Genomic DNA, 72,089 nt, shown 5'->3' on the forward strand with positions numbered 1-72,089 from the left:
AAAGAAGAGAATATCTTTCAGCAACAATCATGGAAATGTGGATACAGAACACATGTTGGAATTTCTTGAATCCTGAGAAGAAAAATCTGAGCCATACAATAAACCTGGACTGTATTTATTTGTGTCTTCTAGATAAGTAATTTCCATTGTGATGTGTTGTCTCAGAAATTGGATTATGGAAAATTGAGAATAATGGGCCGTATCATGCCTTCAGTCCATGTGCAGAACTCACACTGATGTCAATAGGCGCTCCCTTCACAGACTGAGGCCCATATATGGCCCATAGAATCAAGACAAGATTTTCACATATATAACGACAAAATTAATGGAGCGTTGTAATCCATTTTAAGATCTAATGAAATACACCCTGATTTAAATAGCAATTAAACAGAGAGATGTCAATAGACATTGATGAGTTTCCACATGAAGACAACAAAATTCCTGCCACCACCATACAGCTTTTGAGGGGTAATGGCTCATAGACACTAAAAACACATTTACTCAGAGCATTATTGATTAAACATCTATGGAGGCTTAAATGTGTGAATTATACTTCAATAGTAACATATAATTTACACATCCAAAACTGGATCTGTTTTGGAAAGATGGAAGCATCCCACATGATGAACTTCAGAATTACCTAATGGCATCCAGTTATAAATAATGTTAACCCCTTTATTCAGTTCTGTTATTTGTATGTTCCAAGGTGTCAGAATTCAGATGAATCATATCAAACCTCACTTGCTTAATGAAGTTAGTTTCACCTGACCCTGCTACCAATTTAGCCCTATATGGTACAATAATTTTGGATAGAGCTTGTTTGAAAGGTTTTATGCAATAACCAGGGCCTGGGTACTCCACAGTGTAAAGGGACAAAATTTCACAGCAGCAACTTCTAAATTCTCCAGCAGCACCCTCACATTCCATGGCAATATTAATTTATTCTAGTGCTGTGAAACAGCTTTCATTCCCTTCCCCCTTCCCCCATGAAAATGTACATAACCATGGCTACTAGTTGAAAATACCCTTTGACATAACATTTTTGGATGAGTATTTTAATTGGGATTATTTGCAAACATGTTTTAGGTTATATTCTCCAGGCAGCCCAGCTCCATTCATCAGGGTTTAGCTTTCATGATGTTATCCAGGTGACCCAGCTGGCTTCAGTAGCTTACCTTCCTTAGCTTACCCAGGCCTCAGCTGCTCCACTGATCTCCATTGAGTCGTGCTCACCAGCCTACACTTCTCCCCTACACCCTGACTGCATTCATTTGCTGGAAGCTGGACTCTATTTCTTGTTCCACAATATTCTGCTGCTAGAATAGTGCGGGTTGGGGGTGCACGATAATGGAATTATTGCCTCCTTGTGTGGAGACTTGTGGAATCAGAGACAGCTACAGGCAGGTCCTGGCATACAGGGCCGCCCAGAGGATTCAGGGGGCCTGGGGCAAAGCAATTTTGGGGGTCCCTTCCATAAAAAAAAGTTGCAATCCTATAGAATACTATATTCTTGTGGGGGCCCCTGCAGGACCCGGGGCCTGGGGCAAATTGCCCCCTCTGGGTGGCCCTGCTGGCATAGCAGGGAGAGAGAAAAGAGAATGACTGGTGCCTACCTGATACAAAATGGTGAATTCCATGGCACCTTGGAAAAATGCCAAATTACAGTCTATAACTGCAGAGTCCACAGGGACTCTTAGAGCTAGTATTTCAGGCTCTCCAAGGCTCAGGCAGAAGACACTGCTTTGGCTGGTTCATATTTTTGAGATTTTGTCTTTAATCTTTAGGGCTAGTGCGATGGAGGTGCCCACCCCCACACAAGCCCTGAGAGCAGGTTAACCTTATATGCTGCACCTGGAGGGGAACCAGGGATTGATAAGTGTTAATGGCAAATGAAACCCACTAGGGGAGGAACTAAGGATTATAAAACAGGAAGTGAGAGCAAGAAGAGGCTGTAGGGAGTCTTCAGTCACTGTCTTGGGGGCAGAGTGGGGTGAGGATGATACCCCAGGGGTAGAGTAAGCCCTGGGATCCTAGCCTTGAAAGAAGGGTCAACCCAAGGAAATTACAGGGAAGAAATGCTGAGAAGGAGAGGTAGGAAGAAGTCTAGGGAGGCAGCAGCAAGGAGTTTGACAGAAGAGACCTTGGCTGCTAGTTAGGGTCATCGGTACTACTGGCCAGTCAGAGGGCTGGTGACTCTGAATACAATGACACAGCTGGATTTAAAAGCCCAGCTGTAAAATGAGGGGGAGGGGAAGAGGGCACTTGTTGCGACCTGCAGGATCCCCCAGCTGCCATTTATCCCCAGTAAATTCTATAAGCTCTTTCCATAACAGCTAAGTGCAGACTTGATGGTAAAATCTGACCCTAAATGCTATTCTTGCTTACACACTTGTTTCCTGCTTTTCTGGGTGTCAACAGACCAAAACAGGCACATTCTTTAATCCTACTTTGACTGTTTGAAAATTATAAAGGAACTATGCTCAACCTCTAACATCTAAACTGATTTCAACTCTTGTTTCCAGATCCTAGTAGGTGCATTGTGAAACCCTGTTAGAAGGAAAAGGATTTTGTTTCTTTACAACAACTTCTCTATACGCACTTTTCATATAATAGGATAGGGTTTCATGAGCTCAAGATTTCATTTTCTTCACCTTTTGCATTTGGGGGCTCTGGAAAGCCATAATATAACTTTGCTCCTTGTTGGCAGCAGCTATAGCAAGATTAGTTGGGGTTCTCTTCAATCCCTACTGACAGTGGCTGCAGCAAACTCAGGAGACCCTGATTATTCCTTACCCCTTCCCCTAAAGGATACATCCCACATCTACCACTGTTTAAAGACGTGTATTATCTTCTGATCCTCTAGCTTAGCTCAAAGCACTCCATTTAGACAATTCTGTTAAAGAACCTCCATATCACCTCCAGATGGCATACTAAGTGGCAAGAATAAGCTCTAGTCATAGGCACTGACTATCTCATGACAGATCCAACAGTCCAGCCCCCTGGTTTTGATCTTCTATGCTATGTGTGAGTAAAGCTCAGGGTGTCAGATATAGAGTGATTAGCAGTGCTGCAAATGACTATAGTGGGGCCTTTGTGACTCTTCTCTTTGTCGCTGTGGCCAGTTAGAAGATGTAGATCATAACTTGCAGGCTGTATCCATTGGCAAGGGCTTCCTGGTTCCCTCATTGACTTGCAAAATGCCCTTCCCTCAGCTATTGAATGGTTAAGACATTTAGACTAATAGGCTTGATTTGAATGTCTATTTAAAGTCAATCACAATAATAATAAATAATTAATAATAAATAATTAAAAAAGGATACAGGCAACTTCTCATTTTATCTCCCTCCTCTGATCAAAGTGTGCCCCTGGGAATGTAGCACTGAACTCCAGCGCTTGTCTGCAGGGGGGAACCCACTTAATTTAGTCTGGTGAAACTTCATGATAAGCAGTAAAGCATCCTTATCAGAGGAATGAAAGTCACTTAGAATGAACAGAAGCAATTTACTCTGTTCTTTCCTTTTTGCCCTAAGTCACATTTTACTATGACCAAGTTTGTTACAAGCAGATTCAACTATATTTCTTATGGGTTGAAGCTACTGTTTCCAGACTAATTTGCTTTTTACCTTTATTATTTCCAAACTGTACTGTATGTGGATGTGGTCTTGTTTCTGGGTCCATTTCCCCTTTCATTAGAACAGTTTTTCTCCTTTATTCCTTCTTGTGATATTGTTCAAAGGCTTCTTGTGATGGCTTGAAAGAAGTTATTGATTGTTAGATCATTCCTCTCATTCATTCAGATGTTTTCTGGTCCCCAGATGGAAACACCAAAGCTTCTGTACTGGAATTCACTATTGACTTTTGTCTCTGGATTATCAGCACCCCTGAATCCAAGGCCTCTGAATCCAGGCTCTCCCTTTTCCCCTCTATTATGTGTTAAAATTGTTATTCTAACAACTCAAAAGAAGTTCTGGAACCTGTATCTGACAAGGATCAGGAGTAGCAGATCATATGATTGCTTTTCCTAAGCTATTTTTCTAATCTATCTTCTGTTCTTCAGTGGTTTGTTTCTTTCAGTTCTTCAGTAGGACCATCAGAACTCTGAGACACAATTATCCTGGTCCTTCTTTCCCCTCCCTCTGCTGTGATTATTTCTGCTCTGGTCATTCATTTTATGTAAGAGGGCTAGAATCTGCCTGACAAATTAGTATTTTTCAAATTCAGCCTTTGCTGGCCACCAGCCATCTGCTCAAACAAAGAAGAAAGTGGGGAAGATTGCCATATTTTAAATGCCTTTCACCCTATCCTTCAAGGAAAGCCTCTTTTTAAAAAATTCAGACTTGTGATCCAAAGAAAATTATTGTACAGACTGTTTCCTTTCCATTCAAGTTTATTTATACCCCCTTCTTGTCTAAAGATATAATTATGAATGATCTAAGCTTGTAGTAAAAAACCTAAATTAAAAAATACATCTGTTGTAAGGACTCCTCCACTAGAAACCTTGAAAAGTTATCCTGTCTGTATATCCATATATCTACTCTCTCTCTCTAGGTTTATTGTCATCCTTTATATGTTCCAGAGTTAAATAGGTATTAGATCTCTTGCTGTATATCTTATCTGCTTTAAATGTTGACAAAAAGGAATGAAACAACATGAGAATCTGAGGATATTTTGTATTTATTACTCACATTGGTTTTCCATTACTTTTTTTACTTGTGGAAAATTATGGAAATGTAACTGCACTGTTTTCCTCATTGTATATGTGAAAGTAAGAATTAGTATAGCAAAAATATTTAAATAGTAAAACCTCTTGCAAAGAAAAATGATACATTGCTCTCATCAGAAAACTAGGTGTGTTCCAGGCAGTAAATCATAATTGCTTCATCCAAGCTTTCCCATCATGCCTTAAGAAGCAACATCAAAACACATTTTTAATTAAGGCCAACACTGTCCCAACATTTGCTTTAAATATGAGGACGAAAGAGCAGCAGAAAAGGACATTATTCCTTAATTCCTTTGAAGCTGCCTCTTGACATGTAGCTCAAGGGAGGGCAATACCACATGTATGGTGGGTTCCTGGCAAATTCTTCATGTAGCGGAAGAAGCTATGTAATGTTTTCCCAGTTTACGTTTTGCATGATTAATAATCTTGTTTTTCAGTTCATTTTAAAAACATTACAGTGTAAAGATTCCATTAAGACGCTGTAACATTAATTAACATCATAGACTCTTCTTCTTTCATTTTATTTGCATTGGCTTTTTTGTTTATCAAATGGTGTGTTGTGAAAATTATTCCTTTACCCTGCAGTTTTGCCTTTTTATCACCTATATATTATTCTGTGCTAATACTGAAAGGTTAAATGCTATAATTATTTATGCTAATTTTAATTTTCCCTAGTGTCATAGGCAGTACAAATGAAGCAGCAGCAATTGATTATACATCACTGACAGCATAAAACAGAACAAACAGACAGTTCCTTCCATGAAAAGCCCATGCCAGGTAATTCATAGTTAGGTGGTTGTGGCATCATGAAAACAACAGTCAAAACCAACTAATAATGATGATATGAATATTTATTTTGTGCCTAATTTTGGATGTAAATCACTTTGATAAATAACTTTCCTTGGTGCTTTTGTGCCTAAAGAAATGGGATGGAAAATATATTTATTTTTAAAACTTTGTGGAGTTAAATATTAGGGTTAAATTCTGGCTTTTGGTTGCCAGTGTTACTCTGAGGAGGGAGTAGAATTTTTGCAGTCAGGTGTTGTTTCCCTGATCCATTCTGCTTGTCCAGGAAGATGTAGACCTAATAGGTAAGGATTTGGGGGACAGGACCTGGTTTCATCTCCCTCAGTGTTACACATTATGACAAGTCCAAAGCAGGAAAAGCATAACATTACCACCCAAATGCCTGCTTTTGAGTGTCTGCAGGTAGCCAGGATTTGTTGGGGGCCTTGATCATGTCACCAAACCACTTTGGGCCCAAGATGTATCACCAGGCACATTAGCCAGGCCCTTCCACTTAGTTCTCAGTGGAGTACCAGGTCACCCTTCTTCTTTGCATCCTGCATGGCTCAGGTAGAGTGGGCAAAAACTCTACAAGTCCCTCCATCCTTTCCCCATCGAACATCCATCCAAGACCTGGCAGAATTTAACTCTTTCTGAGGAGACCTAAATTTATTTCTTAATTATAATTCCTTTATTATTTATTTGCCTACAAAATGGAAGCCCTGGACAAATACAAAAGGAGGCATGATCCCTGCCCCTCTTAAGCGGAACAGTGGCTCAGTCTCTACCATGGCACCATCTGCACTTTAAAAGGACAAAACAGAAAGACAGAGATTAGGGAAAAGAGGTACAATAATGTAAAGTGTCCAGGTGGTAACTGGCCTTTTTTTGAAAATACAACGTTTTAAGAACATAATGGGATAGATGGTCGGCTCCGCTGAAAGAGGAGCAGAGGAAACATTATACCATGTTCCCCCTGATCCTGATCCTGGGGCTGGCAGGGGGCCATTTCACTCCCAAGCACTGAACTGAAACAGGGCTGCTCTGACAACAGCTGAAACAGTCCTCAAGAGTCTGTTGTGCCGGCCCAGGGTCACCACAAACCCAGTATGAAGTGAGAAAATTGATGGCATAGAGCTGACTATGCTTGTACCATCAAGGAATTCCCATATTTGACAGGCAGCTTTAAGACTCCTTAGTGTTTCAGGGGATTTCCCTTTAGGACAGTTTTAAGTCTCTCTTGTGCTGCTGGGGCAGTGACTTAAGCAGAGGATTCAGCCCAATGTTTTGAGAGCTTTTCCTGTTGCCCAAGTACCCCCAAAACAAGCTGCAATCATCTGGTTAGTTTCTTGTAGACATCACAGTAGAAAGGAGCTGTAATAATATTATATATGGAGATATACCTATCTCATAGAGCTGGAAGAGACCCTGAAAGGTCATTGAGTCCTGCCCCCTGCCTTCACTAGCAAGACCAAGTTCTGATTTTGCCCCAGATCGCTAAGTGATCCCTTAAAGATTGAACTCCCAGCCCTGGGTTTAGTAGGCCAATGCTCAAACCACTGAGCTATCCCTCCCTTAAGATGATGTTTGATTACAGAAAGGATAGTGGTGTTGTGGACGGGTTCAGGAAGGGTATTCTGTGAACAGAGGGAATGTGGAAGAAAGTGCGGAGGTGTTTGAGGGAGAAGCAAATGGGACACTGAGAATGGAATTATTGGCTGAGTAGAGGAGAAATAGGTAACATAGTAAGAGACCAGAGCAAGCAGGGAGGGACAGAGTTATTGACACCCATTGCAAAAAGTTATTTTTCTGGCCCATAATTTACAGTTCTTTCATTTTACTTTTTTCCCTAAAAGGGTGAAGATTCCAATCTATTCCAACTGATCTTTATTCAGAAAGAATAAAGGGTGGAACAGGCTGACAAATTTATTTGGCTAATGATTAATATCTTTGCTTTGTTCTGGCCTGAAGGATAACCACAAAGTATTAGACAAGAGCGTGATGAAATATGGTTTGCAAGCAGTTTTAAGTCAGTCTTGAAAATGCAAGGTACTAAATCCATGAGGCTATGTCAAAACCAGATCACTATGTTGCAGTTCTAGCTAAAATTTAGCTCATTTTGCTTCAGAATTCTTAACACACAATAGGCGAGTGCCCCCATAGCTATATGTATGGATGAACCCCCATATGCACAGATATCACCCATTGTGAATGGAACAGTGGTTCTGCCTCTACTGGGGCACCCTCTTACCCCAGAACCTGTGGACTGAGGTGTGTGCTGGAGAAGAGGTGGAGACTCGGCAGGTAATGGGAGGTCACGGTGTATGTGTGAAAGGATACCTCTGGCTACTTGGAAATTAGAGAAGATAATGCAATCTGGTGCTCCATTATCTTTCCTGTATAGCCAACTTCGGTGAGCCAGAGGCAGCTGCGGCCAGAAAGTCCCTGAGGAAAATCTCCAATGGATCAGTGCTGCCAGGAGCCATGGGGGAGAGGGTGCCTCATGGATCTCTTACGGCTGGTGCAGAGGCATAGTGCCTCCATTCAGATGGTTCTGGCCTCTAGTGGTTTCCCCAGCATCTTCTAGGGTTGAAACCAGCTCTGACTGCCTTTTCCACTAGGAAACAAACCACCCCCCTGTGCTGTGATGGTGTTGTCAGTGAATCCTTGCAGAGGAAACCTCCCTATAGTCCCATTTCACAGATTTTTCCATTACAGGGAATGGTCTTGGCCAATTTAAGCTCCACTATATTTACAAGCGCTTTTATAATAGCTATATTTCACAGATTTTTTGCCTAGTCCAACTTTTTGCTATTTCAGCGAGAAGCAGTATTAAGGATTTATATTTTATTTTTTTAATTAGTAATCTCTGTTTAGGGGAAATTAATTATGTTGCATGTGGTCACACATCATGCCAGGAATAACATTTAGTGTATATAGTTTAACTCAGTAGACCATTTTAAAAAATCTTTTTCTAAAGTTTAGTTTTAGTTTGGGGACTATGGAGTGTTTAACTTACCTTCAGGAGGATATTTTGTATGAAAATATCATGAAACTGGGCTACTAGAATATCAGCCATGCTTGACTGATACTAACCATGTGAAAAAATGTATAAGACATCTAAACTTAATATGAGAACTACAGTTAAACCAACACATTTTTCTTCTAAAATGGATGTCCAGACTTTAAAGGGGCTGATGTTATTCTTCTTAAGGTCCAAATATATTTTTGGAGACTGGGTTCCTACTATTTGCAGTAATGAACACCTCAGGGAAAGCAGGGGGGGAAATAACTTTTCCTTAATGCTACTGTAGGTTAGAGGAGAATTTGAAAAATAATTTAAAATCAAGGTGCCTGGGATCTTGTCTGAGTAAAGGGGTGAAGTTTTAAGGGAAGCCTCTTTGTATGTTTCCCTGTACCTTCTCACTGCATACCTAGGTGGGGCCAAAACCAAGCTGGCCTGAAATCTAGGATTATTTTCTAGCATTTGGTGAAGAATGTGTGCTAAATGCAGCAGAGTAACCTATCAAATGTAAACGCTAAAACAAATTAATAGTATTTGAGACAAAAACCAGAGCTTCAGGACCAGTTATATATCGGAGAGTTGGTTTACCTGTATCTATGTTTATACATCTACAGATATATTACATCATCTAACCATCAAGAGTATATGCATAAGGAGAATTACCCCTGCTGAGTGGATGAAGAAACTCTACATACACAAAATGTCTGCTAAGCAACTATTTCTGTCCATAAGAGGAAGGAAGTGGCCTCAGTTCATGCCATGCCTCATCTCTATCTCCAACATGTCCCCCTTTCCCATTGCACCTGTAGCAGAAGGCAATGCACACAGGGGAGGAGTAGGTAATGAACAAGCCCTATGCAATCCAGTGTAGCTTATGGAGCAGACATTCCTTCACTGGGTAGTCTATTTTCTTCCCAGTGACCTGATCCAAAGTCCACCAAATTCAGTAGAAAAACTCCTGTTGACTTCAACGGGTTTTGGATCAGTCTCCAAAACTGGTGCTCAAGCAGTTTGTTTCATGGGATACGTAGGGAACATCTCAGGATGGTAGGCGCCATTGAGTTAAGGATGGTACAAATAATGAGCTAAGTCTATGCAGAAGGGTTTATAGTAAGCAAAGTATTTTCTGCTGTTGTTGGGATCCCAGGATGTGCACAGCCTCATTAATAGTATCCTGTGCTGTGTTTTGTGTGTAGTGAGTCATACAAAATTCAAATAAGAAAAACATTTACTATTTATTAATTTCCTTACAAATGATCTTTTCGCACACTTACATTTTTGTTTTAAAAACATCTGTGTTTTAAATCTAATTTCTGTGGTTTACTGTAGTCTCCCATTGTGCGTCTCATTTTTTCCCAACACTATTCTTCATTATTAGTAACTCTAGCATTAGGAGCAACTCCAAAGCACTGAAAAGAAGTGGAAATGCTATTTATTTTTGTTCCCTCTACTTCTGCAGTCTGTTTGGATGGCTGTGCATTGGTTAGCTAAGAAATAGCAGTAGGATGTAGTTTAATTGGCTGAGTTATTAGGTCAGTTTTCAGAGCTGTGGACAGAGTTTCAAGTGTGTGCTTGTATGCATCTGTGTGTGAGAGTGAATGTGATACACAAAAAGATAAATACCTGACTGCTCTGGGTTTTTAAAATCTGAAATATGCATGATAACGACACTGACCATTAGAAGAGGAGGTTATGTTTGAAGGGCCAGAATCATGCTTTGTGTTGCAAGCCCCTGATGACAGTAAGTCTGCTTGGAGCAAGGTCATAGAGGCACAATCCACCTGCGTGCCACATTCTGCCAGGGTTCTGAACCACACAATGTATTCCCAAAATTGAATGAAGTAGGACTGGAAGTGGGAGCAGGGAGAGGGCAGGACAGATGCTGTGATACAAAAACCTCACCAACGGCTGCTAATCTGCTGAGTCCACAGCCTATCGTACTGACCAAAATTATCTCATTGTTTCCTTTTTCTGCTCCATTGGTCTGTCTGCGTCCATCTGTTGTCTCTTGTCTTATACTTTGACGGTAAGTTCTTTGCAGCAGGAACCTTCTTTTTGTTATGTGTTTATACAGCATCAAGCAGAAGTAGCAAGTTGGAGGATGAATTCCACAGAAGCAACACCAAAGCTGGAAATATATCACAGCACCAACTAAAAGCTACTACACAGGAGTACCTTCTATTGTCCAGGTCATTGAAATCCCCCATCACTCATATTGGAAGAAGGCACCCATGACCACAGTCTTGCTACACCTCCTGCTTAACCTCCATAGTTCAGCAGTAGGGCTGGTCGAATTTTTTTCAGTTCGAGCAGAAAATTGGGTTTTCAACTACATGAAATATTCTGTTGAAAACTCCAACTTTTTGTAAAAACCAAACAAACCTTGAAACACAAAAACTTTTCAATTTTTCAACAAAAAGTTGAAATTTTCCATCGTGGGAGTGTGTAAAAAACGTTTTCCAACCAGATCTACTCAGCAATTATCTTCTGTTATTTCTCATGAAATGAAAGCCTTTCCAATACAAGTATTTTATGTTAAGGTGTAAAGGAAGATTCTAAGAGGTGATGATGTTTCTGGGGCCCACAGTCCACAATTCCAACTGATCCTTTTGCTGGCTCTCGCTTTGAGGAGAACTTGTCCCGCAGTTTAGAGAGATTTGAGGTTTAACCAATTTGCGGCAACTTGGATTCAATTGGTAAACAACAAGGGAAACCAGTGGTGTAGATGTACATCACAGACACATTTGTAAATCATTAGGGCCAAATCCTGAGAAGTACTGAGCACCTGAAGTGCTACTGACACCTAGTAGGAGTTACAGGAGTCCACAGGACCGACTCTCGTGTGGACAAGGTTCTAGTATCACCATTGCTGCTAGCCTTCAGCTAGCTATCTTTGCTGTCTCTGAACACAAGAACTCAGATTGTGTCTTCAACTGTATATAAATACAAGGTTGGGGAAGGTATTTTGTACCTTTCCTGCACTCTTACACACAATTTTGCCCTGAACAGAGGAAAGTATATTAACACAAATATAACATAAACATATCAGCATAAATATGTTAACTCAGAAATGTTAATAGGTCATTTGTTCTTGCTTCTTGTTTTAACTCCTGTCATTTAAAAAAAAACCTGAAGTTATTTACTCTCAAACGATAATGAAAGAGTCAAAATAACATAGCTTTATAAACAGTATGGAAAGGTAACTGCTAGAAGGAATCATTTTATTAATGTAGTATTCATGATTCTGAAATTCAGGATAAATTCTAAAATTTCCATCAAAAATTACTGAAGGATTCTTTCAATAAAGTCTCTTAAGGAATTGTGTACTTAAAATTGAGATCTGGATCAGTTTCTGTGGATATGATAATGTACATTCTTCCTCTATAAATACAACTTTTAAAGGATTTTGAGCAGGGGTGGGCAAACTACAGCCTGCCAGCCCTTTTAATCCGGTCCTTGAGCTCCCACTGGGGAGTGGGGTCTGGGGCTTGCCCTGCTCTGGTGGTCCAGTTGGGGAGCAGGGTTGGGGGCCAGTCCATGCAGCTCCTGGAAGCAGGGCTGCCCAGAGGATTCCGGGGGCCTAGGGTCTTTGGCGGCAGGGGGCACCCGCTTCGGTGGTAATTCGGCGGCGGGGGGCCCTTCCGTTCCGGGACGAGCCACCGAAGTGCCCCAAAGACCTGCGGCGGGGGCTCTCCGCCGCTGAATTGCCGCTGAAGCGGGACCGCCACCGAAGTGCAGCCGGGCCTTTGGCGGTAATTCGGAGGTGGGGTGCTCCCGCTGCGGGTCTTTGGGGGACTTCAGCGGCGGGAACCAAAATAGAAGGGCCCCCTGCCACTGAATTACCACCAAAGACCTGGTTGCACTTCGGCGGCGGGTCCCGCTTCGGCGGTAATTCGCCGGCGGGGGGTCCTTCTGCCCCGGAGCGGAAGGACCCCTCGCCGGCGAAGACCGGGAGCGGAAGACGCTCCGGGGGCTTGGCCCTGCAAGAGTTTTCAGGGCCCCCCGGAGCGAGTGAAGAACTCTGCTCCAGGGGCCCCGAAAAACTCTCGTGGGGGCCCCTGCAGGGCCCGGGGCAAATTGCCCCTCTTGCCCCCCCCCTCTGGGCGGCCCTGCCTGGAAGCAGCGACATGCCCCCCCCCCCCCGGCTCCTACATGTAGGTGCAGCCAGGGGGCTCCACTCTGCACTCTGCCTCCACTGCAAGCGGTGCTCCTGCAGCTCCCATTGGCCAGGAATTGCAGCCAATGGGAGCTACAGGGGTGGCATCTGCAGACAGGGCAGCATGCAGAGTCACCTAGCTGTGTCTCCATATAGGAGAAGGAGAAGTGACACGCCACTGCTTTCAGGAGTCGCTTGAGGTAAGCGCTGCCTGGAGCCCCTTCCCGCACCCTGAACTCCTCATTTCTGGCCCCACCCCAGAGCCTGCACCCCCAACCAGAGCCCTCACCCCTTCCTGCACCCCAACCCCAATTTTGTAAGCATTCATGGCCCGCCATACAATTTCTATTCCCAGATGTGGCCCTCAGGCCAAAATGTTTGCCCACCCCTGATTTAGAGGATTCTCACTGTTATTAACACGGACAATAATTTACACTTATCAGGTGGCATACTAGTTTTTTTTCTTGAGACTGATCCTTAGCTTAGGTAAATCAAGATAGTTCAGTAGAAGTAATTGAAACTATGCTTATTTGCACCAGCTGAGATGTGGCCCACTTTTTCCAGCTTTCTTTGATATACAAGTAATAACCTTTGGCATTTATGGGACACACACACATAATTACAGAGAAGATTTTATTTAATTAATCTTTTCTATGATTTTGAGTAGAAACTTTGCATTTATTATGAATTTTAACGTTTATTTAAAGATTTTATTTCAAAAGACTTTGGTGAAGTAATTTTGCCTGATTATTGTAATTTTTTTACATTTATAGGGAAGTTTTTTTTCCTGATGTAACGGAGTCCACTTCCCCCATCTGGTTATGTGTCTGCTACTTCAGTTTTCCCAACTCAGTTCCCACAGAATGCATGCTGAAGACTCATGTGGTTCAAGTACATTCCATTCTTGGGGTCTGACTTTTTAACAAAACAGTTTTACTCAACTAAACATAAATCTTCCCAACAGACTTTCTTGTTCCTTCCCATCCCCAGGACTGCTGCTTGGCCTTTCCTAAAGCTTCTTTTTCCAGCTGAGGCTTCTATTCCCACTCCCTGCCTTTATCTCCTGCCATGCCTTCTGGTGCAGAAAGCCCCTTTCCAGGTACTTTCCTTGACCTTGTGTCTCCCACATCTGTGTAGGGCGGCTCCCTCTTAAAGGAAACACCACCTTCAGATTGTCATCACGTGATATTTGGTCACCTGACCCAACTGCCAGCCACAGCCATGAAACAGTGTACTTGGACACATGCATGCATTCAAGGAACATTAGCATCCTATTACTCCTCCACATATTCTTATAGAGCTTAAAGAGAAAAATAATTGAATACATCTATAAATTATAATCTTCAAAAGTAAGTATATATCTATGCATTATAGTGTCTTAAGGCCAATTCTGAAAGATACTCAGGTCCTCCTGAGATTTGTTGAGTGCCCAAAGCTACCAATGAAGTTGGCATTCAAAGTATTTGTGATTGGACCCAAAATTAATAATTGGTAGCACCAATGTCTGACTCTTGTTTCTATTAGAGGACATAACATTGCAAAAAGGAGGTGGCAGCATTCATACAAGATATTTGGAAATTTTGGACTCCCCCTTCTCTATCTTTCTGAGTGAAAAAGATCTATACGGTAATGTGCAAAGGGATGCACATATTTTCATAATTAAAGGGTCAAATTATGCAACTCTTTGGGATGAACAGTAACCGGGATAAAACACAACATGGTTTTACAAAAGGCAGATCATGCCAGACCAACCTTCTTTGAGAAGATAACTAATTTTTTAGACAAAGGAAATGCAGTAGATCTCATCTACCTGGATTTCAGTAAGGCATTGGATACAGTTCCACATGGTAAATTATTAGTTAAATTGGGGAAGATGGGGATTAATATGACAATTGCAAGGTGAATAAGAAACTGGTTAAAGGGGAAACTGCAATGGGTCATACTAAAAGGTGAACGGTCAGATTGGAGGGAGGTTACTAGTGGAGTTCCTCAAGGATCGATTTTGGGACGAATCTTATTTAACAGTTTTGTTACTGATCTTGACACAAAAAGTGGGAGTGTGCTAATAAAATTTGCAGATGACACAAAGTTGGGATGTATAGCTAATACGGCGGAGGACTGGAATGTCACACAAGAAGACCTGGATGACATTGAAAACTGGAGTAATAGAAATGAAATTAAATGTAATAGTGCAAAGGGCAAGGTCATGCATTTAGGGACTAACAACAGGAATTTTTGCTATAAGCTGGATCTTATCACTTGGAAGCAACAGAGGAGGAGAAAGACCTGGGTGTATTGGTTGATGACAGGATGACTATGATCCATCAATGTGATATGGCTGTGAAAAATGCTAATGCAATCCTAGGATGCATCAGGCGAGCTATTTCCAGTAGACACAGGGAAGTGTTAGTACCATTATACAAGGCACTGGTGAGACCTCATCTGGAATACTGTATGCAATTATGGTCTCCCATGCTTAATACAGATGAATTCAAACTGGAAGTGCTGCAGAGAAGGGCTACTAGGATTATCTGAAGAATGGAAAACCTACCTTATGAAAGGAGACTCAAAGAGCTTGGCGTGTTTAGCCTAACCAAAGGAAGGCTCAGGGGTGATTTGATTGCGCTCTCTATATTAGGGCTGTTGATTAATCGCAGTTAAGTCATGCGATTAACTAAAGAAAATTAATCATGATTAAAAAAAATTAATTGCAGTTTTAATCATACTGTTAAACAGTAGAATACCAATTGAAATTTATTAAATATTTTTGGATGTTTTTCTACATTTTTAATTATATTGATTTCAATTGCAACACAGATTACAAGGTGTACAGTTCTCACTTTATATTATTATTATATTTGATTACAAATATTTGCACTGTAAAAATAACAAAATAAGTAGTATTTTTCAATTCACCTCCTACAAGTATAGTAGTGCAATCTCTTTATTGTGAAAGTGCAACTTACAAATGTAGATTTTTTTTGTTACATAACTAAACTCAAAACCAAAACAACATAAAACTTTGAAGCCTACAAGTCCACTCAGTCCTACTTCTCGTTCAGCCAACCGCTAAGAGAAACAAGTTTGTTTACATTTACAGGAGATAATGCTGCCTGCTTCTTATTTACAATGTCACCTGAAAGTGAGAACAGGCATTCACATGGCACTTTTGCAGCCGGCATTGCAAGGTATTTACATGCCAGATATGCTAAACATTCATATGCCCCTTCATGCTTTGGCCACCATTCCAGAGAACATGCTTCCATGCTGATGATGCTTGTTAAAAAAAGAATGTGTTACTTAGTGACTGAATTCCTTGGGAGAGAATTGTATGTCTCCTGTTCTGTTTCACTTCCATTCTGCCATATATTTCATGTTATAGTAGTCTCGGATGATGCCCCAGCACATGTTGTTCATTTTAAGAACATTTTCACTGCAGATTTGACAAAACGCAAAGAAGGTACAATGTGAGATTTCTAAACATAGCTAAAGCACTCGACCCAAGGTTTAAGAATCTGAAGTGCTTTCCAAAATCTGAGAGGGATGAGGTGTTGAGCATGCTTTCAGAAGTCTTAAAAGAGCAACACTCTGATGCGGAAACTACAGAACACAAACCACCAAAAAAGAAAATCAACCTTCTGCACATGGCATCTGACTCAGATGATGAAAATGAACATGCATCAGTCCGCACTGCTTTGGATCATTATCAAGCAGAACCCATCATCAGCATGGAAGCATGTCTTCTGGAATGCTGGTTGAAGCATGAAGGGATATATGAATCTTTAGTGCATTTGGCATGTAAATACCTTGCGATGCCAGCTACAACAGTGCCACTTTCAGGTGACATTGTAAACAAGAAGCAGGCAGCATTATCTCCTGCAAATGTAAACAAACATGTTTGTCTGAGCAATTGGCTGAACAAGAAGTGGGACTGAGTGGACTTGTAGGTTCTAAAGTTTTACATTGTTTTGTTTTTGAATGCAGTTTTTTCGTACATAATTCTATGTTTGTAAGTTCAACTTTCATGATAAAGAGATTGCACTACAGTACTTGTATTAGGTGAATTGAAACTATTTTGCTTTTTACAGTGCAAATATTTGTAATAAAAAATAAATATAAAGTGAGCAGTGTATATTTCAAATCAATATATTTGAAAATGTAGAAAACATCCAAAAATATTTAAATAAATGGTTTCCTATTATTGTTTAACAGTGCGAATAATTGCGATTAATTTTTTAATCGCTTGACAGCTCTACTATAAATACATCAGAGGGATAAACACCACGGAGGAAGAGTACAGAAGAACAAATGGATATAAACTAGTCATCAACAAGTTTAGGCTCAAAATTAGGCAAAGGTTTCTAAACATTGAAGGAGTGAAGTTTTGGAACAGCCTTCCAAGAGGAGCAAAAAACTAACTGGTTTCAAGACTGAGCTTGATAAGTTTATGGCCGGGATGGTATGATGGAACTGCCTATGATGGCATGTGGCCCATTGGCAACTGCCAGTAGCAAAAATCCCAATAGTTGGAGATGGGACATTAGATGGGGAGGGCTCTGAGTTACTAAAGAGAATTCTTTCCCAGGTGTGTGGCTGGTGTGTCTTGTCCATATGCTCAAGGTCTAGCTGATCACCATATTTGGAGTCAGGAAGGAATTTTCCCCTGGGCTACATTGGCAGAGACCCGGAGGGTTTTTCACCTTCCTTTGCAAAATGGGGCATGGGTCATTTGCAGGTTTAAACTAGTGCAAATGGTGAATTTTCTGTAACTTGAAGTCTTTAAACCATGACTTGAGGACTTCAGTAACTCATCTAGGGATTGTGGGGCTATTTCAGGAGTGGGTGGGTGAGATTTTGTGGCCTGCAATGTGCAGGAGGTGAGACTAGATTATCATGATGGTCCCTTCTGACCTTGAAATCTATTCAAGTACTCACAGTGAGTTCATTTGTGTGACTCATGGTGAGTAAAGGTGCAGATTGGGCCCAAATTAGTATTTCAATCTTAAAGAAAATAAGTATTTGAATCCAGATATAGGCTAAATATATACAGTAGATGACAAAGTTGTTCATATACATTAGGAATATAGTTGCAGGCCATGGAACGTGAGAGCAGTTCCTCCTACCTTCCCACCTATCAATAATACTTTGAGATTGTCCTGAACTGAAATCCTGGATCCAAATAACCTCAAACTCTGTGGGAGTCCAGAGTCTGAACCCTGAATCCAGGTCTGAATTTTCAAATGGGGACCCTGTCTTTATAATGGTCAAGTCAAAGACCCAGATCTGAATTAATGTCATATTTTGAGGGCAGCTGGATGTGATTCAAAATCCAGGTCCTTATCAAAATTTTGCATTGTCTGCCATTATGCTACACATTCACTTAGCTTTATTAGGTCCCTGCTGGACTAAAGTTTTAATTGTTAATGTCAGCTCAGTGCAGTGAATGAGATTATTATGCATGTCTGCAAAATAGGATATGATTGGGTTTGTTTGGACATTTTTAATATGCTAGGAAAGAAGAAAGAACTGTACCCTGAACCAAAGCCACCACTACCGAACCCTATTTTAAACAAAATAAGTATTAAACATTTTTAAAAACATGTTCAGTTATTGCAATCTTCTTTTTACTTCTTGAATTATGTGTGGTTACATACACACAAACACTAACCCTGAGACAGAAACTTCTCTGTGTATAAATATTTCATTTCACAGCGAAGTTGCTGTACTGCTTATACTGCCCTACTGTACGTTTCAGCAATTTTTCATTCAAGTGGACAACATGTAATTTTCAACTTTCTCAGGGCAGCAGTAATTTGTACTCCCACCTTTTTATGATTTGTTCAAAGCCTTTTTGATGAATATGCCCATTATTCATGTTAGAGCTAGACTGGACCATTTAGCAGCCTAACTTTCTTCCCCTTTTGGATTTGTACATCTCTCAGGAGCCTAAAAGTGAAGAAGAATTCGCCGCATTAGCCACATTTGGGAGTGGAAACACAGCTTTAATGGATGTCACACAAAAATAGGTATATAGGAAAAAGTGTTCCATATTTCCCTTGAGTAAAGATTACATGAATTGTATGGAAATAAGCCAAAGCTTTTTCATCATTAGGGGTCTTAGTCTTTAGAAATAGGACTCAGGCATCGTAAACAAGGTTTTCCATGTCTTTAATCCTAATCCCAATATATAAACCACATTCTCAGTGGAGCAGTTAATGATATATTGACTAAACATGGCCAAAGTTGTTGGCTTTTATTTTTTTACTTCATTCTATAATATCTATTCTCAGATTTAAATTTCAGTCTCCTTTTCTGTCTCCCTTGCATTGAAACAACATACAGTCATTGGTCTTCCTATTGACTGATGCCAGTGTCAAGTGTAATGGGTTTTTGTGATGTAAACACCTGTCCACTAAAAGTTAAGACCCTCAACTTGTTTAAAATAGGTCAGGGAATAGCCATCAGATGATAGTGAGTGAGCTGGATCATTTAAAAATGGCCTAATTTTCAGAAAGTGCTCAGCACCCATGCTCTGAAAATCAGGCTAATTGAAAGTGTCTCAGGTTGGGCACTCACAAATTAAAGTACTCAAAATCATCAGTCTTTTTTGAAAATCTTGGCCTCACTGCAGCATCTGCATGATTTGGTGGAGCATTTTGTATCCCATGACTGTAAAGGGAAAGGGAGAAAATCTGTGCCCCACAAGTCATTCTGCAGCAGTTACACCTGAATAAATTTGCCTCTATGGGTTTTGATGACACATAAATTAAGACAGCCACTGGACAGATTTAAACTACATCCAGTATATTCCCTTTTTCTAGTCTTCAGTGTTTCCTCTCTTTTGAAATTTTTTTAAACCTTTCACTTTTTTCTGCTGTTTTTATACTGTTCTAATACGTTCTATTGCCCCTTCTTGTCGGTCACTATCCCATGTTTGGGGGAGTGCAACCCTCAATTGTACAATGGTGCAGAATGGCCTTGAGGAGTCAAGAGGCTATTGAAACATTACTTCACCCGCTGTTTAACTAGAGAAAGCAAGCATGTCAATTCTTTGGCATAAAAGATGTGAAAGTGCTATGGGATCCGTTTTTATTCTTTTTTCAGTTGGGTCCCAAGTGATCCCATGCTATACGTGTGATGTGCATTACTAGCCGATTAGAAGTGACATCAATTAGTCACTTTTCTATGGTTTTGGTGGAAAATAAAAATGAGCCCTTGTACACAAAAATCTCAAATTCATCTGTGTTGCCTAGGGATCTTTTCCCCCGCAATATCAGTTATCAGTTTAATATAATATTGTTGACTTAACAATGATGTATTTCAGGCTGAAGGCAGAAATGCATTTTGCATTAATAAATTGTTTTGAAATGGATTTAAGGAATATTTCATTACATAAGAGAGGCAGCTATAAAACATATTTGGTGGTCTTTCAATCACTGCTACCTGTGGTCTATTTGTGGGGATGGCATTTATCAGAGTGGCAGGAAATATTAAACAAGTGATAGACAGTTATTAGTTCTCCTAAAACAGAAGTCCTCATACCTTATACTCCTACGCCATGGGAAAAATTCACTTGGTATTTTCTTTCTGGCAACTGTTCTGCTGTTCATAATTTGATGGAAAATTGATTAATCACACATTTAACTCAATGCAAGATCTTCTGCACTGTAATAAATTATGGCCATTAATCAATAAGTACAAAGTAATTCCAGGAGTCTGGAGACATGCTGGTTTCTAATAGAAAAACTTGCGCTTAGGCCTTTCTGCCAGTGACCACTTCATCTGAGGTATTTTGCACCTGCCTCAATCCAATTAGATGACATAATTAATGAATCTCAGAGCACTTGATAATTTGTTATACAAAAGAACGAATGTTTTGGCATATCCATTAAATCCTGATGTACAATACTTTGCAAGGAGAGAAGGTGAACGAGGAAGAATAGACGCTTAGGATGGATATCTTAAAGATCAAGTCTGAATGTGGAAAGCCCTGTTTAGTACATGGAAGTGAGTGTGCAAATTCAATTTAACTTAAAACAAAAGTACACACATTTCCTTCTCTTCTAGATAAAGAGAAGCTAACCGTGTTTAAAAACTTCCATGACATCTTGTTCTTTTTATGAAAAATTAAATGGTATGATTAGAGTAAGTATTCAGGAAGTATTGTTTCCCAGGCAATCTAATCAATGTTTCCTTGGTTAAGTATCAGTTACAGTTTTACATATCTCAGTCCTTTTGCACCTGTTATATGCAGCTAACAAATAGGCACTCAATAGATTTCAGTGAGAGAAAGCGTGTGAAGATAAAAAGAAAACCAGTCTGCTGCTAATTCTGTCACTAGGAGACGCCATGAGCAGATTTTGTTTAGAGACTTTGAAAAACAATTAGCTAAGGATTATAGGACTAAAAGGCCTTTACTAGCTGTACCTGGAAAATACTTTGCCCATTTAATGCCTTCTAAGCTGTCATTGTGCTTGAACTTCAGTTCTAGTGATTAATGAAAAGCTTCAGGGCACAGCTAGAAGCTAAAGTCTCAATTATGAAAAAGCAGTAACTAGTTTAATGTGCTGATGCTTTTATACTTAAACTGACAGCTGTGAAAAATGGCAATATTTCCAATCATGCTTTAATAATTTATCATTAATTTATTGGCATGTCCAACATACTTTACTCCCACTGTTCTTTTTTTCCTTTTAGGCTTGTGGCATTTTGACATAGAAGAACAAAATCTGTTGCAAATCTCTAAGGAGGAACTTCCTTTTTGTGACTGAGTGGCTATTGTTTCCAAGCCTTCAAATGTTATCAAACAGCCCACAGTTTATCAATAGAAATACAGTATAAGCATTTTTGTGGGCCAGATCCTTGCCTGGAGTAAATCAATGTAGCTCTATCAGTTTAAATTGAGCTATTCTGTGTCACACCAGCTGAGGATATTGGCTTGTGTGATCTGAGGTAAACATGTTCATGAAGGCAATTTTTTCCTTGGCTCTGGAATGCCATTTAGAGCTGGAGTAAGAACAGAAATAAACTGTCTGAAAGTTCTAAATCAAAAGTTAAAATTTAGAAAGGAGATCTTTTGAAAAATAGAGCCAGATTCTCTGCTGGAATAAATTGGCATAGTTCCACTGAAGTAAATGGAAATGGTGTCATGTTTCACAGCAAACAATTGTAATCAATGAAGCTAATCAATCTATACCAACTGAGGATCTGACCCAGTATTTATATTAATATCTTGGACTTCTTTTTTTGTTTCAGTATTTAAAGTTTCCTCTCCCTTGTTTATTTCTAGGACCTACAAAAAATGGAGCTGGTCAAATAGTACAAATTTGTGAATATTTGCATGCTGAGTTTGGTCTGCTATGGTTCATGGAATCCTTTTATATGTCATTCATGACTATTCCGATGTGTGCTGTGTGTTATGACAATATCATAAATACAGAAATGTTTGAAAATTCTAGTATGAATAATTGATCAGTTGTCTAAAAAATTGTACCAGAATTTAATTCTTCCTTATTCTCCTTTTGATATTCCCCCGTTTCCAAAGTTTACAAAGTTTTAATCATCTAGTCAAGGACTGGATCCAATCCTCCATTTTTGTACAAAAGTGGCAAGTTCTGCAATGGTTTATTCTTATGTACTTTGACCAGTTCATTGAAGTTCCAGGACTCAGCAGATGCTATTGTTATTAATAGGAATTGATGGCTGCTGAGCATTTTTGAAAACCTCACTACTTAATTTAGGTATCAAAATGGGAGCTGAGCTCTCTCGATAATCTGGCCTCTGTTGTGGATGCTAGATCCTAAATTTAAAGGTAACGTGGTCAAATACTGGGAAAAGTTTTCTGAATAAATGATTCTGAATTGTTTGAAGCAAACAAAAATCGTTTATTTGGATATTAGTCAACTATCTACAGAGTTATTGAATAGTGGAAACAGGTATATAAGGATAAATTATTCAACAATTGATGTAAAAATAATCAGACAATTTGTGAGAGCTTTTTGACCAGTTCTATTAGTTGTACACAGTACACCATTAAAAATTATAAGGATATTTATTTCAAAACATATTTATAAACAATTCAATTTTGAAAACAATAGCTGTGTTAATTTTTAATAGAGTCGTCACCCTACTGCAACTTGTTGTGTTGTCTGATCAGAATATATTATTGAAAGGCTGCAGCACACCTGATTTTTGTTGACATAATGTATTAAACATCAGAACAGTATATGTGCCAAACCAAATTATATGCTCCAGCTGCCAGGAGATTAGATAAAATGAGTTAGTCAATAACTAAAGATGAAAAAAGACATTTCTTAGAAAAAAATCTACCTTCACTTACCTGTGAATTTGGAAAAATATGTTCTCTTTCTTAATTCTGGGCTAAAGTTTGTAATCATTAGTCAGAATTTCAATTAATATCAATGGAATTTTTGAATGAATAAGCCCAGCTCCCACTTAAGCCAATGCATGTTTTAACATTAACTTCAATAGGACCAGGATAAGGAGTACGGGATTTGGTCCAACAGTAATACTTATATCTACTAGTAGTCATAGAAAGATTCAAATCACTATTTTGTGAGTGAATTCCTGAACGAGAAAGATATTTCAGGCCACATTACTTATTGGTTCAATAGTCCTCTGATGCAACATGTGACAGAGTCTACTCCAATGTAACATATGGACTGGTCTGGCCAAACAGAGGAGTCTATTTTGACTCACATAGATACACTTCTGCCTACCATTGCCAGTGGATGTACTGTTGTTATGATAAATACCATTTCTCAGATCACTTAGCTCCTAGTCTGAGGGTTGATTATAGCAGTTTAAGGAAGTATGCAAAGTTATTCCAGCTACTAAATGGGGGAACTCTACTAATTAGTACAGGACAGTTTACTGTCAAGTATAGGATCAAATTCTGAATTTAACCCCCTACATAGTCAGAGTGACTGGTAATTTGGACAAACTTCACAGAACTCTTATTGGATTAGGACCAGATTCTGCAAATAATTATTCATGCTGTGGAGCACCAGCGTTGCCAGCATTTGTGGTTTTATTGCAAATATCATGGTATTTGGTGTTTTCTTAAAACCCTGGCTCCTGGAATCATGTGATTATGTGAGAGTCACAGCTTTCATTAAGAAAAATAAAAAGTAAATTTTTACCCCTCATGGTTGTAAGAAAAAGCTTGAAAATGTGACTCCTAAAGCCTCAGCATAAAAAGAACCCAAAATGTGTCTTTTTAAAAAATCTGATGAGGTCTGATTCATAATTTTTCAGTTTGGGGTTGCAATACCATGGCATTTACATGAGTAGTCCCATTAATGTTGATTAGACCACTCATGTAAGTGCTACTTAATATAAGGACTGCAGAATCTGGCGTTCAGAGAGCTGTTCCTTAGCTCATCTGGTTGAGTTGTGCTGCTGGACTAGTCCAGTTCTTTGCTGTGGTAATGTGTAGGACTGACAACTTAGTCCCCAAGAGACCAATCTTGCAAAATACTAGGTACCTACTGAAAGATGCTTTGTTAGGGGCACTAAGCACTTTCTCAGATTAGGCCCTAAATGGGGATCTATGAAACTGGTTATGTCCAATTTATTATCTAGCGATCAGACACCATATCTGAAGAGATCTCTATCATACAGAACTGAGAATAAGTGTGATAATCGGCTTGAATTTCATACAGGACAAATTCTGCCTGGCCTTTATGTGGAGTTCATTGTAGGACTTGGGCACAAATGGAACTTTAACCTCCAGCGCTTTCAACATAAGGGCCAAGCAGAATTGTACCTTCTGTGTCACAGTAACTCATATATTAGTTACAGGGCCATCAGAACGTCACATGTCTAATTCCATATATGGAAGTAGTCATGCAGTAACATATACGTAAGGAGATACAGTATATGTGTGCATATATATATAAACCTCCAAATATTAAAATACAAGACACGAATTTCATGTTTGTCATCTTAAACATTTCCCTTAATAAGTCTAAGCCTTTGCCACGTATACCTGTGCTTTATCTCTCCCTCACCGAGCTCATATTTTCTAAAAATAATCTATCCCTTGTAAGATACAATACCTCCTTCAATGCTGCTGAAATGGATAAGAATATCGTCCACTCTGCAACAGAAGGATTTATCTCATTTTTCTTCTGTCTTAAAGTGTTATTTTTAGCTGTTATTAATGCTACTCCAATCCAAATGTTATTTGCAGAGGAAGCACCCAGGTATTCTTTAGTCATTTAATACATAGAGATCTGGGGAATGCTGTAAAACCAGACCTATAAACTCTTTGATAGGGCAGAGTATTTTCTGTCCAAATTCATATCCCTTTCAATGGGGATAGTTATGGTTGTGACTCTGAACTTAAACCTGTCAAAATGAGTGACTTGAGTGCAATATGGAGATATAGAGAAACATAGTTTATGGATGTTATTCATCACTGTGTGAATCCGAATCTCTTCTGAAGTAGAAAACATTTATTGGCACTCAGCGCTCCTGAGCCACCAGACTGTTTTGGGTTGCATGCACCTAATCAGAGTGACCCCTGTCTGCTGTGTCCCTATCCCCTCCCCAGCCAGCACGATGGACTTTTGGGGCAATGCTGCCTGGTTGCAGGGTCCCCAAGGAAACAATGAGTGCCACTGTAAACTGCTATCTTGGTACATTTTCTATTACCAGCGGACTCTGCATCTTTGGTTATGCCAGAGAAAACTGGCTTAGCTGAGGGCATAGGACTTCAAAAACACTACATAGTATAAATGTAAGGAATGAAAATGGACAGTGCCAGCAAATACCTAAAGATGTGCTCCTTGTGCTTGCAGACTAGTAGAGTCAGTGGAAGTAGTTACATGAATAAGGCAAGCAGGACTGAGCCAAAAATGCGTTTTGATATCATTTGTGGAAGTACAAAAGGAAAGGATGGTATTTCCAGGACTGACTTGCCTGGCAGGTATCATAATATAATTCCAAAGTAGCACCACTTTCTAAAAGTTTTGTAGCATTATGAATGCCAATAAGTACATTACTATGTGGATAACAAACTATCCATCTTGGGTAAAAAGTTCACAAATTCCTAAGTGATGTATGAGCCCAAGTCCCATTTTCAATAGTAACTTAGGAGCCAAAGGCACACTGAAAGTCAATAAGTGAGTTTGACAGTTGTATCCCTTATCCACAGCATGTTTGGAAGTTCCCAAATGTTTGTGAGAACCTCACATTTAAGAAATGAAAATGCAGATAGGGCCAGTCCTAAAGCACATAAAAGCCTTTTCAAGGTGTCTTTTCACTAATCAGTGGGTTTTGGACCAAACCGATGATCATTACTGATGATTAGAAGCGAGAGACTCAGAACAAATATAATCAGGGTGGTGGCCTGTTCATGATTAAAAGAATGACTTGGCACTTTAAATAATACTAATTGGAGTGCTATATACTACCATGGGAGGAGCAAGGGTCCCAGGGACTGCAGTTGTGGGGCGGGTCACAATGTAGAAGAAGTCTCCTTGCTCTCTCCTCCCAGCTGTAAGGGACAGGCACAATCTGGTCCTAAAAGGTAAGTGGTTTAGTTCATAGCATGCCTTATGTGACAAGCCAAAGAAAGAAGCATCAGCCACAGAGCTCAGTTCTGGCAGCCTTTCTCAAGAGGAATAGTCCTCACTCAGTGGGACTACTTGCCTGATTCCTGTCCCTACACACTCACAGCCTTTTGGGCAACGTTCCCTGTGGGGAGCACCTTGGAAGCAGCCCTGTGGTCCCTCAATTGCAGGGGCTGCATGTCTGGTTGAACTTACACAAAGGGTACGTCTACACTACGGGACTATTCCGAATTTGCATAAACCGGTTTTGTAAAACAGATTTTATTAAATCGAGTGCGCGCAGCCACACTAAACACATTAAATCGGTGGTGTGCGTCCACGGTTCGAGGCTAGTGTCGATTTCTGGAGCGTTGCACTGTGGGTAGCTATTCCGTAGCTATCCCATAGTTCCCGCAGCCTCCCCCGCCTCTTGGAACTTCCGGGTTGAGATCCCAGTGCCTGATGGGGCAAAAATCATTGTCGCGGGTGGTTCTGGGTAAATGTCGTCAGTCACTTCTTCCTCTGGGAAAGCAACGGCAGACAAGCATTTCGCGGCTTTTTTCCCTGGATTGCCCTGGCAGATGCCATGTCATGGCAATCATTGAGCCTGTTTTGCCTTTTGTGACTGTCACCGTATGTGTAATAGATGCCACTCACAGAGGCGATTCAGCAGCGCTACATAGAAGCATGCTTTTGCTTTTGCATGATAGCAGAGATGGTTACTAGCCATACTGCACCATCTACCATACCATAAATTGGTAATAAGATGGTCATGGTTACCAGTCCTTTTGCACTGTGCCATTTGCTGCTGTCATAAGTGCCCCTGGCCGATCAGCCAGGGGCGCAAAAGCCAAAATTGGGAATGACTCCCTGAGTCAATCCCTCCTTTTTGGTATCTAAAAATAGAATCAGTCCTGCCTAGAATATGGGCAAGTGTACTAGAGAACCACTGTATCATAGAGCCAGAGAGCACAGCTGCTCTGTGTCAGATCCCACAGAAATTATGAGCTGTATGCTATTCACAGGGGGTGCTCCTGCAACAACACCACCTGTTGATTCCGTTCTTCCCCCAGCCTTCCTGGGCTACCATAGCATTGCACCCCCACTTGTGTGATGAATTAATAAAGAATGCAGGAATAAGACACAGTGACTTGTTAGTGAGAAATGAGTGGAAGGCAGCTTCCAGCTGCTATGATAGTCCAGACAGGACAGTAAGGAGTGTGGAGAAGAGGAGCCCAGCATCCCTCTGCTAGTCCAGGGGCAATTGAATCTTTTCTTTACACATGAAGGGTGGGGGCTGATGGAGCTCAGCCCCCTGTTGCTATTATGAGGATGGTTACCAGCCATACTGCACCATCTACAAGGAAAAATTAGGGCCAGGCGCCCTTGATTGACCTCACTGATGCTAGTCGGCATGGTTACCAGCCCTTTTGCACTGCCCCATGTGCCAATAGACTGATGACGAGGACGGGTATCAGTCGTATTGCACCATCAGCCACCCATGGTGGGGGGGGGAGTGAGGATGTTAGTGTTGACGGCTGCAGCATCGCGTCTATCTGCAGCATTCAGTAAAGATAGGGTGACATGTAAAAGAGTCAAGAGAGGATTGTTTTCCCTTTCACTTCTGGGGGTGGGTGGGGGGGTGCGTAAATTGCCGAGCTATGCCCTGACCCACCGCGGACACGGTGTTTGACCCTAGAAGCATTTGGAGCTCAGCCAAGAATGCAAATGCTTTTCAGAGACTGCAGGAACTGTGGGATAGCTTGAGTCCTCCAGTCCATGAGCGTCCATTTGATTCTTTGGTTTTCCGTTACGCTTGTCACGCAGCAGTGCGCTGAGCCCCTGCTATGGCGTCTGTCTGGAGATTTTAAAAAAATGATTTTGAATTTCGTCTTCTGTAACGGAGCGCTGATAGAAAAGATTTGCCTGCCCTTACAGCGATCACGTCCGCATGGTCCATGCGGGAGCTCCTTCTTTATTTTGGTTTTTAACTGCATCGCCACACGTGCTGATCGGAGCTCCATGCTGGGCAAACAGGAAATATTCAAAAGTTCGCGGGGCTTTTCCTGTCTACCTGGCCACTGCATCCGAGTTCAGATTGCTGTCCAGAGCGGTCAGTGGTGCACTGTGGGATACCGCCCGGAGGCCAATACCGTCGATCAGCGGCCACACTAACCCTAATCCGATATGGTAATACCGATACTAGCGCTACTCCTCTCGTTAGGGAGGAGTACAGAAACCGGTTTAAAGAGCCATTAAAATCGATATAAGGTGCCTCCTAGTGTGGACGGTTGTGGCGTTAAATCGGTTTTACGCTCCTAAAACCGATTTAAATGCCTAGTGTAGACCAGGCTAAACAGTTCAAAGTGGGGAGAGATGAAGGTGGGCTCCTTATTCTCTCTCACCCGCCAGCCCCATGCGTGGCCAGAATCTAGCCTTTAATAGCTAACTGTGTGTATGTAATAATCTCTGCAATCCTATCTGAATACCTTCTGGAAATATTGTCTCTCCTGAGAAGTTTACCCAGCTTGCCTTGGAGTATTTTATGTTGATACTCTGAAATGAGAGGTCTTATACTGCTTATGTGGCTCACAAACATTTATTACATGGTAAAAAGACTTCCTTAAAAAAATCAAAGCTTTTAAAATCAGGCAAGGCAGTTATACCCTACAATAGTGGGTCACTCTTAGTTGAAATGGCAGTGTTGTAAAATTAGAAAATATCTCTAGATATGGATGGGACTATCTAAATATCCAGAGGTCCTGAGATAATACTGTATATATTCTGACTGATGTATTACAGATGCACTTACAGTACTGGGGCACTGTGATGGGAAGATCAAATTTAAAATGTTTAGGGCAGGAGGAAACCAGAGCTTTCATTTGATAGATGTACTTTAGGTGGCTAACAACTGGGAAAGTTATCTCTGAGTTTTGATAATCCATTTCTACCTTGTAGGATGGCAGATCTGTTTCTTATGCATTCTCTTTAATGTGAAAAAGATTCAGATTTTCATTCTCTGCCCTACTTACTCAGGTTAGAGAACATCCTGTAGCGAGCGCCCTCCGTACCCTCCGACCAGAGGGGGCCCCGCAAGGAAGAACATATGCCAATATCTGTTAAAGGGTTATCGGACACTCATTGGGAGTCGAGAATTGATGCTGTGAAGCCATTGCGTTATCACCTTGAAGAATTGTGCAATGCTTTGTCATCTTTGCGAGAATATGCGCTCGAAAAGAAAGATGGCAATACAGCAACAGAAGCAGGTGCGCTTTTAGACCATGTTACTACGTGGCCTTTTGTTCTGACTGTGTACACGTGGTACGATATACTATTTCACGTCAATAAAACCAGCAAATTAATTCAGTCACCAGATATGTCAATTGACGTACTGCAGGCAGAAGTCGGTGCTACAATGAAGTTTTTGGAAGACTATCGAAATACAGGATATAACTCTGTGGTCACAAATGCACGTGAAATAGCAGAGCATATGGGTATTGAGCAGGAGTTTCCAGAAACCAGGGTGCGATGTAAGAAGAGAATGTTTGATTACGAATGTGCTGATGAATCGAGTCGTCTTTCTGCCGAAGAAAAATTCAAATTGCAGTTCTTTCTTGTTCTTACTGATCAGGCCATATCTTCTGTTTCATCGCGATTTGACCAACTCGTGGAGTGGTATAAGTTGTTTGGATTTCTGTACAACGCTAACAGCCTGAAGCAGTGTCACAGAGAAAATGAACTGGAGAATCACAGCAAATATTTTGAAAGAAAAATGGGAGACATTGATGCCAACAAACTCATAATGGAATTGAATCGTTTTATTTATGTCATCGAGAAAGAGAGAGGACTTGTCACAGAAAACAATTTTTTAACGTACATATACAAGAACAGCCTTCAGGAGATATATCCGAATCTTTGCATTTGCATCAGAATTCTTCTGACCACACCTGTTACTGTCGCCGGTGCTGAAAGGAGCTTCAGCAGAAACTGATCAAGAATATCCTGCGCTCAACCATGACAGATGACAGGCTTTCTGCGCTTGCAGTTATCTCAATTGAAAACAAGATTGCCAGATCTCTGGACTATGACGCATTGATTAACCAATTTGCGGAGAACAAGGCTCGAAAGAAGCGCTTTGTGTAAATACGGAATACATGTACACTGTAGGCCTATGTATACATAATATGAACCTTGTATATTGTATAAAATAAATACCGCATTCCAGTTTCTGCATTGTAAGGGGCCCCGGACATATGTTCGGAGGGGGCCACGTTCTTTGTTGCTACGGCCCTGTCCTAATTTTATAGCTTTGAAGCCAAATGGTTGTGCAGAGGCCTATTACTTCACAAATCATTCTCAGGATTTTTTTCCCCAAAGGGATCCGCATCTATATCCCCTAATATCTACCTTAAAAGGAAGGGACAACACAACTCAGAAGACTCTGAATTTCACCTGTCAAAGGGCAGTGTGAATATTATTCAGTCCTGGTGGTATCAGCTGGCATTACTGAAACTATTGCCCAAATAGAGAAAAGTGGTCCTTGAACATGATTCAGTGAATTGCAGAACAACTGGAAAAAATAAACATATTTTTAATTAGAAAAAAGCCTCTGTGTTCTTTTTCCTCCACATGTGGCTGCATTGTTTTAAGTTTGAATGTAGCCCGTGACAGCTGAATAAGGCTTTATTTATTACAAACAGTTTGGTTCAAGAACTCATGGAAAGCACATTTGTATCTACTTTGTTACAAATGCTGACCACATTCTGATTTAGACAAAGTGCTAAAGGGATTAAATGCACAAACATCTGCCTGGAACAAATGGCTGCAAACACTCTACACGTGTTGCTCCCATTGGAGCTCATCAGCACAAATCCTGTTTCTTGGGTAGGTTTAGACACTCAGTGTCAGGGTAGCTCAGTATTTTATTGTAAATAGTGAAATAAGAAGGCATTTTCCCCACAGATGATTTGTTGCAAAGACTTTTGGGGAACTCATCTGGGAAGCTTGTCTTGGGATCACTTTTAATATTTCATTGCAGACTTTAGAAGGAAATTGTTTCATTTATGTAAACACAGTGCAGGATAATAACATTGTTTTATAGTGCTGTGTAAAACAAGTAAGTCATACAGATTTATACTTTGAGGGCTCTGTTAGTAGTTAATCTGCTGCTGACCACCTGTGGAGGAGGACTGGAAGAGTTGTCTTTTGATCTCTTTTGTGAAATGACCTTTCAGGTTGAAAAAAATATAAAAGAAAATAGATGTGGATGAACCTTAAAAGGTTTGGTACAAATATTCTGTTTGGAACTGTTTGGTCCTTTAAAAAAAGTTGATATAGGACATTAAATGTATGAAAAAGGGTAACATCTGTGTTTTAGGTCAAGAAGGATCATCACACATTAATGTAACTCAGCTAACTTCTTACAGGTCACTGAGACACATTGCTGATCTGTTAGAGTAATTTGTAAAAATTTTGTATTCTCAAAGAAGCCTAAAGAAACAAAATGTTAATGGAGATAGAACGTAATTTTAACTTCATTCTTCTATACTTATTACTTTGCCTAGAGCTACTGCCTAGTTACAGCATTCCTATGTATTACATACAGTAGACAGTGCCTCTTATGACATCAGCATCTGGTCTTTTGTAATCAGTTTCTGGCCTTTTCCTTATGTAGGTGTAAGAGATATTTTATAAGGGCTGGCAGAAGGACATAATTAACTTAATATAAATCTATTTGAACAGGAAGGGCCACATTTAAACCCATTTAATAAAAGCCCAAAATTTCAATTCCATCTTCATTGCACCAGCAAATTTTGAAGATTCATCTATGTGCCACCAAAACAGAAATTTCACTTAGTCGTTTTGCACAGGCGTAAATGATCACATAAAGTTTGTGGTAGCAGAGAATAGGCTTTCAACCTCTGAATGGATCAGATGCATATTATGGATATGTTCACACTTCATTTTTTTATAATGCTGAATTTCTTTGACTTATTGTAACAATACAGTGCCTCTTCTTGAAGTTTCACATGTCTGAACATCAACAGGCATACTTCTTGTATTAATCAACTGAACATCCAGGAGGTATCTAGAATCCCCTGAAGGACTTCATGCTGACAAAAATATCTGCTTCAGCTCTATATGTGGACTTGAAAAGGTGCAAATTAAGCAGCATTATTTTCTTTTTTTTTATCTGTGCTCTTTTGAGAGTTCACACTGAATAAAGGATTTTGCCCAGACCAACAGTAATTTTTTCGAAAGCACCTAAGTCCAGTTTTCAAAGTTGATGTAGGCACTTAGGCTCCTAAGTCACTTAGATGCTTTTGAAAATGGGATATAGGAACTTTTGAAAAATGTGCCCCAAATCTCCTTTATAGAATGCTGGATCCAAATTTTCCTGAGCATGCTCAGAAATTGAGTAAGTCATGTACACTACATTATGCTCACCGATGTCCCCTCAGGATCATAAAGTAATGTCTTTCGAGGGGATAGTTACACACAACTTGAGATATAAATTGCATCCTTTTTAGTTGAGTATTTTCTCTGTGCTAGATGGCTCAAAATCCTTTGGCAGTCTTAAAATACCTTCCAATATTCAAAACAAGCAAGTAGTTTATGCACATTGCTTCCTACCAAAACTCTAAATTTAAATCATGACTATTTGCATAGGTATTACTGGCAATAATGCCGTTACTATGGCTTATCTTAAGAAGTATTGCAAGTGAAAGGCAGTATTCTTAGGAGTGCTAACCCCTTGCTCCTCTTCCCCTCCCCCCCGAAAACCCTTTCTATCTCCCAATATTGACCATAACAAAAAGATATTTGGGGGATAACTTTTGGCAGCATGGGGATTTCAGTTCTAGATCATTTTGATTTTTTTTCATACCATAAGAGAGAAATTTATTGATGAGACCGAAGGTGCATTGGATTCTAAACATTTTTACTGGAGCAGAGAGGGTAACAAATAATTTAATATGAACAAAGTTCTTAAGATTTTCTGGAATTTAAATCTTTCCCAAGTTCTCCCAAGTCTTCTTTTTACTGTATAGTGCCATACATGCTAACCAGTGGAAATTAGGGATGTGCCAGGTGCTATATAACTCATACCTGGTTGTGTGCAATGGATGATCTGAAATTGCACATGCTAAAGAGGAAGTGTGAGGTCCCAGAGGACTACAGGACAAATAATACTTATTTTTAAAAAGGGGAATAAAAGGGACCTGGAAGATTATAGACCAGTCAGCCTAGCTTCAATACCTGGAAAGACACTGGAACAAATTATTAAAGAATCAGTTTGTAAGTACCTGGAGGAAAGTAGCGTTATAAGGAATAACCAGCATGAATTTGTCAAGAACTAATCATGCCAAACCGACCTATTTTCCTTTTTTGACAGAGTTATTGGCCTGGAGAATGGAGGGAAGGAGTAAATGTGATATATGTTGATTTTAGTGAGGCTTTTGACACAGTCCCACATGACATTCTCATAAGCAAACTAGGGAAATGCGGTCTAGATGAAATGACTGTATAGTGGGTGTACAACTGGTGGAAATGACCATATTCAAAGAGTAGTTATAAATGGTTAGTGGTGAAACTGGGAGGGCATATCTAGTGGGGTTCCACAGGGGCCAGTCCTGAGTCCAGTAAGACAAAGGAGGTAATTTTTCCACTGTGCTCAGCCCTGGTGAGGTCTCAGATGGAGTACCGGGTGCTCTGCATTTCTATGATTCTGTTTTACCAATATTTGGTTGTGCACACTGTTTGCAATTAAAGCTAGGCAGTAATTACCCACAAAATATCAAATAGCAAACACATCCACCTAATTTGTCTGCAAGCATTTGTCTTCTTGTAGTCTGATGCATATGTTTCAATGTAACAACTCAACATTGATTTCACAAACAAATGACTGAGGTATGTATAAAAACCAAGGGTTAGAAATAAAGCATCTAGAAATGTAATAATACAGAAATGTCCCCAGTAGCTATGCATACACAAAACTCTGTCTACAAAATACAAAATACCCTTCTGTTTTCTGAGTAGCTTTGTTGTGATGATGCCATGTATGTGAGTACTGCCCTAGAAAAATTTCCAGGACATATGTTGCGGAGTAATCCATTTACTTTCTTCTTTATGTAATGTTACTCCAGGAAGAATTCATTTGCAGGGGTAGAACTTCTGAGGATTGTAAGATTCTGAGATCCAGTCTTTCTACCCAAAGTACTAGAAATATTAGCCTCTGGAAGTCAGTTTATTAACCTAGGAATAGTCTAACTGTAATCTCATTCTATAATAGTCTAACGCTTCGGTAATCTCTATCATTTTGACACTTAATAGTGAACATAGAGTTTCTAGCTATGTGTGATGAACTGACAAAAAAATTAAAAGCATTTATTCTGTACATATTAAAGGCCTGCATCTCTATGATGTTATGATCTCAAATTTGCAGGAACAGCATTAAATTATAGTGATGTATTTACAAGTACGAGTAACAAAATACCACCCTTGCCATGAATGCCTCTCTTTCTGCATTTCTTTCCACTTATGTACCCAGGTAGGGCCAAATATAATCTGTTTCTAACTTCCTAAAGGTTGCATATAAGTGCATGACGTGGGCAGAACACAGAGATCCTTCTCCACTATGAGCCCCCCACACCAAAGCTGGTCACAACTGTAGTACCTGCTCTTATGTGAGTTCAAATATAGTGCAGGCTAGCAGTGCTACCCCTGAGAACAGGGGAAGAGATGGGGCTATGGCTCTGCCTCCTTCATGTCAAGCAGCAGAGTTGGCTCGGACCTCAACCCTGCCAGGTGCTGAGCACCCACAACTTCTGCTGACTTCAGTGGGTGCCATGTGATCAGCAGCACCTTGTAGGACCAAGCCCTAGCTGCAGAGCGAGCACTCTGCATGCTCTTTAAGAGTGTAGAGACTGCCATGTTTCTCTGCATTGTAATGAACTTTGATGATACAGCTCTAATTAAGGAAGAATGCATTCCTTGCCTGGTTTGAAAGCTTCTTCCCATAATCAAATATTTTACTAGGTTAAATTGCACAAGGTTGCATTGTTGAGTGTCCTCACATGTTGTGAAGGCCTGTGCTGATGTGTCATACCTATGATAAATCACAGACTCTCTGGCATGTCCAATGTGACACAGGCCTGCCTTCTTATGTAAATGATACTGATATGTCCAGAACTTGGGACTTTTTCAGAAAAGAATAGTTTCAATTACCATTTTTTTGAAAAAGGCATAGTTTGTAAACTGACTTCTCTTAAGGGCCTAATCTTTGATTCTTAAGGTCTTCAGAGTAGGGACTGTCCTTTTGTTCAGTGTTGTACAGAACCTAACACAATGCAGTACTGGTCCATGATGGGGGACCTTAGGTACTACCACAGTATAAATAATAATAATAAATAATCTCCTCATAACGATTCATTATTATTATTATTATTATTACTATTACATGATTTTTTGCAATAGTCTTATTTTACAGATGAAACAAAGCAAAGGGTATTTTATGGCTACAGGGATAGACACATCGGCCAGGTACTTTTCTCCCTAGCATATATTTGATGATTCTGCTCCCATTAAAGTCAATGGAAGATTTGCCATAGACTTAAATGGAAACAGAATCAGGCCCTTAGGACCGTTTCCACCCCTTCACTATTCCAATGTTACTGGAAGCAGTGGAGTTCCACTGGTGTAAAATTGAAGTGAAGCAGTGATGAAACAGACCCTGTAGCAGGGTGGACCCTGCTCCTGCTGTGAGGGGTTTAAAAGTGGCCTGGCAGGGCTTGAGAGCGGCTGCTCTCAAGACTGGGCTGAGTGAGCAAGTGGCTGCAGGTGAAGCCACGCCCCAAACTAGGCCCCAGCTGGCCCCTATAAAAGAAGGCCAGGGAAGCCAGATGCACAGACAGTCTCTCTCTGCCTTCAGAGAGAGAAAGGCCTAGCTGCAGGGAGCTTGAGACTGGATACCTGAGTGAAGCAGGGCTGGGGAAAGGCTGAGGAGCTGGGGAGCTCCAGCCTAGAAAGCCCCAGGCTGTGGCCTAGCAGTGGGCCAACAGGTACTGGGGGTTGCAGAGGGCAGCCCAGGGGTAGGCCAAGGCAGCAGGTCCAAACCCTCCTTGCCAGTGATGAGTAGGCTGATACTGCAGTCTGCCCCAGAGTGTGGGGCTAGACAATGACTGGCAGTAGCCAAATACTGAGGCAAGGTGGGGATAGAGGAAACCCAGAGAGAACAGGGTTACTGCTAGGGGGCAGCACCCCATGTAAGAGGGCACCGGGTCCAGGAGGGACATGGGGGGCCTGAAGACAGGTGGATCACCGGCCTGTAGAGGGCGCTCCAGCGCTGGACAGAGCTAATTCCCGGAGTCACCAGCAGGAGGCGCCCAGGTGGTGAGTCCGACCCGTCTACAGACCCTTAATCTGTATCCTATTCACATCTGTGAAGATTCTGTAGATCTTATTTTATCTCTCTCAATGAACTGAATGTTTGGAGTCTGTATTTATGTGCTAAGAGGAGAAAATATGCCCACAGTTCATTCGCATAATGAACAGGATGGGAAAATAATTCTGTGGGGACTAACATTGTTTGGTTTGTCATGAGACATACTTGACATTTACTGCTTTGTCCCTTTTGTGCTATTGCAATACACTGTTAAAAGATTGTGCCATAAATCTGAAAGAATGTTTTGCAAAGTTCATATCTGCATTTGCTACCTTTAATATTAATAGGAGGGTATCTTTAAAGTGAGTAAATTGAGAAAGTGGCTGAAACTGTAGTTTATAAAAGAAGATTAGTGGGTTTAATATGCACTGGAGAGTAAAAGAAAAATCTTATTACTGTATGGAGAAATTACCTCATAAAGAAGCTAATACAACAGGCTAGGGAGTAATTTTTAACAAGGTTTTTATGATGCACAAGTGTAGGGAAGTTAATGAACTTATCTTTCTAGTTATTTTCAGATTGTAACAATGCTTTTCTTTTCAGTTCTTGTGCTTTAAAAAGTAAAACACATTTAATCACTTACAATAAAACTAACTCATTACTTTGATAAATCAAGGAAAATCCTATACTGTTCAGTTAGATGTTTGTGGCAGTAATGCTAGAAACTAGATCAGGTGATTATATTAAGTATGGAACAGAGCAAAAAGTAAACTGCTTGCCTTATGTATTATTGAAATTAAAAGATGCCACAGTGAATGTTCATTTTTGGGAGGATCTACTCTGGTTTTGATAATAGGACTCAGGAAAAAAAGACTAAAGTAAGGCGTGAGGCCAAGACTTGGTTTTAACAGTTCCACTCATTGCAAAATAGCCATGTGGTCTTTGACATTCATAAAACAGACATCTGAAGAATGTCACATCCAACAGCAAAGAAACCATGGGGGGAGTTGGTAAATACAGAATGTCCATCTGTCAGCACCCCAGCATGGCATGCGTAGGTATTGTGTAGGAGGAGTATGTCCACATTTTTCTCCCAAATGCAAAGACAGACTGCTGAGTAAAACAGTTCAGTCTTGATATTGATTAAAGAGATGTGCTCTCCTTCTATACTATAATGACTGCACTTGAAATTAATTCAGCAAAGCTCCAAAGGAAAGATCTCACTTTAGGTTTTTACGTACAGATGTACTAAAACAGAAATAATGCATGGTTGGAGATACCACCAAAAGTTGACACTATAATAAGATAAACTCACCTGATTGGGAGTTTATCTAAACTATATCTGCATAGACTGGAATAATGTTAAGGATCAAAATTATTCACAAAGTACACTATAGAAACATGGGGAAAGAAGAAAAATGGAGGGTGATGACAAGAAAATAAAAGTTGGTTGTTTCCTGACTGAGCAATGGAGAAGGAGGAGGTTTTGGGGTTGATTTGCTTTTGTTGATGAGAACATTCTTCTATTTATATGTATCCGCAAGGAGTGGAAGTAGGATGTTCCCCACTGTTTTAATATTCTGAGTAAGTTAGTGACAAGCAAGTTACACACTGCGCAAAGCATTCAAGTATCACCACACCCTTGATAAATCATAGTTGCCACTGTTTACTGCACAAACTATGTGGGCATCATTGTCTGATCCAATTAATCTAGGGACTCCTATAGTTAAGAGGATGCCAGGGCCCCAAAATAACACTATAATTACTGTAGTATACCATGGGTGGGAGAGGTATCAGTTTTTCCAAACAGTCCACAGTTCTATGCAACTGGAAAGCACCAGATTCCCAAGTAATATTGCATGGGGATGCACACTGTTGGTGAAATAGTGATTTTAGGAGTTAAATGCAGAGGTGATTACTGGAGAGTAATCCTGATGGGAACTTATACTTTCTTCCAACACCTTCAACATGTCACTTACGTTATCTTACATTCAACGGGTGAAATCCTGACTCCTTTGTAATCAGGGCCAAAATTCCCATTGACTTCAGTGGAGCCAGGATTTCACCCAGAGAGCATGACTCTTCACTCTCTTACACTGACAGGACTCATTTTTAAGTGAGGACCAAGCCCAGAGTGTGGCTCCGTTAAGAGATGAGGAGCGGTAATATCTTTTATTAGACTAACTTCAGTTGATGAAAGCAACAAGCTTTTGAGCTTACATGAAGCTTGTCTCTTTCAAAAACAGATGGTGGTGCAATAAAAGATATTATTTCACCTATCTTGTCCCTCTAAGATCCTGGGACCAGCCAGCTACAAGCAACCCAGTTAGGACTCAGTAAAACTCCTTTACCACTCAGTTACATTTCTTTAGAAATACACTATCATGAAACTGATACATGGGCTCCTGTCTTTATGGGAGAATGACTAGAGAGGGAGAGAGATGTCTTTTCTAAGTATCAGTGCATCAACTTCATCTATAAAAAATTGAGTATACTCCTCCTTTTCTGATTTTGAGGTAGTCAGGAGAAAATGTCTCTCTCTTAAGTAAGGATCTGACAGTACAGCTAACATAAAGCCATTACTTTTATGTGTTCCTACCATCCATTTGTCCATCAGGAAAGCAGGTAATATGATATAAGACTGACCCTGGCTGGATTATGAGTTCTCTCTCATTATCTCCAGTTTATTTTTGCAGTTGGATGAGTTGGCCTGACATTGCTTTTAGAGCATAGACTTTCTTGATGGCAATCAGAAGGAACATCAGAATCAGACAGAGGTGCTCTTTTATGGGCTATTAGGTTAAATGGAAAACAATAGCCAGTGATGCGACAGGGGAATTGCAAGGTAATGATATATTCAATTTTTAATACTCTCTAAGCAGGTGTACACATACTAATTTACTAGGCAGAATTATATCAGGTTTATATATTCTGAATAAGTTTTTGTATTGCATTTTTAATGTGATGGGCTTGGGTGAAGGAGTCACAAGACTTTGTCAAGTGGTTGAAGTAGGTGCAGCCTTTACACATTACCATTAACATGGTCATAATCTGCCCTTCATGCACAAAAAAAGTCACAATCAAAGTTCAAATGAGTAAACCCAGAATCTCTTTTGTTATACGACTATCATGGTTTTCAACAAAGAAGGTGACTCTGAAATAGGCTTTGAGGTGATCCAAGCACCAACCAGACATTGCAGATGAGTTCAAATGTTCCCAGTGTACGTGCATGAGGGGAAGTCTACCATTTGCACCATAGCCATTATCTGAAGTGTATGTAAATGCTGGTGCTTCTTTGTAATGTGGGGTAGCTATGGTAGACTCATAAGCTCTGAAAAAAATAAGAAACCCCGGGTTTTAGGCTTAGTATTAACCTAGCCGGAGAAAGATATGCAATTGTTTGTCATCTGAGCTATATATCAATGGTAACATATATACTTTCCCTCTTCTTGTGTTTCTTAGAGCAGGTCTTTGTAATCAAACCACAGCAAATGCTAGAAAAGGATGCTTGGAATGAAGCATCATGGGATCAGTATGCTGAACAAACCTTTAGAAGCCAATTTACTGTATATTAGAATATGGCTGTAAATAAAGGTCAGCCATTTCTGCTATTTTTTGGTTTATAGACTACGTGGTAGGACGATTTCTGGACTATACAGCCACCTTCTGGAAAATCTCATCTAAGAAAACTGGAGTTTTCCTATCCTGATTAAGCTTTTGACTGCTCATGTGTAACATGTTGATGGAATAGTCATTTTTGTAAGAGTGCTCATGCTCAGTGCCTCTAACATGGAACTGTGGTAAAATAATGAGTGTGATGCAAATCCAGAGGAATTCTTCTCTTCCTACCCTTTTCTCTAATAGTGCAAGTCCAGCGATGCTGCCATCCAGCAGCAGGTGTATCACTATATAAATACACCTTCTGAAGAAAGTAAGGCTCCATAGTCACAGTGTCCAGAGTACCCACATTTCCACTCAACTTATGTGCACTATGTGGGGAAGACAAATTACGTGTTAAGAACCATCATGATGGGTAAAATGGCCCTAAACAGCTTGTGGGTGCCTCTTTTGGGGAGAGCTCACTGAGTCTGAGAATACAAAATAAGAATTTTTTCCCATATCAATGAGGAAAATTAGCCTTCGCATTAGTGCTGCCAGATCAAGATGAGTGACTTTTCTGCTGTGGCCTAGTATCAGAGATTTTGACCCATTTTCCAGCCTTTTCTGTAAGGTGTAATTCTTGCTGTGCTGGATTGTGGAATATTACAGAACTATTAGTATGGCGTCACCTACTTCTAGTACAGCTCCGTCTATAGGTCTCAACATAATGGTGGCGCTACATACCTCCACCTTCACTTCACTGTCACTATGTGTATATCAATGCCACGTGTTTTATTTTCAGTACTGATGCTGGATTTGTAGTAGTAATGGGCCTGAAAATCCAGATTCAAGCACCCTCAAATTTTGGTTTAGAAATTGGTTCAGAATCTGAAACTTGCAGCTGACCTCTCTCTCTCTCTCTCTCTCTCTCTCTCTCTCTCTCTCATGGGCTGAACGAACTACAAATATCCCCACATTTCATAGAAGTTTGCATTCAGGTCTGACCTGTATATCTTGGCCTTATCTCTAATTTCTGGGAAACTACAGACATATCTTGGAATAGAATGCACCGAAAAATGAAATACACCGCTGTGGTGTTGTCAGGAGATTTGGGAGGGTGTCTTTATTTATTTATTAACCTTGTTCCTTGATACCTTCATCCCAGACTATGTTTCATGCCTTGGTGATTTAGGATCAGTGCTTCAGTGACAAATTTTTACAAGAGAACAAGCCCACCCTTCTTCCTCTGCCTCCCCTACAACTGTGTTTTCTATTCCTTCTTGTTCAATGGAAGCTGACTGAGGCTGGAGATTGGAATTTTTGTCCTGCTGAGAATATGGAACAAAATTAATTGACAGTGTTTTATTCCCCCTAGAGTAAGAAAAATCAGACTTTGTGGATGCCGATGACTCAGAGACTGATGATTTACTAAAACACACACATTTACAAATATATGCCCTTGAGAGGTCAGCTGCAAGTTTCAGCCAGCAAGTTTGGTCCTTGGCTTTGGTTGCTAAAATAAAAAAAAAAGGTGCATTAATTTTGTTATAAATATGTACAAAATAAGTTCTGTAGATATCTAATGAATATGTCTGGTACAAATATATTTTATTTTATTTTTTAGACGTTCTTAAACCACCCTCATCACTTTAATATCTGAGCTGCTTCCAGTGGTGCATTAAGAGATGTGACAAACATCTGTCATGTGTAGTTAGAAATGCGCTGTCTGTCAAATGATGAATACTGTGTTTGTTTGCAAACTGAAACCTTTAGAAGAGCTACAGTTGTATTTCTCTATATATCTAATGGGGAAATCAATAAAATGTCAATATTTTTAATTGATATTGTTGCAAAGAAATAGGGTAGTGAGTCAGTGGGCAAAGTTTTGATCTCAGTAGTACTGAAGTAAATCAAGAGTAATTACACTCAAGTCAAACAAGCTACTCAAGATTTACATAGACAGTTTCGCTGTCCTCTCCAAAACATACCACACACAGGGTAACAATGATGTTTTGGGGAAATTTCGTGATTTTTACTGCACAATCTGTTGCTGAAATCTTAAGCAAATGGGTTGACAAATTGTGATCTCTCTCTCTCTCTTTTTAAATCCTATGTATGTTGTTGAAGAACTAACTGCTTCTTTAGGTCTTCTAGACTAATTAATTAGTCAAGCCACAAGCTAGAAAGACATTTTTAACAACCCATCTCCAAGAACAACCACTGATCTGCGTTTCCAGCAATGAAGGGCTGCAGAGTAAACTCAGGTGGAAATATTACTTGAAGTATCATGAGAACACTTTCTCTCAAGTTTCAATCAACCTCATGGCTTGAGCTTGGATAGAAATATTACAAAAACAGCATTTCATGGAGTATTTCTGCTTCCAGACCCAACTGAAACTAAACCCACACACAAAAATAACCCAAACCAAAATAAATATAACATTAAAACAAACAAAACAAATTCACTATATTTTTTGAACCAGAAAAGCTTCATTCTCTTCATTTTTTATCTGAACTTTTGCCCATCTACAGTTGGAAGTAGACACTGTGTTCCATGGACCGTGGAACAGATGACGAAGAGTCATGTGAATATTGAAAAACATTTCTCACAAATCTGTGTTCAAATTTTTTTAATGAATTTACTTCAACAATGCTCACTCCCCATCCGCATTTACATTATGTGAATAATTAAGCTATTGAGTTTTATTTGCACAAATGTCTTCAGAAAGCAAATTTCAAAGAGGTGTGTAAAAGTATTAATGAAAAAACATGGTTTTAATATGCAAGCCCAATTGATTTGGCATTATTATTGCCAGAACGTAACATGACCCCTTCCATTTTACCTCTTCATGTACAGCCATTACTGCTAGCGGTACCATTTTACCTCTTCATGTACAGCCATTACTGCTAGCGGAACAAACCTGGCAATAGCATGTATCCTTGTCTCACCCCTGGGAGCATCCAGAACCATCCCATCAACTTCTTGTCTACTCTCACCACATTCATGAACTTGCTATAGATGTTTTGTATCAGCTTGATCAATTTCTTGGGGATGTCATACATTCGCAAAACTTCCCATACCGCTTTCTGTCTGATGCTATTCAAAGCCTGTTTGAAGCCTATAAAATTATTGGAGGGGGAAGGATAGCTCAATGGGTTGAGCATTGACCTGCTAAACCCAGGGTTGTGAGTTCAATTGTTGAGGGGGCCACTTAGAGATCTGGGGCAAAAAACAGTACTTGGTCCTGCTAGTGAAGGCAGGGGGCTGGACTCAAGGTGCCTTCTAGGAGATAGGATATCTCCATTATTATATAAATTGTAGCAGGTTTGGTTGTGTTCCATATACTTCTCTGATATCTGTCTTATCACAAATACCTGATTTATTGTACTTTGTCCTGATCTAAATCCAGCCTGTTCCTCTGCAAGTGCCACTTGCACAGACCTCTTCATTCTCCTCCGTCTTCATGAATGCTTTTCCAGGCACACTCAATAAGCTGATTCCACTCTCTCTCATCTCCTCTTTCATAGATTGGTCTTTTTTAATTCTGTACTTGCTTTTGTTTGTAAATCTTATTGAATCATCTTTACCAAGTGTCCCTTGCCTGCATGCTGCAGCTCTGCAGTTATGTTGTCTCTTCCCAGTGCCTTTCCCTTTTTCAAATATTCTATTGAGAACTTTATTTTTTCTTTTGAGAGTTCTGTCATCTGCTCTTCTTCATTTGTACTAGGAAGCTTTTTCAGGACCGTTTTATCTCCTGTGTTCTGCACATTGTACAGTTCTTTACAATATTCGTCGCATTGCTTATTCTTTGGTTGTTCACAATCCAGTCTTTTATCTTGCAATACAATCCCATGTCACATTTCTCTTCAAATATTCTTCAGCTTTTTAACATTCTTCACTTATCCAGTTGTTACTGTCTCTTTCCTTTATGTTTTATCTCTTTGGTCAACCTATTGTACTTAACTCTTAGACTAGGACAGTGAATACATTAGATTCACAGACAATATTGACCTTAGAGCATTGACCAAGGAGGTTCTGCAGAAAATAACTGACAAGGTACACTGGGAAAGGAGAAAATTCAGACTGAAGATTATCACAGAGAAGACAAAAATATGGCAATCTGAAGACAAAAGGAAGAGGTAAAGATCAAAGTTGCATATAAAGAACCAGAATAAGCAGAAAAATGTGTTTTCCTTGGAGGACTACTATCAAAGAATGGGAATAGGGAAGATAAATAAAAAAGAAGAATTGGACTAGCCACTACTGCATATAGAAAATGCTGCAAGATCTGAAAGGCTAAAGATATTTCAATAAAAACAAAAATCAGTGTATATGAGACAACTGTCACACCAATACGGCTGTATGGGTCAGAATGCTGGAGTATGAGAATAAGGCAGTGAATGAAAGATATTGACTGATAGGAATACTAAGAGTTTCAAGAATGCAGAAAATAAAAAAAATGAAGTGATAAGAAAATAGCACAAGAAATAATGATGTTAGAGAAGATTTAAGAAAGATAACTGTGGTGGTTTGTACACATGTCAAGAATGGACCCAACAAGGATACCATTCATAGTGATATATACCAGATTGCATTGAAATAAAAATAGAGGAAGACTGAGGATTGATTGGATAGACTTGGTGAAGAATGATATAGAACAATAAGGCTTAAATATGAATGAAGCTGTGAAGCTGGTATAAGATAGAGAGTGGTAGAAAGATTTCAGCTGGCCCTATAGTTGCTGCTGAGATGATGGACAGGAATCAAAAACTGCCAGAACATAATGAGGGATTTTAGTGGTATTGGGGTAGATATGTGTGGGGGTTCATTCAATCACAGATCAGAGCCAATTACCAGGCAACTTATCTGACCAATCACTACTAAACAACACAGCTTTAATTTGAAATATTCATGATCAATCTACAAGAAAACATTTGAAAAGGTATTGATTGAATTTTTTATCTATCCCATCGAGCAGCATAGTTATCCATAACCATTTGTGATCAAAATCACTACTGCCTTGGGAGTGTTGTTGACTAGATCCTTCCAGAGAAACGTTGAAGACACCAATGATATTAGCAAGTTAGCTAGCTGTCTCTTTAACTGATCAGCAGTACTGATGCATATTGATCACTATCTTAATTCTTCTTTCTGGAGAGCTAGTCAGAAGGAAATGCCAGCACCAACAACAAATCATGGGAAAGTTTTGTGACAACTATCATTCTGATTAACTCTTTCTTTCATACACACACACCCTGAGGCACAAAACCAGAAAATCAGACTATTTACAAGTCCAGAAATCTCCCTATTCCATGAACATGATAGCTGCAATGATGGGAAAACACACAATCACAGATGCAGCCACCCACTACTTAGGGCCTTCTGACTAATCTAGTTCTCTAATTTACTTCTGTCATGTGCCTGTCACTGTAGTATCTCATCACTGAGTATTGTCATGACCCTGTAACTCAAACAATCAGGCTTGGAAAATCTCTTTGAAACTGAGAAGATCTAGAAAGGTTGGCTACTGGGTAAGTGTCTGCAGATGTATATTACCAGTGCCAAATGTTTCTTAGAACTGACACAATGGAACACATACATATGTAGTTAATCCTATCATAATCAATGGGACAACAGCTTTCCTGTGAGACCCCGCATAATGATTCCAGGATCATGAACCCAAACTCTTATAAGGCCTGATGACAGTATCCTCTAGTTCATTTGATCAATTAAAGGGAAAACCTTTAGCATCCTGACAACGCACTCCAGGATAAATCAGGTGTTGCATTATTATATTACCTCACTAAGATCAATGAGATATTTCTTACATGGTGAATATTGTATAGCAGTGCCATGCAAATTGGAATATATAAACTTGAGGAGGCTGAGATGAACCTGTCAAACCAGGATTATCTGGAAGGCAATTGTAGATGAAAGCAATTTGTGTGAACACAGTGCCTAGGATGAGGATGCTAGAAACGAAATACAGCGAGGGACTTCTAAGATTAGTGCTGTATTTTATACAAGAATGGACACAATCCAGGGAATGAATGTGTGTACTATGTACAAGGAGTGGCTTAAATATCATAGAGTTTCTAAGGACTGGTAATGTAGAATATATTTAATGAGAAACTTGGAGAAAAAAAGAGTGCATTGCAGAGAGACATAAAATAAAAACCTTATATTCAGACTTCTGCAGTAACACCTCACAGAAAATAGAGAGCAATTAGTGCATAGGTGACCCACAATGGACATGTGCACAAAATAAAATAACTCCCCAGGATGGAAATCGTACACTCTTAATAACATAATGTAATGAAAGTAGTGTGCTGGGTGTGAGAAGGCATTAAATAGAGCTGAGTCCCCTCACCCTGTTGTCTGGAGCAGACAGAGTGGTGGTGCTGCATAGCCAGTGATACTGTGTAGCTGGTGGTCCTGTATAGCTAGTGGATTCTGGCAGGTGTTGGGATGGGGAGATGGCATGACTGCTTTTGGGCAATCTAATTCCTGATCTTCCGTCACTTCCCCAGATAGAAACAGTTCTGATGCAGGGAAGAGCTGACTGCTCTGACCCCTGCAAGTAGGACCATGGCCAGGTCTCATATCACTTCAGGGAGACCATCTGCTGTCACTTAACAACACAGGAAATCATCACTGAACAAACAGTCACACTCATATACCATCTTACAGTTCCTAAAGCAAAATGGAGGTATAAAGGAACTGCTAATACATAGGGTACAATGCACAATTAAAGGAATGCAGCAAATGTTGTAGGTAAATATATCAAGCATATTTCCCACTGAACAACAATGCTAGTGAATAGCAGGGATATAATTCTGGGGTTTATTGCTTCCCTCTGCATAGGTAAATACAGGAGAGCAAAAAGCAATGAGCTAGCAAAGGGATCAGGGAATGGAGAGTGTGACTTTATGGCATGCTCCTTTTCACTCATCTGTGTAGAAGCCGCTCTGCAGGGATTAGCCTGAGTGAAGAGAGAGGCCAAGCCTGGGGTGGAAGTGGGCAGAACAACAGTCATTCCTTCTCAACCCTGCAGGATTCTCAGTACTCAGTAATGCTCTGAGAGCAGGTGCTTCAGAGTTATACATTAATAGGCAGTGTTGCATCACCAGCTGAATAAAGGACAGTGCACACTTACTTAGAAGTTGGTTGATGTGTGTAAATCTACTTCTATGAATTGTGAGTGTTCATATGTGAAAATTGGTATTTTCTTCAGTATTTTTGATCCAGGATGAATTGTTACTATTTGTGCCTCTGATGAATAAAGCTCCTTTTACAGAGGAAATGATCAAATTTCTACAGTTAGGCAAAATAATAAATTTTCATGGATTTGCTTTAAGCAGATTTCCACGTTTAGAAAGCAAAATGGCAGTTTCTGATTTACGCACAACATTTGGAATGACTAAGAAAAGTCTCTGGTTTATTTAAATGCCTATATAAATGTGATCATTTTAAATAAATGTAGCCCATATAATAGGGTATAAAATAGGCCAAAGTGACCAAGGGTACAGACCAAACAGAGTAGTATCTGGAAGTGGAATTGCCAGAAACATCACAATGACCACAGATGTATTCTACAATGGACAGTGAGTCAGACGGAATATCATGGAGAAAAATTAAAGGATGTAGAAACTCCAAAGAAGGAGCTAAAAGGACTCAGAACATAGAGGAACACTCTGCCTCTCCCCCACTCGGTTTTTGCTTGCCATCAACAGGGGCATGCAGAAAATTTCTGTGTATCTGGAGAAGGCCATGAGCCCCAGAACTCCTTAGAGGTGTAATAAGCCCAGGCAGCGAGCAGGGAACCTGGCATTAATGTGGAGGGTTTGGTTAGAAATGAGCTCCTTCAAATGGCAAAAATTGTTCAGGACATTATTGTCGATGGAGGTTTTCCAGTTGTAGCCTTTGGCTGTAATCCCCCTGCCATGGGGGTTTATGATCTTTACCCTGGCCAGTTGTCTTGGGGATAGCCTCTGAACACTTTCAGTCCCTCTTCTAGTCCAGGAGCTCTCAAGATCATGAGACTTGCTTGTGGCACAGAAAGGAAATGCCGTTGGCAGCAGGAAATTGGAGCCTCTGACAGTGATAAGAGTCTTTGAAATGGAGGGATTGTACAGGGACAGGGAAACACAAAAATAATATCTTAGTATTGGCTTAGTGGGGAATGGAACAGGAAGTCAGTGTTCTTCCATTGATCCATCCTGTTAGCAGCTCTTAGGCTCTCCATAAAGCTTGTTCAGTAAATTCTCCTTATTGACTTGGAGTTGGTTGGTCATTCCCGCAAGATATATAGAAGATGGGAGCATCTGTCTGGGCAGAGGTAACTAGGACATGGGATAGATATCTCTACAGGGAAACACTAGGAAAAGCAAAGGAATTGTCCTATTGTTGTTTCAACTACCAATAAAGCCAAACCTCAGGAACAGGATAAGTTTGGACTACATGCTGGCTGATGTGTATGCTGTTCAGAGCAGGGTGGGATCTCCACCTGCTCACAGCCCTGCTCTGTTAAAAAGCTAGTAATTCTCATAAAACTGACCTTTCTTGGTTTTTTCCATCTCTAATTTCCTGCATTCCTCACACTCTATTCTCTCTTTGTCTAGAAACTCATCTTGTTCTCTTTTGAACATACTGATTCACAAACATATGTTCTAAGTTACCTCTCTTGTCTTTGGTAACATATTCCACATGCTTATATGCCATTTTATGAAATAGATTTCTTTAACCTTTCTATTTGCCTCGATTTCCTAATGTTCAGAACATAGTCTCTTTCTTTCATGTTTTTTCTTCATAAACATAATGTACAGCTAAATAATGATGTTTTAATTGAAGCCAGAACCATGGAAGACCTAATCCTTCCTCAACATATGGGGTCAAATTCTGTCCTTAGTGACAATCATGCAACATTAATGAAATAAAATAAAGCCCTCTGTTTTTATAGGTTTACAATTTTGACAAGACACTATACTCTTGGCTGAAAGTTGACTTACAAAGTATCAGCCTGGGTGAAATTGACATTTTAAAAACCATCCAGATAATTTATTTATGAGTGGACAAATTTTAAAATAATATGTATCTAGTCACATATTAATACGTAATGTGTGTGTATGTCTGTGTTTCTGTGAGTCCTAAGGATAACCACGTGAGTTGAATATTTAAGTCCTGGCTCATAATTTTTTTGGCAATTGAATTCCTTTCTAATTTTTTTCATTAAAATTCTATTCAGTTTTCATAACAATAAGTGCATGCATAAGTGTTACACGCAGAACACTGTATGTAAAGGAGAAAGATTTGATTAAAAGAGACACCAAAAAGAGGAAACAACCAAGCTAGCAAAAATAAATTATGCTAGTTGCTGTTCATCTTAAATCCCAACACAGCTGAGTACATGCAAAGGGCAAAGAGACGGGAGGACATCCCAGATGCTAAAGAGTCACAAAAATCAGTGGAGGTGTGCGAGTGTAACTAAAGGTGGATTTTGGCCCCGCATCTATTTAGGTTTAAAAGGTTAAAAACTGAAACTAGAAAAAAAGGACAATCCATGACTGCAACACCATAACTGTGGGTAGTCATCTAGCTACCCACAAGTATCACTCACAAACATGGTAATAAAAACAAGGTTTTGACTCATAAAGAAAACTGTTTTATTTCCAATCATTTACTCTGCAAATTGTATGTCATCCCAGAGTTAACTGTTTTGCCAGAATTATGAATCTATGAAAACAGAAGTCTCATGATGAAAATGTCTAATAGCCTCTCAGACAGGAACCTGTACAATATACTAACTTCATATTCCAGTAGCTTCATACTTCAGTAACATCAGCACCAGGACTCTTTCCTGGTAGCCTGGACCTGGCTGCCCAGAGAAAATGCACACTGTAGTAAATGGAGGCGGGGCAACTTAAATAAATATATGCTAAAGGAATACACATGTTGAAACCTATGCTCCCATTTATTCAAATCCTATATGAAAACTAGTCTGAAATCCAATTAAAGGAATATCTGATGAGAGAATGAAGCTATTAAATGAATAAAGTCCTACTTCTCAAATGCCAATGTGTAATGATTGCCTTACCAGTTAAACAAAAATGTGTCAAAAGGATAAACTGGAAGTGAACCAATTGATGGCAAGAATGCACATGTTGTGGAACCCTCTCAAAGGAATAAACACAATGAAAAAAATACACTGACTGTATACCAAGGCTGTGCATTTCAGAGAGATTCACTGTATTAGCAGCTTCCTCATTCATGTGGATAACAGGCTTACTTATGTCTTTAGAAATAATGCTATCACACTGCAGCAATTCTAAGTATAGTGATAAATAGAAAGTATAGAAAGGCTAATATCTGAGAGCTGGTGGAATTTTAAAGGATCAGGATTGAGCCATATTTTTAGATGAGATTGCTTAAAATTAAAAAAATCTCATAGAATGAAAACATTAACAAAGTCTATGCACTGCATATTTATATTCATATAATTTGACTTCTAGGTTTACTAAAGCAATATCAAGGTTTTTATTCCCACCTCAAAGCTTAGATGCTTTGGAGCTTGTAAAATTAGAGTTGATGAGCAACACTGTACAACATATTTAGATTTTTTAACACTTTTTCATAACTTAAATTTAAAATGTCAGGACCAGCCAGCACCCCAGCTAGTGTGAATTATAACTAAGGAGATTCATATCAACTGAGGATCTAGCCCTCAAGATAAAATGTATCAAAGAGGAACATAAAACAATCATGTTTTATTAAAATACAATTATGAACAATTTTCTAAAATAAATACAAAAAGTGGGTTTCATCTAAAATTTCTAACTTCCCGGTGCTACCCTCAGAGGCTAAGCATGAATACTAGCGTCCTCTTTCAACGGCAACAGCCTTGTGGAGTTTAGAATGTAGCCAATTTGTTTACCATTCACTTGCCTAGTCGAGGAAGCCTCAACTGGCCTGCAATGGCCATACAGTTTGGGGCATACAATCATCATATGATATCACATGACTAGCAGGATGATTTAGTGGGTTGTTTTTTTCTACATTCAAATAACATATAAAAGGTAGCAGAATACTCATACTAGAAATGTACCTTCATGGGATTTCCCATTGACCCAGCTCAAATGCATTGACAATATCAACTAGTGAATATCAAAAGGTGTCTCTGGGGGATGGCAGGGATATATCTGGCTTTCCAATCACATATGACTATTTGTTGTTACAGAAGAATAAGTATCTGGTGTGCAGATTTCCAGTGAGTTGAAAGTTCCAGCTTGAGTTGAGGTTTCAACAAGTGTTTTTCCTGGATTTGGATATGGATTTTTTGTTATTTACCGAAAGGAAACAGTGTCCATAGGTTTTAAGTGCCACTCTTAACATCAGTAATATTGTTTAACTTGAGTTTGGTTCTTTGTAAAAGGATCTGTGGCTGACAAACCAATGAATGAAAAGACAGGTGAACATTTTAAAAAGCCCATTATATATTGTTGGGTTGAATTTGCTAACCTGGGAATAGTATCTGTTTCTTCAAATCACAAAGCCACCAGGGAATTTCTCCTGACTAGCAGCCTCTGATGAAGAAAGGCCCAAGACTAAAAGAACCAAGGTAACTCAGATCAGCGCTGAGAAGTATTTGCAGGGCAGCGTGGGAAACCTTGCAAAGCACCAGTAGTCACACTATGTTTGGGTTCAGCTAGTGTTCTTGCTATAAGTTAGTGGTGGGCAACCTGTGGCCTGTCAGGGTAATCTGCTAGCCGGCCGCGAGACAGTATTTACATTGACCCTCTGCAGCCACGGCTGCCTGCAGCTCCCAGTAGCCGCAGTTCACCATTCGCGGCCAATGAGAGCGGCAGGAAGTGGCACGGGCCGCAGGTTGTCCTTCTCTTTTATGAGCACCAAATATAAATAATACTCCAAGCAAGAAACAAATAAGCAGAAGACCCTGATATTTTCATGGCTATGATCGCACCAGAAAGCTGTTTCACCATTTATTATGCAATTAGTGTCGACTCCCCCTCCTGTACCCTTCCACTCTCAATAAAACCAAAACAGTTTCCATAATGATAAATTAGGACAGCCAAGGGTTTCAACTGGCATTAAAAGCTGCTTTATGTGAGGAGTTTAGAACTGTTACTGAAGGCCCCCCAGTGAGAAATATTTGCCATCTATAGGGGGAAAGGGAGAATGGAACAGAATAGTCACTAATTTGCATCTGAACTGAAGTGGCAGCTGTTTTGAAGCGGCAATGTTTTTATTTTTCATGAAAATGTTTGTAAACAGGTGGATTTTTGGTTAGTCTGCACTGAAGTGTGTGTCTGGGGAGAGTTTGTCATTATCTAAATTAGTCCCCTATTATTTTGCAATAAACTGGACAGGAGCTGGTTTGTTTTAGCCCTTCCAGTGGAGAAGTAGGGCCAGATTGGGGTGATCCAGAGAAACACAGCTCTTTGTGAACTCCTGGCGGGAACCTAAGGCCATACCTTGGGCTGTACAATTGGGTGTAATCAGTCTGCCAAGGGAACTATGCTTTTGGGAACTCACCTTATATTGCTATGGTACTGAGTCAAGGAACTTCTCACAAGCAATGACTCATGAATTCACTCTATGAATAGATGTTGTAGGTACAAACAGAGAACCCAAGTAATAAAAACTCCACCCTCTTAAACAGGCAATCTGACTTTCTACTCCCTCCAGGACTGCAGAGTGTTCAAGGCTTCAGTAGCACCTGTGCAGGTCCAGCAAGAGGGAATGCCATGGCAATGGAGGAGTCCCATTTCTTTTTCCAAAGGAAAAGAACATATGCATATCTTACTGGAGATGAAAGGGAATCACTCCCCCCAAGCATTATGGGTTAGTAGGCAAGTAGGTTTCTTTGCCCCAAGAAAAACTGGCTTCTCGCCCTGCTGACCTGCATTACAGAGCCAAATGGCAAGGAATGGCCAAGGCCATGTCAGTATTGGAAGAAACTGTCTCTTTACTAGGTCCTCAGAAAGCCGCTGTACATGTTCAGATGCTCCACTGACATCACTTCCGAGTGTTCAGCTATCATATGCAGCAGTTAGGCTGAGCAGTCTGTGGGAAGAGACAGAAGTTTGGTTGTTGCAAAAGCACTATATGGCCTGCATGGAGAATTGCTCCCCCACCTTAGGATCTGCTTTGCTTACTGTGATGCTCTATTCCCCTTGCAGCTTCTATGAACTCTATGCCATGGATGCTGCTGAATTCAGTACTAGATGTACTTGGAGTTTTGCCTGAGTAAGGACTGCAAGATTTGGCTATATGCTAATTTGAGGTAGTCTGTAAAATCTAAGATATCTTGAGGTTGAGATCAAGTACAAGTAAATTAATAAGAGTGCTACTAAGGGGTCATCAGGGTATGAACACTATATACAGCACAAATGAATGGTGATATTTGTTTTCTCACTGCTGATCCTGACACATAAAAATATTTGGTAACAGCTGTAGATTACTTCTCAAAACGCACTGAAGATAAACCCCTACAGGATAAACTAGCTGAAAGTGTTGAAGGGTTCTGTTTGAATTCATCAGACGTTCATGTGTCTCCATACAAATCAATGATCAAGGCAGGGAATTTGTCAATCAGATAAGTGAGGAAATACATTAACAGGTGTCAGACAACAATTTTCCAGGGCACATAACACTAGAGCCAACAGGCTTGTGAAATGGCAGAATCGAACTGTGAAAGACAATCACCGAAGGTGAACTGGGAGAGTATCTTCATTGTGTCTTGGTCTCGCATACAACTGCAGAGCAAAGTTCAGAGAATTCTCATTGCTTCCCCCTACTACATTTAAAAAAACCCTAAGCTAGCTATTAATATTCATTACAAATACTGCAGCACTGAGCATCTTAACAGCGAGAAGTTCTGTAGAATTAAAAATATATGCTTGATAGAACTGGGTAGGGAGACTGTGTTTCAAGCAGAAAAGAAACAGCAATGTATGGTATGAAGTGGAGTTAAAGAGAAGAGAACTGGAATTAAGAAGTAATGAACAAATGCAGTAAACTAATTGATAATGATGGTAACATAATAGGGAAGTATAGAGATGCATAGATTGACAACAGGTGTTGAATGATAATGCTGTGGCTGACACATCATACAAATTATGGGATTGAGGATGACTAGGATGGATATGACTGCAGAAGAGTGCATGTTCTGAAAGCAATATATGTTTAACGGATTGCACCGGTAACATAAGCAGATTAAAATAGATAGAATTAGGTTAATGCTACCAAAAAATCGGCAACTATTTAGTTGAAGTTTTATGTGAATTTGCTTTGAGAATGCTCATGTTATGTTATGTCTTTGTTCCACAAATATTCTAGTAAATGAGTTTACTCGCAGGAATGCTCTCAGTCTCAGAGAGAGTGGATATTAATTAAGCAAATATTGCCGATGTTCACACAGAGCTTGTGCTGAGTATTTGCCCCAGGAACTTGATATTACAAGTTCCCCTCATCTATTTGGAGAAAAGAAACAAAATCATGTAATATGTCTCTCACAGTTTGAATTTTAGCTTTGAATATTGGTAGCAATGTACTCATGCACAAGTTACAGTTGTAGAATTATTCACCCAAATTATTCAGCAAATATTTTCAAATGACAAATAATATACATTAGACAAATAAGCTGCTTGTGCATAAGTTGCATCCAGAGAAGAAAAAATAGGTTAAATGTGTCAAATTATTTGCTCCCAATTATTCATTCTAAAACCAAGAAATATAATAATCAGTACATTGTGAAAAGAGGGCATGAGGTGTTCATGAAAACTCTAAGGGACATATTTTTGAAAAGCCTCCTTAATGGTATTGGTATCTACAATATTTGTGAGGATCACTAGTCACATGCCCAAACACGTGCATTGATTGGCATTTGTGTGCACCAGTTGGGTAAATGTGCACAAATAGGAAGCTAGTGAGTGCAAATGTGCAATTACTAAATTTGTGTCTATAGTTATGGAGCTGTGTGTACAAATGTACATGCTCACGACGCAGGAGCAGTTAACAATATCCTTCAAAAATGTCATAATCAGTGAGCAGATTTTAAATGTAAAAAAGAACTATTATCATTGGAAGCTCTTAGAATTATTCCACTTCACCGACGTCATATCTACAAACTATAATCTGCCAGTAGAATTGCCATCTTTTCCGTATTTTATTCTCCCTCCTTGTTAGTTTTGGCATAAACCACTCCTCCAATAAAACTAAATCAAAATTTGATCTAATTTCATACAGAGTATTAACACCTTCATCTAGACAAATTGTTAAAGCATACTATCCTGTACCTTTTGGAAACCTTCCTGCTTCTAGGTAAAGTGTATCTGGTTTCAGGTTTCATTACAAACATGAAACTCAGGCCAGGTTCAGTGAGATTTTGGATCCTGTCAAGTGAACCCCTGCTGATTTTCTAATGAACATGAGCCATATGTGGAGTGAAAATTCACCTTCTCCATAGGTTCCAGGAATGGTTTTAGGTTATGAGCTGAAAGTAGGTGAATCTCAGCAACTTCACATGGCTTCAACTTAACACATGGCCAAACTTGATTGTTATGGTATATACTTTGGGTTTAATTCACCCCCATACTGTAAACTTCAAGCTAAGCCCCTGGGTGTGATTCCATGTGAATCAAAAGCAAGATGACAGAATGGTTAAATAATGGACCGTATTTTAATAATAGAGAGGTCATCTGCTGAATCATCCTTTCCAATCCTTCACCACTCTGTGGGCCAGGTCTCTTTCCATTCACATAATATCCAAGGAAATGTTAATATGGAAAAGAAATATTAGGAGAGCATTTGGAGTTGTTTTAGCAATTTAAAGGAATTTAGCAGCTGAAATCAAGCCCTATCTGACTAGTCAGTTCTCCAGGGACCACCAGCAAGTGTCCACAGATCATAGTTTGGGAACCTACGTCTAGTCTGTTTGTGAAAACACCGATGTCTCAGATTTCATTCAATGATAACTGTTGGCAAATGCTGACATGTAAATAGTAACCACTGTAAGTGGGGACATAACCCCATGTTTATAAACATCCACATCCCCACAAACAATCTTAATAATGAATCAAATGGTCCCTGAGAGTAATTTGATCTTTTTTTGTGTAATTAGCAATTTCCACCCTCCATTCTAATTTAAAGTACTATGGTTGAATTGAGCAACTCATGTAATGAGTCATTATGCTGAGTCTTTTAAAGAAGTTATTTCTGAAGCTCTTACTATGGAGGCTAAAATATATCGAAATGAAAAGAATGACAGGCTGCAATCATGGCTGTAAAATAAAGGTGCTCAGTAAGCAGTCCTACTACAATCAGAAGGAAAAAGAAGCAGATCTGTCCTGTGCATGGAAGCAGAGGGAATGATGAATACGTTAGGTAACTCAGTCTGTGCAAAATCAATCTTTCACTGTCAATTTTAAATGAACTAATTTGTTCACAAATCTGCTCAGTCAGTTTGGAAGCATACTCAGTTCATCCATATTAGCAAATCCTTTAATCTTGACTAGTCCACTGAGTAAGAAATCCAGAAATGTGTTAATATGACTGGACATATGTAGTAGGATAAGAATTGATTCTTTTAATTAGTGTCTACTCAAGTTATAGTTCCTTCTTTTACTGAACTATTGACCTACTGATATATAAAGAGATTACCACTATGACTAATATACCTTCCAAAGTTTTGTTTAACTCTTTCTTGATTGGTCAATGCTTGATAGAAGAAAAAAGTCTTTGACTTGCCTCAAAATGTGCATTGTGATTTCTTTTATAGATGCTTTTCAGATATGACACTTTCCTTATGGAGATTTGAATTCACATTTACAATTTTAAAAACATCCCCCCAAAATTACAGCCAAATTAATTATGTAATTTTGTCTTTCATACTTAGGTAAAAATTTGGGATGAAATCCTAGCTCCATTGAACTCAATGGAATTTTGCCATTAATTTCAAGAGAGCCAGGATTTCATTCATGGTACTTTCAAACCTGTGACAAATCATGATTATTTTTTCCCCTGCAGTCCATAAATGACATAGCAATGGACTTGTGTTCCTATAAAAAATATGGCCAGCACAAGACTATTCACATTCTTACAGTTAAATACATGCATAAGGTTCAGGGCCAAAGTAGGTTAGACCATGAAGAATGTTCTGTATATGAAGCACAAGCCAGCTCAGAGTATTAATTCCTAGGGCCAGACTGTGATGGCCTCATGCAGCCACACAGAAGGTTCAGGTTTCAGAGTGGTAGCTGTGTTAGTCTGTATCAGCAAAAAGAACAGGAGTACTTGTGGCACCTTAGAGACTAACACATTTATGTGGGCATAAGCTTTCGTGGGCTAAAGCCCACTTCATCAGATGCATGCAGTGGAAAATACAGTAGGAAGATATATATATATACAGAGAACATGAAAAAATGGGGGTTGCCATACCAACTCTAAAGAGACTAATCAATTAAGGTGGACTATTATCAGCAGGAGAAAAAAAACTTTTGTAGTGATAATCAGGATGGCCCATTTCAAACAGTTGACAAGAAGGTGTGAGTAATAGTAGGGGGAAAATTAGCATGGGGAAATAATTTTTACTTTGTATAATGACCCATCCACTCCCAGTCCTTATTCAAGCCTAATTTAATGGTGTCCATTTTGCAAATTAATTCCAGTTCTGCAGTTTCTTGTTGGAGTCTGTTTTTGAAGTTTTTTTTTGTTGAAGAATTGTGACTTTTAGGTCTGTAATTGAGTGACCAGGGAGGTTGAAGTGTTCTCTGTTGGTTTTTGAATGTTATAATTCTTGATGTCTGATTTGTGTCCCTTTATTCTTTTGCATACAGACTGTCCGGTTTGGCCAATGGACATGGCAGAGGGGCATTTCTGGCACATGATGGCATATATCACATTGGTAGATGTGTAGGTGAATGAGCCTCTGATGGTATGGCTGATGTGATTAGGTCCTATGATGGTGTCCCTTGAATAGATATGTGGACAGAGTTGGCAACTGGCTTTGTTACAAGGATAGCACTTACAGACAGGCCCCCAACCTGCAGCAAACACTCACCAGCAACCACACACCACACAGCAAAAACACTAACCCAGGAACCTATCCTTGCAACAAATCCCTTTAATTCTTTACCTAGGCGTAGCCTGGAACAATAGAAATAATGGGCCAGATTGTCCATAGCAGTGATTTACACTGTAGTAGGAAATGGTTAAAAATACCATCTAACGAGGAGGGTAGACTGTCATGCAGACTTTTCACAGTCTAAATACTACATGGATTCAGGGCCAAAACCTTTTGAATAGGGCTTCTTATACCCAATTCCCCTCTAGCACTCAAGTGAATCTGTTGATGGACTCATGGATAGCCATTTTCCTGAAATCTGAATTTTTGCAATGATAATGGAGAGTATTTAAAATTCAGTTGGCTCAGTTATGTTTTAAAATAAGCTGAAAATGGAACACAAACAAGGGCAACATGCAGAACAGTCTGTAAAAACCTCACTTGCTGAGACTTTTTACATTTTAAATTACGAACCACGTCATATCCAAGGCTGAGTATTCCCACTCTGACTGCAGCAGGACAGCTCACAGAGCAAGGTACTGCTAAGCCTAAGAAAAGGCAGAAGAACTTTGCCCTAAGACTCTGCATATACTTGTAACTCCCTATATCGGCATCATTATTACACCAGTTTCACCCAATAATAAAATAGAAGTGGGAAAGAGAAAGGCTATGAAGACTTGCTCTCAAGCCTTTCAAGACTTCTTCCCTCACCATGTGAGTTTTTCACATGAAGGATTTCTGCAAACAATGAATGCTAGAAGTGGGGTTACAGAGATGTGATTTGAATCCCAGAGTTTTGAAGATCTGTGGGCACCTTTTTGTTTCATTCCAGCTCTCCTGCTTTTGGTGTTACCCACAATTTCTTAATTTTTATTTAATTATTTTTGTGATCAGCATTCAGATTACATGTGCCCAGGGTTTCACTTACGTTCTTTCGCTCCAAGGTGAGACTCTGAAGATTGGTTGGTGGTGACCTGCACATTTCTGTCATATGAGGTGGCAACCTAAAAGTGACTTCTTCTAGACTGCTTTTTTAATCCATTAAGACTGACCTCTTCCATTCAAGCTGCTGATTTATGATCTCTGAGCTGTGAGGAGTTTTTAAAAGGGTATATAACTAATCTGAGAGGGGTCATAGTAGCACAACATTGCAGCCTACCAGTCATTTCACATGCTCTGTTTCCAGCACAATGGGGAACATTACTATACCCCTGTATCCTCAGTTGTATAATACTCAGCCACCAAGAGACCCCCTCCAGCAGTCGTCTCCTATCTCTTCTTTGACTCTTCTCCTCCCATCTTAGCTCAGTGGCAGCTGTTAGCTGGCCTTTGGTTTCTTAATTTGTATTTAAAACTCCATGAGACACTTCTGCAGTTCTCCTCTGCATCAGTCCTGTTGCTTCCTACTCAGAAATCATAGGGCATTGAGAAACAGGGATGTGAAGACTAGAGCTTCAGTGCATTAGACCATCCAAAAACATTTAAATTACTGGCTAACAGGGTTTTGTCTCCCACCATGGGGTACTCTTTACTCAGCATTTTGTTTTTATTTTTTTACAAATCCGTAACATGCCATCGTTTATGTGACAGAGCATATTTCAACAAAGGGCCAACATTTTCTCACAATTTTGTTTCAATTTTTTGGTCAAAATTTCCCTTTTTTTGACATTTTCTAACCAGGATAAGTTATCAGTGCATGCTTCCTGGTTCTGCCTAGGTTAAGATCTTACTGCCATGCAAGTGGGCTGAGCAGAAGGTATCTGCAGCAGACCTCAGAGGGAAATAATCCTTCCCCAATAGACCCAGAGCTGTAGCAGAGCTGCTCTGAGGCCAACACATTAGCCAAAAGATTGGACCAGCCTCCACGTCCCCAGAATGGGGTGACAAGAGCTCAGGAAGATCGGTTTCCCCCACTTGCCATAAACACTGCAGCACAATGGCTTATGGTGAACTGCCATAGAATCCAACTCCATTTTGCACGAGGAGTACAAAGCCCGTGCCATGGCTGCCCAAACTCTGCCTCCACTCCCCCCTCCACACAAGGAAATCTCCTTAGCAGCAGGAGGTTATTATTTGCCTCTTAGTTTCTTCATTATGAACCTAAAACATTGGGTTTAGGCAGTGGACCAGTAGATCCTTTATTTTAAATATCTTTTGTTGGTCTAAGGCTCTGCCTTACATGCAGGATGACAGAATGAGTGTTAATTGTACCACCTCTAGAGCTTGTTTATTTCAAAATGTCACTTGTTTTTTTATCTCTTAGGAGTCTAGTGAGATGCTTTCCCAGGATACAGAAAATCAGTCATGAGATAACATATATATTAAGTATCAGAGGGGTAGCCGTGTTAGTCTGGATCTGTAAAAGCAGCAAAGAGTCTTGTGGCACCTTATAGACTAACAGACGTTTTGGAGCATGAGCTTTCGTGGGTGAATGCCCACTTTGTCAGAGGCATGACGAATATATATTCAGCCACACAAGTTTGAAACGCATCAGGCAAAGACATCTGTTCTGCAAGTATAGGAGTGAGTAGGTGGAACCCTGTTCAAAAATCTGTTTATTTATTTCCAGAATAGACTCATTTAAAATACCTTTTCAAATTCTCTAATATCTTCCTGTAATCTACATCCTGAAGCTTCAAAACGCAGTTTCCTACATGGTCCAACAACAAACTGCAGAGAAGTAAGGAAGGCAAGAAGTGGAAACTTTTGTAAGTGCATCTGCTAGACCCACGTTTGCTGTCTTGATGGGACTTGTCAGTACTCATTGGTAGTGTGCAGTCAGGCTGAAGATTCCCTACTGGCTGGAACCGAGTCATTTGCCAGGCTTTCCTTGTCAGGGAGAGTTAAACTAGTCACTGATCCTAATTCTAACACTGTTGTTGCAGCATTCCAATTTTTAATCGCTACATGACTTGTCAGGTTGAATACAAGCCACCTGGATAAAATTAAAAACCTTGTAATAATGAGAGCATCAAAGATTTCTAGCTCAGTGTTTCTACAGTTACCTTTTGATTTCCTAAATTAACAGCCAAGGTATATTCCCCTTAAGTTACCATTTGTGTTTTCTTGTTCAATGTCTCTGTCTCACATTCATTGAGTCAACAGGCAATAAGAAGCACATACCAGCACTTACTGGATAAAGTTAGGGTCTCAGCAGGTGCATCACACTTAACAGCATAATTTCCCCAGAAAGATTCCCCATACTCCCCATAATTAGGTGGAAATATAGTCAGTGACTGTGTTAATATGTGTGCAGGTAACAACTGGGAAGAAAGATAGCCCAGATCACCACTCACACCTGCCAGTTGCATACATCCTAGGGGAATATCCTCTTCTCTTAGATTTCAAAACCTATATTACAAGCCTTTTCAAAACTCATTGCCATTAAGCATTGTCTTTGCATTGTCACACCTTTCTGCATTGCCAATTTGTCTTTAAGTGTTGGCAATTGAAGTAACCATAGAAAGTTGAGGCAAGCGAAGTGGGACACACTCGGAGGGAAAGGGAAGGGGCATTTTTCATACCAGCAGACTAACACATATGTATACTGATGTTCTATTCTACATGACAAAGTACGGTTAGGGCAGCTGTGTCTTATGCTGCAAGTTCCTGGATGCTGACAGACAAATCAGCATCTAGTAGGCTCAGAGTTCTCATCTGCAATTGAACTAATTTACCATCTTTATCTGCTGTGTGAATGAAATGCAATAATTAAATGCAAAGTGCTGGTGTGTTAATGAATATGGGCTGCTGAATGCTAGCCTTTTTGTATGAAAAATAGCTTATCCATAACTGTTTTAATTCACTTAACTTTTTTTTTGAGGAATAATTAAAAATTCACAGCATTTTCTACAAAAGAAAAGCCAAATCTCTCTGTTGCTATAATCACTGCAGGAAACACATGATCTTTTAGCTTCACCTTGGTTTAGCATTAGCAAAATGATTTCCAACATACAACAAAACTAAACACAGAAAGTGTTAAAAGTAGTGTTCCAATTATGAATTCAACTGTAATATTTATATCTATCAGGAATAGTTCAATATTTAAAGTGTTTACCAATGTGTTGGATTGTATAACACATTGAGTTCAGTGTGTACCAAACAAAATGAAAACATTGAACTTAAAATGAAATGAGATTGTCCAAAATGCCAGTCTTTGGGATCCTGTGCTTTTTTTCAAATGCTATCATATTGGGCATGCATTTTGGTTTGAGCTGGGTGAATATGGCAAGAGGCCAGTGTTGGGAACAGTGTGGAGCTGCTCCTCCTTCAGGGAATTACTGGGAGGGATTGTGCCTCAGGGAAACATAATCCTTCCCCAAGATCTTTTCTGCCCAGAGTGCATCTTCCCTCCCGCCCCTGTATGGATGGGGATTGGGCTGTGAGCTGTGTCCTCCTCACCACCCCTGGAGTGATGTGGCCTTATCTCAACTTTGAAAAAAGGTGGCTTTTGCTTTTGGTTCTTTTAAAGTATTAGCTGGCCAATTGTAGGCTCCTAACACCTTTAAAATGTGTTAAACCCTCTCTAAGCCCTGGCTAACATGTTTCAAACAAACACCTCCTTTCTTTTCCTAGTCTAGATGGGTCTAGTGCGGGCACCGAGGAAGTAATCCCTGAGCTTCTCCAAGGACAGCAACCGCGCCTGTGACTGGTCCTTTAAAATGTGTTAAAGTCACCCAAATAAGATTCATTATATTTGTTCTAACGCAAAATAGGAATTAGTTTGGAAATGTCAAGACAAAATGAAACAGGAAGATCCATGCAGAGGCTCTGGGCCTCTGTGCTGGCTCCGCGTTGCTGGTAGACCCCTGCTCCCTGGGAGTGAGACTTCTCCAGCTGGAAAGAGCCCTTGAGGCCCCCTCTTCATAAGATGGGTACGTGAAAATCCAAATCCCAGGCTATATCATATTTCTAGGGGAATCTGCATGGAGCTAGAGGGGGAGAGAGGTCAATTTATGTCGCTCTGTCTCCCTCCACCTCCAGCTTGCCCATTCCTTCCCATTAAACCCAGTCCAACTACAATGAACCTTCCATGGCTCTGCGGGGAAAGGGAGAACACTACTATGGAAGTCATTGACATGCCCAATGACTCCCAATGTGCATGGGAGGGAAATATTTGCACATTGTGATGTTCCTGCTATGTGCAGATCTTGCATGCTCAGGTGGGCCCTCCAGTTTTACTAACTCTTACTCAGACAAACTCCCACTAACTTCAAAACTAAGTAAGAGCCGCAAAAAATGGGAAAAGTTAAAAAAGGTGTAAAGTACAAAGTAGAAAGTATAGCCAGGGTAGTGAGGTAACCTGATGCCAGCGTAAAAGTACTAGGCTCTGATATATCTCCACTTCTCTTATGGTCTCATCCATTTTAATGGCTGCTTTGCTTTGAACAGAACCATCAGCAGGTCTTGATATATGATTGAAGTAAACTTTTTTTTATTTAAAGAAAAGCCTCCATTGGACCTTAGGACCATTCTTGGTTCTGTGCCTCCATGTAGCTTTCTTTTTAAAAAAATGTACACAACTAAGGTCTAGTAACACTTAAATAACCACAAAAATGGCTAGAAAGGGGGAAAAGAGGCCAAGTTTTGCTTTTTTTAAACTCAGACCATTGGTAATTTGAGTCTACATTCCTTTTTATTCTGATCACCAAAGACTGAAGACACTCAGATTTTTTTCCAAGTTCAGGAAAAAAAGGTTTTACTTTTGTCCTCTCTATTATGGATAAACTGAGGTGCATGTGATTTTTGAGTTGGGTTTTGAAATATAACATCAATAGTGCTTTGCAGAACAAAACCTGAGGTTGGTTCAGATTTAAGGTCTACTTTATTAGAAGTGGGGAGAAAAGGGATGAGAGTTTATATTGGAATAAATGTTGCTAATCTCTACAAGCAACCTAGGATACCTGAACTTTTCTGGCACATCTCTAAACCATAATCTGGTTTAAAAAAGGATTCAAGATTAAACATAAAAAGGGTTGAAATGGTTCAATGAGAAAAAGGTTGATTTTATCTATCATCATTTTAATCTTTTGTTGTACAGTAGATGCCAAGATTTTACAATGTTGCATTACATTCAACATGTTTTTTGCAATAGATGTTATTTATACAAATGCAAATTATTATTAAAATGTTTGGCTTCTTTCAGGTGTTTGGCTTTGACCTGCATTTTTGCTCAATAAGTTATAGTTAAGGCCAAACCAAAATTAACCCTAAACATTTATGTCTTTAGGTAGCATTGAAACCTGCAAAAAACCTCTATACATCTGCAAGTTGCCTTCGGTTTAGATTGATTATATCTTTATAGTGGGGAAAGGGCCTGCCTGATAAAAGAATGGCTTAATCTTTATTTGCCTAGAGCAGTTAGAAAAATAAGTGAAGCAAGCAGCCTCCTGTGACTGATTTCTGCTCACTTAAGGCAGTTCACTCTTGAAACAGAGAATAATTGTTCCTTATCCTTTTTCAGATATTTTTTCCTTTCATGCATTATATCCAAATAATCTTTAAGGTTTTTGAACGTTAAAGAAGAGACATTGAATCAAAACCATACACCAGGCCAAATTCTACCCTCAGATGCATGCATGCAGTTTCCATTGAAGTTGATGAGAGATGGTGCTCAAATCCAATGGCAAAATTTGGCCCATAGTCTTTTTAATTCATCATACAAAAATGAAAAAAAAAGTGTAAAATTACTTCTGCCTCCAAATGCAGGAAAAAAATGAATGTATAGGGATTGTCCCTAATCACTGCATGCTGTCAGCAGTGCTTCTGCTGCTAACACTACAAGTTATAAGGAGAACTTACTTCCTGCATGGTATAATTCTATACCTCCTGTCCTACTGCCCCCACCCAATCTTCTGCTACTTGAAGTCTCACCTCCTGCGGTTGTTCCTAGGTCTCATATGAGATAAAGGAGTCCATTCCTCTCCAGCTCCCCCCGGAGAAGATGGACACTCCCACCACCTCCTCTAGTTATATCCAGTCTTGCATAGGAACACCTCATTCCTCCTCCCCAACTGTGTTCAAGGATGTTTTCCCTGCTATTGTCTAGTCTCATAGGGCTCATTCCAGTGGGGTTCCCCTAACTATGCCTATTGCTGCTTTGAAAGAAGACAGAATATGGCATCATTCCACAGCCTTCAAAAATAAAAATATGCACTTGGCGATAAACCATGTGTTCTCGAACTTTTCCACACTGGGAAGCCCCCAGTAACTCCCCTGATCTAGCCACGACATTGTTGCCATTCAGGAATACTGGAATAGCAGTGTGATCCTGACCCTCTAACAACTGTACTCAACTTCCAGGTTGAGACGTCCTGCAATGAACATTCACATAAACTGATATGCCATTGCTCTCTATTTGTTGGTGTTCTTGTTCCCCTTTAAGAACCAAGCTTATGGCTGGTCCTTCTTCTTCTTTTAAAAGAAGGGAAAGCATGGAAAAGAAAAAGGAAGAAAGTTCATAATTCAGTCTACAGCTATCCTATTATATGACTTTTTCATCAGAGCTGCCTATTATGAATATTTTTTTTATCTTCTTAGCAGCATACCCATGGGTTCTTTCAACCAAAATGTAAAGAACCCTTGAACAATGAGAGCTCATCAGATGTAATAAGGCCTAATCATTTTAGGGTTAAATGAAGATAATCAGACTAAAGTATTTTTCCCCAGGCATACCATTTAAAAAAAAACTGGTTATAATTTAAAATTTGGAGCCTAGTCTTTCAAGAAAGCTAAATCAATATTTAGAGCTGTGCTTAATGGTTGCAAGGAAGAGTCAAATGATTTTAACCTGGTTCTGGGTTTTGTCACAAATGTAAAATTGACAGTAAGATTGTTGAAAGTTCTGCTAATTTTCACAAACTATTGAATCATAGGACTTAAATGAGTACTGCACAGTCATATTACATTAACACTTATTCTTCCTCATCACATCCCCTCTTTAGTGTTTGATAACCTCACTTGTTTGTATCATGTCCAAAAATAAACACCTATCCTAATTTCTGCTCCATGCAGACAGGCTCTTATGATTGCAAAGAGCCCCAGGAGTCAGAGAGCTCTGCACATGTGCAAGGAACTGTCCAACATGGGATGGACCACAGAAGTATAACCTAAGATTGTAAAATTTTAAGAACAAGGCATGGGTGAAATCCTGGACCTACGGACATCAAGGGAGTTATGCCACTGACTTCAATGGAGCCAGGATTTTGTCCCATGTCTTCCCTTCATTCTACAATACATCACATTCTTAATTGTGATGAAAAAATTATTAATAATGATCATGATAAAACAGACCAAGTTTGGAGCAAATATGAATCCTGTTTGAGTGAATTTGGATCAATTAATATACTGAGTGCTGAAAGATTCACAATTTGTGATTAAACATAAAACATAATTCTGATATACAGCCACTTCTATTCTAGCCTGTGAAGTCAATTGTACAATTATCTGTATTTTTCAAGATAGTAAATTTGATCCAGGATCAGATTCTAAAACCACCTCAAAGTCTGAGAGGTGTTCAGATACGTGCTACTGGTTCACGTTCAGGTATATGTAAAACATAGAAATTGACTCTGCCAATCTTAACTTAAAGTATATATTTAAATTCCAGTTATTTGTTTTTAGGGGTCTTGAATTTACTGCTTTTAATTTCACAACTAATTCAACTTCCCATCACAGTAAAACATTAAGAGTTCCATAAAGGATGTCAAGGGATGCATCAGCACTGCTGAGCACCTGAGTTTGCATAGATAACTGTCATTGAAATCTGTGATTCTTTCTCTTACTGTCATTTCCATGATACAGGACTTTTAATATATTATTATCTTGATTTTTTTAAGTAGTAGTATAACAATTACACATAAAATACTACACAGCTTTTTGAAAAATACATTATCCATCCATCCTTAGCCTACTAAAATTAAACATGACTTAGTTTTATTATAACAAACGGTGAGAAGTTGTATTGCTCATTGTTGCTTCAATCATAGATGAGCAACAATGGCTTTTTTTTTCACAGTTTCACAGGCTTGCAAACTTAAAGTAGCTCCTTTTAATTGAAACCCAGACATAGTTTTAGGTAAAAACAAAACCAAGCTGTCTTGAGTTTTTCCGAAGCCAAACAAAAGAGGTTGGAACTTTCCATTGTTTTTGTCTGCCAACCATGCATTGTTAAGGAATCGAAATAAAGAGGGGGGGGGAATCAAGGGTTATAGATCTCTTATTTCCACTCTACATGACCCCATCTCAGCAATAGTGGTACCCTCGTGATCAGTTCCTGTCGGCCTAATAGCATAGCCATCTCTGAAGGAAACAAATTACTGTGTACAGTACCTTTGTGACTAACAGAAGAATACACTAGCATTTCAAAGGTCCTTTCGCTATTGCATCTGAAGAGGACCTAGACATTACTATCTTGAGATTGTAATGAAAATAGATGCATTTACACCAATTCCCCTTTTTATTACTATTTGTAACAAAACTAGATTGATGTTATGCCACTTTCTGTTCTTGCAACTCTCTGTCATGAGAATAAGGTATCAAACATGTAAATACCTAACTTAGTTTGTGCAATATACTGGCAAGCTGTACTACTTTGATCTTTTCATTATTTTTTATTTTGAACAGCTGGGCATTGCATTCCTTCCTAAAAATCTGTAGTGCCTATAAACAAGGGAAAGAAATTAAACAATGGCTAATGAAATCAAATGTATGCATGTAATATGACTAGTACAGTTCACAGAATTAGACAATATGAATGATGCAAATACTTCAGTTTTGTGAGTCAAAGCACAGAAATTTGAATGCACATTCTTTTGACAATGGATTGTGACAAAATGAGATACCACAAACAACCAATTCTCATTAAAATCTAAAGCCTCTAATCCCTCAGTTCTCACTGGATGTTTTGCCAAATACTTCTAAAGAGATTATTAAATTTATTAATGAGAATCCAAAAGTAATTGTAAGTGATTCATTCCTTATATTTATATGCCAGTGAAATTAAATGTGCTGTGGTTGTTATTTTTTCCAGTGGTCCAAGGCAATGTAAGAAGGCAGGCTCTGGCTGTAACAGCTGTCAAGAAACCCAATTCCAAACGCCTAATGTCTAATCTACAGCTATACTGATTAGGGCAGTGTAGTATTCTGCACTGTTAGAGCTAATGAGCCAACAGAAAACTATGAATTACCATTAAAGTTGCTTTTAAGCTGTTTCCTTCACAATGTATCAGATACAGAACTTTCCCACTTCCCTGTAACCCAATACAGAATCCTCTGTCTGTATCATACCATGAGTATATCACATTGAAGAATGATGGAGGAACAATGATGCTCCAGAGTATAGAAATACTAAACTTTAGGGTAAACCTTTCAAGAGTACCTAAGGAGCCTAAGTCTTTTTAAAAAAAATGATTCATGCACTTAATAGTCTGTCATTGAAAGTCATAGAGATTTAGGGCCAGATTTAAGGTATTTAGGTGCCTAAAGATGCAGATAGGCACCCAGTGGGATTTTAAAAAGCACCTAGGGACCTAAGTCCCATTGCCTTAATATCTTTCAAAATCTGGCTCTTAGGTTCCAAAGTGCCTGAATCTCTTTTGAAAGTGTGACATGGGCACTTCAGAAAATGTTAACCTTTAGCAAATTCACATTAAATATTGGCTATGGAAGCAAAACTCTTCAAATGAAATGAAGAGACAAAAGTATGCTAAAGGGGAATCCACCTGTTTGGGGGGAAATGAGCAAAGATGTTACTTGACGATGTGACTAGTCACAAATATGACAAGACAAATAACACATGTGAAAAACCTCACTATGTAAAGATCACAGTGTGCAATAACATAATAGAGAGAGGCTTTCCAGATCCAGTTGAGATGGTTATACTTCATAGTTACTAAAGCTTCAATTTTTCATTGGAAATAATATTCACTGTAAATAACATTCATAGTAGCCTCCTATTTTGCTGGCAAATCAAGCCTGATTTCGACATACGTATGTATTACTGTATATTCATTATTTGTACAGCAAATATTTACCAAATAGTTTATTCGAATACATTTCAATCTATGAGTTGTTGAACTTTTTCCTGATGTCTAGCTACTTTCCAACACTTCCACCTGTACTGGGGATTCATATTCAGTTTCCAGAAGATACTGATACCCTTTCCTCTGTACCTGATGAATAAAAAATGCATTTGTCACATCACTACTAAAAATTCACAGATGGTATCAGCATTTTTCCTGCAGGTACTAGCATCAATCTGATAATTAGAAAAGGTCTTTATGGTATTTAGCCCAGTCTACAAATGAATTAATTTTGAAAGCTTTTCTTGTTTGCTAAGGGTTGTATAATTGTTTTTTTTGTGTGGCTCTTTATTTGTCTTTTCATATATATGAACAACAATAAACATAAAAAGGTACAAAAAAATCCCTCACCCTCTGCTCTCCACCCGTTTGACATCATATTGGTAACATAACATACACATCATATCTGCAACATATGCCAGTCTTTCAAAGTTCAGTAATTTGTATTACACTCCCCCCCAAAATAAACAAACAAAAAAACCCCATGGATGTAACAGTCTTGAATCTTCTGTGTAAACAAGTCCAGTCAGTAAAATCCTTGCCCTTTTTTCTATTTCAGGTATGTCTTCCACTGTTCCACAGCCTTCGCAAAGATCTCCTAACACAGAATCTTCTCTACTTGCAGCACTTATTCAAATGATGGACTACTAAAATCTTTTGTGTAGATGCTTCAGTTTGGTAGCCGGTGAATGCTTTGATAGTGGCAAAGCAAATCACAGAAATTAAAAAAAAGGATGGCAGGCCTTGCATGTGGCTGACCAAAGTTTCAAGGTTGTAGCTCTATGGTTGTAGCTGTAAAGCTAGAACTGACCCATATACCAAAGACTGCAATAAACAAAAAAAGACTTGGAGGAATACACTAAAGATGCAGCTAGCACCAGGTGGGAACCAGACTTTTTGTTCTGGAGGGAATGCGATGAGTTCAAATATTTGTAGACACAAAAAACAAAAAAATTTCTGCAAAACAAATTCTGGAGGGAAAATTCAATTTTTGGTCAATCAAAATGTTTCTTTTCAATAAAATCAAAATGTTTCATTCTGATTGTAACTGAATTAATTATATTACATTACATTATATTACATTATATTAACATGACATAACATCATAAAAACAATTATAATGAAAAGTCATTTCTAAATGGAAAATCAAAATGTTTCCTTCCAAAAAGGCTAAGGTTGAAACAGAATGTTTTGACTTTATTGACATGCTTTTTTCAATTTTTCTTTTAAAATAAACTTTTGTTGAAATCATTATTTATGCAAAACATTTAGCTTTCAGTGAATCAGCATTGTCCAGTGGAAAAATGTTCAGTCAGAGTATTTAGTACAGAAGTACAAAATCCAGGGAAGAGAGAGAAGTGGATGAGAAGGGCAGTGGAAGGGGATAATGGAGAAGTCGTCTCGGATTTGGTCAAAGAAGGCCATCTTGTTAAGTGGAATGGGCAGAAGTCAGATTTCAGAGGATCCAGGAGGGCATTAGAGAGTAAGCTGTAGCACTGGGATAGGAAGAATATTTAAGGAGCTCAAGTGTGAAATGGAGGTGAGGGGTGACGGCTGGAGAGGCAGAAGTGATCATTTATATAGGACAGAGGAATTTTATAGAACAGAGCATAAAGTTGTGATGGAAGGCAAAGGAAAAGAAGCCATTTGGGAAGGAGAGGTTGAAATTAAACACAGAGAGAGGGTATCATGAAGGGAGAATTAGAAGTCAGTAGCCAGTAGAAGACAAGGTCTAGCATTGAAAGAGTATTAGTAGGCACCTTTCAAAGCCAGTGACAGGATGAAGGAAAAGAATGTGGTGGGAGGGGAGTGGATTAAAGGGAAGGATGGCAGATTGAGAGATAACTCTTCTTATGGTATATTTCACCTGTAAGCTAGGAGAAAGCAGGAAAACTTATCTGAACATTCCAGAGTCTCAGAAAAGGTTCTGTTGCAGCCGTGCAAAAAATGAGTGAAGGCATATGTTATACAAAGGGATATTACTATTTTTTGCATAACAGTTCACTCATCCTTAATGAAGATATTCATATGAAATTCACACATACAAACACACACATGCTTATACCTCTCTATAGGCAATTTATACCCATAAATACCATAAAATCTTCCATATACCAGATCTGTCTTTGGCCCTGGCCCTACCATACATACCCAAGAATCGCTTGGACTATGGAAGATTTTATTTATTTATTTATTTATGGATAAAATTTGGCTATAGGGAGATGAAAATGTGTGTGTTTGTATGTGTGAACTTCATATGAATATCTTCATTAAGGATGAGTGAACTGTTATGCAGAAAAATAGGAATTCATACTAAATTGTCCTTCCATCTTCAACTGCAAAGCTGAGCTCTGACCTACCACAGCTTCCAGAGGTTTCACAGTATGGAAAACAGCAAACCTTTTTAGATGAAAAGAACTGTAAAAAATGAGAGGAAATTAATATGTCTTATATCTGTTAAACTTTTGGATTTTTCACCATCTCCAGTCAATTTAAGCTGTTTGAATGAGTGGTTAATGTAACCTATACATGCCTTTAAAAATAAGGTGCAGTATAAACTTTTTCTTATCAAAGGATTTTAAAATTATTTTTATACCTTTTGTGTATCACTACTAAAAAGTGGTAACTTCTCAAGCTTCAGGAGCAAAAGAAACAAAAGAAAAAAGCCTTTAGATGCCCACAG

This window comes from Mauremys mutica, chromosome 9 (genome assembly GCF_020497125.1).
Source record: "Mauremys mutica isolate MM-2020 ecotype Southern chromosome 9, ASM2049712v1, whole genome shotgun sequence".
Classification (NCBI taxonomy): Eukaryota; Metazoa; Chordata; order Testudines; family Geoemydidae; genus Mauremys; species Mauremys mutica.